Genomic DNA, 72,089 nt, shown 5'->3' with positions numbered 1-72,089 from the left:
AAATTTGAGGATGATGCTCCTTTCTTTCGCTGGCCTGGACCGACTTGGTCTCCCTAGACAAAATGCTTTGATCAACAATAATAAGCTGGTCTAAATTGCATTTAAGGTGATTTGATCTGAAACAGTTTGGGTTGAATTTAGGTCGGTTCAATAACAAGTCGTGTTGATTTCGAGTCGGATTAGTAACAGATCATGTTGAATTTTTGGGTCAGGTTAGTAATAGGTCTGGTAAACTCGGGTCGGGTCAATAACAAGTCGGGTTGAATATGGGTCAGGTCATTAACAAGTCGGGTTGATTTCGGGTCAGGTTTGTAACAGGTTATTGGGTTAAATTCGGGTCGGTTTAGGAACGGGTAGGGTTGAATTTAGGTCAGGTTAGTAACAAGTCGAGTTAAATTTGGATTTTGACGGATTAAAACGGGTTTGGGCCAATTTCGGTTCAAGTCAGTTCGGTTCAGGTCAATAATTTACCAGTTACATTCAGGTCGGGTCACCTCCATGTCAGTTCATGTTTGGGTTCGAGTCTTACATATATACTCGGGTCAACTCGGGTCTAGGGTTGGTTACAGGTTGGGTCTGGTCGAGTTTGGGTCACCATTTTTTCGGGTTCAAATGGGTCGATTTATAATCGGGTTTGAGTCGGTATTTCGGGTCGGATTAACTTTTAACAACTCTATTCTTACATGTAAAACAAGGCGTTTATAATATTTTAGGTGGTAAAAAAAAAATATATATTGTTGGTGGTATTGTAAAAAATGGGTACAGCAGGTGGTATTTTACAAATTTTCTTTACTTTTCTTCTATATTGGAAGTTTTTTTTTTCAAACATAGTCTATTAACTCAACTAAATAATATGAAAAATTAATATAAAAAAATCCTGAAACAAAAATATAAAAATTTGAATACAACAGATCATATAAACAAGATTGAACATTTAATAGTACAAAATTGAACATTTAAGGAATTTACCTATATAAAAGTGAGCATTTTATTTATGATTCGAAACTGAAAAAATATAGAATGACGCCATTAAGAAGGATAGAGGGTGTAGGTAGTGCTACCTATACAAGGATGTAGGCAAAATTTGTAAGCATGAGCTAATTATTTGAAATTGATCGAGTAGAGTATAATTTGGGCTTAGTTCAACTAGCACCCTATTACAGACATATTCACTTCAACTTATTTTATGTAGTTATTACTTAGGCTCGATTTTTTTTTAACCTTAAAAAGTAATATTCATAATTTCATGTTCTTAATGTAATTTTTAATCAATAAAACTAAAGAGCATTTATTAGAGAATCGGCAAAAATTATTTTTGCTAAGTAAAAGTCAATTCAGTTCAGAAAAAAATAAGGTGAAAAGAACGGGTACTCTTAATATAAGACCTTATTTGTAACTTTTAATTATTGTTTATTTATTTTTGAATATTTATAATACTAATGAGACCCATCTTTTCAAATGATGATATTTTTAGTTATATACTACCTTCTTTTTTTTCTTTATTGACAACATTTAATTTTAACACCATTCCCAAACTACTGTGTTTGTGATTTATAGCTACGATAAAACAAAATCAAGTGGAGTGTTGTTTAGATCGACTCAATATATTTTATTAATATCTAATTTTTATAATTTTAGAATGTTGGGAACTAGTGATATTAGCCATTAAAATAAAAACGGAGGTAATATTACTCAGTAGTATAAAGATACGGTAAAGCTTTAATAAAATCAATAATCGTATTAGGCACCCCCGTTCACTTCACCTTATTTTTGTTGAATTTAAATTTTTTTATTGAAACAAAATTATATTTGCTGAACTTAAATTTTTTTTTTACTAAACTTAAATTAATTTTACTGAACTGAAATTATTTTTGCTGAACTGAAATTATTTTTACTGATTTTCTATTATGATTCTTCTTTAAGATAACTGAATTTTACTAAACTGAACTTATTTTTAATGAACTAGAATTATTTTTACTTAATATTATTATTTTTTTTAAGGTGAAGTGGATAGGGTCATACTACTATACCTAACAATAAAAACTTACTCCTTAAAATAAGGCCTTGTTGTATGCGTGAAATAAAAAAAAGACCTTGTAATAAAATGATATGAAGTCACTTAAACAGTAAAGGCGTGGAGAGTAAGTATAAAAGCACTATTTCACTGATACTAAGGTCGTGTTTGGTTCACCTTATTTGTGTCTATCTGACCTAATCTGATCTGGTCTGATCTAATCTGATTTAGTTTGATTTGATCTGATCTAATCTAATCTGAATGTCAAATTTGACCAAATTTTGAACTTAAATTTACAATAATTTATACGGAAAAAGTATATCAAATGGGGTTTTGTTAGATTTGTAATAATGTGTATTTTATTAATATTTAATTTTAATAATTTTTTTCATAACGAAAATAAAAATATTTAGTGATAAAAAACTGCACATAAAATGATGATCTGATCTGAACTTATTTTTTCTGATCTGATATGAACTTATTTTTTCTAATCTGATCTGACCTAAACTTATTTTTTTCTGAATAAGTAAAAATAAGGTGAACTAAACAAGCCTAAGGGCCTATTCTGATTGATTGAAGTGAGCTGAACTGAACTGCACTGAACTGAAATGAACTTATTATTGGAGCTGAATAGAACTGAACTGAACTGAACATTTTATGAGAGAAAGAAATTAAGAACTGAGTTGTACTTATTGAAGCTAAACTGAACTGAAAATAAGCTGAAGAGAATAGGCCCTGAACCTAAATGATTTGACTACTCATGCTCGGAAATTTTACGCCGTCAATTTGCAAAATGGCTGAACATTTTGTTTTGAATAGGCAAATGTATGAACATAAACCTATGCATAAAGTGGTAATTGTGGGTGAACCAAGGACTGGTAAAACTTATTTACTGAACCGGATAGTTAATAATGAATGCAATATGGAGTACATCCGTAAGTAATTTACTCTCTTTTCATATTTGATTTCATTTTTACATTTTTAATACTCCCGTTTTATTTATGGATTTTGTGGATTTTATTTATGGTAATAGGAGAGAGAATATGTTATTCAATATTCATGTTTTTTTGTTTAATAATTCATTTATGGTTATTTATTTGATAGGAGAGTGAATCTATCTAATAATGTCATAAATTTAAAAAACAAATCCCATGGTGGGGTCAGGTTTGATGTGATGGAGTTTAGAGGTTTAGGGTTTTGAATGGTGGTAATGGAAAAGTAAGCATGACAAATTAGAGAGGAAATAGAGTAGAATAAAATGGCTTTTATTATTGATTAATAGGTAGAGTATTCTTAAAAGATATACAGCTAACCATATATTTTCTGATATCTCGTCATGATATCACATCTCTAACAAATCATATTTGACAACACCAACGGCGAAAGAGGAAATATCGGAGGTCGAATGAATTTAATCATTCGAAAAAGGGTTCGTTTTCGCTGCTAAAGTTTGATGGGATGGTGTTGGTGGTAGGAGGAGTCTTCATTTCTATCATTCAAATTAGAATTTGTGGCCGGTGGTCTTCATTTCTGTTAATATGCTTTTCCTTAATATTTAAATCTATTCGTAATTATTATAATTGGTTTATTTTTATTCTTATTCTCAGTGATTATCAAGCCAAATTGTTACACTATAAATGTCAATTTATTTTGTTGGGATTTACCTAAAGGAGTTTTAAAATACCAATATTAGTGGGAATGGATGTTGCAATTATTATGTATGATACTTCGAATCACAACACTACAATTGGATTCAGATCATTAGGAAGTAAGTTTTTCATTAAACTCGGCCCTTATATAATTTAATTGTATATTTATATTTTAATTATATTAATTATACTCATTAATTTACAGTTATAACAGAGAAACTTCGTTTTTGTGTTTGAAAACAAGATTAATATCGCCAATGCATTAAATCAACCATCTCAAATCTTTCCAATTTTTTTCCCGTCGAACAACCTATTTTATTATTCTCAACAAAAGTATTTATCATAGTATTATATATATAGTAGTTTCATGTAATTTGTTAATATATAATTAATACTTATATAATTTGTTTTATGTTGATTGAATGCGCTTATAAAAAAAATGTTAGATTCGAGAGTAAATGACACGTGATTATGCTTAGATGATCCATGTCGACAAATTCGAATAATCAACCATCTGCTCCGTTTATCGTCATAAATTTGTAATCCTAGGTGAGCCAGGAATAAAAACTAACTAACTCAGGCGATTATATTGAAAAGAAATTCAGTATGAAATAAGTTAATTTAATTTATACATTTCTTATTTGATTCCATTTATTACATTTTTAATACTGTTTTATTTATGTTATTTTTTTGGAATTTATTTATTTTTATAACACACACCAAAGATAAGATATATTAAAGCTTAAAGGTCAATAATCAGCTTATATCTGATAGTTATAGGGACATAGTTCAGAATCTTAAAAAAAATATAACTATAAAAACACATAGGAGCTATCTTCCAACTACAACAACTATTAAGAACAAAGTACTTAGACATTAAACATAGAGATTAAGGATCATCGAATATTTGAAACAGAGAATTATTAAGCATGAGCCCAGAAACTTGAAATATGTCCAAATGGCGCAGCAGATCATAACTTTCTCTTGAGATCAACCTCATAAACATTTAGAACTGACTCAGGAGGAAAATAGTGGAATTTGAGGGGATCATTCATCTGGATTCCCATTCTTGCTAATTTCGATTACGAAATTTAGCATTGGAGATCAAAATCACCTTCTTGAAATGTTCTTGATGGAGGATATGTATATGATACAGCCTAAGAGTTTTGAAATCCAGAAATCATAGAGAGTTTTGCAAAATTCATAAATTCATTTATGGATTGAAGTAAACATCAGGGAGTTGGAACATTCGTTTTGATTAATCAAACAGTTTGATTTCCTTAACATAACGAAAAATATTCTTGTAGAGACAAGAGGTTTAGTGGGAGCAATTGATCTTCTCAATCTTGTATGTAGTTGACATGCAGTTCATGTAAAATGACATATCAATGCTTGAATCAGTCAAGCAGTGGTTAAGAAGTTATTTCTGGATGAAAGACTTAGGAGATGTTGAGTACATATTGGGAATTAAGATCCATGAAGTGAATCTTGAAGAATGATTGGATTTAATCAAGAGACTTATGTTGATAAGATGCTTGATAAGTTCAAGATGCAAGACTCTAATTAAGAGATGATCTCTTCCCATGTCTCATGGAATTACACTCAGTAAAACTCAATGCCTTCAAAAAGCTAGTAGAGTTGAGTTGTATGGATAGTGTACCTTATGCTTTTGCAAAAGGGTCCATTATATGTGTCATGAAGTGTACAAAGCAAGTTGTTACATGTGACTTGTGCATATATAGCAGGTTTCAAACAAATACAAAATAAGCATACTGAAAGTTACCAAGAACAAATCCTTGAGTACTTGAGAAGCACTAAATAAAATTTTCTAATTTATTGTGTTAAAGGTAAACAAGTTGTCATAAAGGTTGTACGGATGCAAGTTTTCCAAACAGGCAAGATGATTCTAGATGTTGATCTAGATGCATATTTATGTCTGGATGGAGAAGCACAGTGAGCTTGAAGAGTTCAAAGCAGAGCACTATTGCATACTCAATGTCAGAATATGTGTATTTAGCTACAGTACGATAGTTAAAGAGGGAGTTCAGATCAAATTTTCATGTGACTAAGAGGATGCCTTTGCCAAAACAAAGGAGCCAGGGTCACATCACAAATCCAAACTAACAAATATGACATATCACCTTAGTTATGATATCAATGACAAGAGGGATGTCGTGATCTGCAAAGTTTTATCATGAGTGAGAAATCACTAAACCCCTTCCATGGACTGAGGTATGAAAGTCATATTAAAGTCTTGGATTGAATCAAGTTATATAATTTAAGTTGTGTATGTTTTGAGAAAACATATTACATAAGGAATGCATCAATATGAAGAATTATGTTTAAATAGAAATTATTATTTCTCTTATTTAATTATGGTTTTGAAAATTAAGTAAAATGTCCAAAATAATTATGAGTTGATGGGATCATCGGGTTAATGACCTGGTGAATGAAACCCCACAGGTGAACAAAATTCATATGTTATTTAAGTTCCTAGTTCGAAATCATTAAAGTGGACATAAATGATTTCAATAAATGGACTAGCATGTAAGATTAATTGGATAGCGCAGTTTCATGGGCTATAGAGCCATAGTGATGCACGGTCAATCACTTGGATATGCATGAATGATGCATGATCAAACTATTGACCTACTTTGAAGTTCAAGTATAAAGTTTCCGGATATATTAGTGGATTCCTTTGACATGAGTGGTACATTGAGTTCATTCAATGGATTTTATGACTGTGGAACACTCAAACATTTGGCCGTAACTCGAGATTATAAAGAGTGTTTCCTAATTATTTCAAAAGTTGAGTAGAAGCCTTGTTGTCATAAGATTGAATAGAGTCTACCTTTAAAATTAGGAAATGTGTCATGGCCGCTTGAAGAGGGAGAATTCAGAAAATACATGGCCGAGTTCAAATGCATTATTCAATAATCATTTGGTTTTGTAATTATTACTCCGATTTCAAGAAACGATTTGTAGATTAATATGATCTCGACATGAGATACAATCATATTATAAAATCAACACATATTGACTTAAGGAATTTAAATATTGCACACTTGTCTCAGACGAGTGGGAGATTGAAGGATTTATGTCTTCGTCGTGTGCAATTACTAGATATATAAATTGATCAAATTATGAAGATAATTAAGTTCGCACATTTGGGTCATCGTTTTATCATAGCTAGAGGTAATAATGATCTTTGGGCTAGTAAAATAGCCCAAAGCCCAATTGGACGGATCCTATAAGATCACACAAAGGGGCTAGATCGAGCATTAGAGGACGAGGCCCATCATGGGCCTCATCTCTCTAGGTGGCCGGCCATGTAGGGGAATTAAAAGGGTTTTGGGCCTCGTGCCCTAGTCTAATTATAATGAGATTATAAATAGACTAGGTTCCTAGGTTTGCAAGTAAGTAATTGACTCCAAACCCTAATTAGCAAACATGAAGCCTAACCCTCTCATACTCCTCTCTCTCTCACGGCTTTGTCCTCCTCCTCAGCGCTGGTGGTGTCTCGTGGTGGTGGTGGCTCGTGCGGTAATCGGTTGTCCATAAAGGTGGTGATCGCGGTTTTCCTCGATCACTCGACCAATCTAGTATTGGTGGACGGCTCGTTCGAATCTCGTGGACTAAGTAGAGGAGAAACATTTGGGGCTCTATTTTCTCCCTGATTTGCCTGTCATTCACGCTTCAAAGGTATGATTATATGTCTTGTGTGTTATGCATGTGATTCTTGGGATTAGGTGCTTAACTGAATATGATTCATATTATTTCCGCTGCGTAGTACCTATATACTCCTACAAACAGGTAAGGTTTGGGTCGGGTAGGAGTGGGTCGGGTCAACTCGGGTCAGGTCGGGTCAATTTGGATTAATTCCATAACCTATGCGAGTTTGGTTTAGGTTAGGTCATGCTTTAGTCAGGTTACATCAGGTCATACTTCTTATCTGGTTTAGGTTGGGTTAATAACAGGTTAGGTTACATTCGGGTCGGATGAACAATAAGTCGGGTTTAATACGGGTTTTCACGGGTTAGGTAATTCTCAGGTTCGAGTCGGGTTCGGTTCAAGTCAATAATTTACGGGTTAGAATCAGGTCGGGTCATTCTCGGGTTTGGTTCGGGTTCGGTTCAAGTCAATAATTTGCGGATTATAATTAGGTCGGGTCATTCTCGGGTTCATGTTAGGTTCGGTTCAAGTCAATAATTTGCGGATTGTAATCAGGTTGGCTCATTTCCAAGTTGGATCATTCTTGGATTCAAGTCGGGTTATGTTCAAGTCAATAATTTGCAGGTTACAATCAGGTCGGGTCATTTCCAGGTCAGTTCATATTCGGGTTCAACTAATTATAAATAGATAATTATCATTTTTATCAAGCTAATTATTTCCTTTGACTATAACATATATGACAACATACTAGGGAACTATAACCTATACTTTAGGAAGATGATTATCTCCTTTGACCATACAACATATATATACTATATTTAACTCGTAAATTTGAGGATGATGCTCCTTTCTTTTGCAAGTCTGGACCGACTTGGTCTCCCTAGACAAAATGCTTTGATCAACAATAATAAGGTGGTCTAAATTGCATTTAAGATGATTTAAAATCGGGTTAGGAACAATTTGGGTTGAATTTGGTCAGGTCAATAACAAGTCGGTTGATTTCGGGTCAGGTTTGTAATAGGTTAGGTTACATTCGGGTCGGGTTAAGAACGGGTCAGGATGAATTCAGGTCAGGTTAGTAAAAATTCTGATAAAATTCGGGTTTTGACAGGTTAAAACGGGTTAGGGTCAATTTCGGTTCAAGTCGGGTTCGGTGCAAGTTAATTAAATTGGCCGTTGTAAACCGGTAAATCGGTGCAAGTTGTAAACCGGTAAATTGGCCGTTTGACAACGAATTGGATGGTTCCACACACCTAATTGGACTCCCGTAGGGTATTAAGGACCATGGTAAACATTTCGGCAATTTTTATTTCCGGGCAAAAGAGTAAAAAAATTCAAAAATTAAAGGCTAATATCCACGTTTTTTGAGTAATTTTGGAGGTTTCGAGGCCTGGTGTTGAAAAGTCTTGAAATTCTATGGGATACATCTCAGGGTCATATAATGTCATCTGGAACCATATATGATCATTATTTGTTGTCATAAATGTTCATGGTAGGCCTGAATTAATGAAATCGGTGCAAGTTGTAAACCGGTAAATTGGACGTTTAATTGCAAATTGGATGGTTCCACACACCCGTTTGGACTCCCAGAATGTATTAGGGACCATGGTAAACATTTAGGCAATTTTTATTTTCGGGCGAAAAAAATTGAAAAATTCCAAAATTGAAGGCTAATATCCACGTTTTTTTAGAAATTTTTGAGGTTTCGGGGCCCGGGTGTCGAAAAGTCTTGAAATTCTAGAGGATACATCCCAGGGTCATATAATTCCTTTTGGATCCATTTATAATCATTAAATGTTGTCATAAGTGTTTGTAGTGGGCTTGATCTAATGAAATCGATGCAAGTTGTAAACCGGTAAATTGGTCGTTTAAAGGCAAATTGGATGGTTCAACCCACCCAATTGGACTCCCGGAGGGTATTAGGTACCATTGTAAAAATTTTGGCAGTTTTTATTTACTGGCGAAAAAAGTCAAAAAATTCCAAAATTGAAGGCTAATATCCACACTTTTTGAGAAAAATTGGAGGTTTCGAGTCATGGTTTCTCAAAGCCTTGAGATTTTAGGGAATACATCTTGGGGTCTTATAATGACGTTTGGAACCATAGATGATCATTATATGTTGTCATAAATGTTTGTGGTAGGCTTGAGTTAATGAAATCAGTGTAAGTTGTAAATCTGTAAATTGGCTGTTTAAAGACAAATTAGATGGTTCCACCCACCCAATTGGACTCACGGAGGTATTAGTTACCATGGTAAACATTTTGGTAAATTTTATTTCCGGGCAAAAAAAAGTCGAAAAATTCCAAAATTGAAGGCTAATATCTACGTTTTTGAGAAATTTTGGAGATTTCAAGGCCCAGTGTCGAAAAGCCTCGAAAATTTAAGGGATACATCTCGAGGTCATTTAATTCCGTTTGAAATCATATATAATCATTATATTGTTATCATAAATGTTCGTGGTAGGCTTGAGTTAATGAAATTGGTACAAGTAGTATATCGGTAAATAGGCCTTTAATTTTTAAGGCAAATTGGATGGTTCCATCCACCCAATTTGACTCCCAGAGGATATTAGGGATCATGGTAAACAATTCGGCAATTTTTATTTCCGGGCGAAAAAAAGTCAAAAAAAAAATCCAAAATTGAAGGCTAATATCCACACTTTTTGATAAATTTTGGAGGTTTCGGGGCCCGGTGTCGAAAAGTCTTGAAATTCTAGGGGATATATCTCATAGTCATATAATGCTGTTTGGATCCATGTATGATCATTATTTGTTGTCATAAATGTTCGTGGTAGGCTTGAGTTAATCAATGAATCGGTGCAAGTTGTAAACCATTAAATTGGACGTTTAAAGGCAAATTGGATGGTTCCATCCACCCAATTGGACTCTCGGAGGGTATTAGAGACTATGATAAACATTTTGTCAAATTTTATTTCCGGGCGAAAAAAGTCAAATAATTCCAAAATTGAAGTCTAATATCCACGCTTTTTGAGAAATTTTGAAAATTTTTTATTTCCGGGTTTGGGTCGGGTTAATAACAGGTCGGGTTACATTCGGTTCGGGTGAACAATAGGTCGGGTTTAATCGGGTTTTCACGGGTTAAAACGGGTTAGGGTAATTCTCGGGTTCGAGTCGAGTTTAGTTCAAGTCAATAAAGTGGGGGTTATAATCAGGTCAGGTCATTCTTGGGTTTGAGTCAGGTTCGGTTCAAGTTAATAATTTGCGGATTATAATCAGGTCGGGTCATTTTCAAGTCGGGTCATTCCCGGGTTCGGTTTAAGTCAATAATTTGCGGGTTATATCAGGTTGGGTCATTTTCAATCGGGTCATTCTCAGATTCAAGTCGAGTTATGTTCAAGTCAATAATTTTGCAGGTTACAATCAGGTCGGGTCATTTCCCAATGAGGTCATATTCGGGTTCAATTAATTATAAATTGATATTTATCATTTTTTATCAAGCTAATTATTTTCTTTGACTATAATATATATGACAATATAATAGGGAAGTATAGTTTATAATATAGGAAGATAATTATCTCCTTTGACCATACAACAAATATATACTATATTTAACTCTTAAATTTGAGGATGATGCTCCTTTCTTTTGCTGGCCTGGACCGACTTGGTCTCCCTAGACAAAATGTTTTGATCAACAATAATAAGCTGGTCTAAATTGCATTTAAGGTGATTTGATCTGAAATCGGGTCAGGAACAGTTTGGGTTGAATTTAGGTCGGTTCAATAACAAGTCGTGTTGATTTCGAGTCGGATTAGTAACAGATCATGTTAAATTTTTGGGTCGGGTTAGTAATAGGTCTGGTAAACTCGGGTCGGGTCAATAACAAGTCGGGTTGAATTTGGGTCAGATCATTAACAAGTCAGGTTGATTTCGGGTCAGATTTGTAACAGGTTATTAGGTTAAATTCGGGTCGGGTTAGGAACGGGTAGGGTTGAATTCAGGTCAGGTTAGTAACAAGTCGAGTTAAATTTGGATCTTGACGGGTTAAAACGGGTTTGGGTCAATTTTGGTTCAAGTCGGTTCGGTTCAGGTCAATAATTTACGGGTTACATTCGGGTCGGGTCATCTCCATGTCAGTTCATGTTTGGGTTCGAGTCGTCTCACATATATACTCGGGTCAACTCGGGTCTAGGGTTGGTTACAGGTTGGGTCTGGTCAGGTTTGGTTCACCATTTTTTCGGATTCAGATGGGTCGGTTTATAATCGGGTTTGAGTCGGTATTTCGGGTCATATATATTAACTTTTAACAGCTGTATTCTTACATGTAAAACAAGGCGTTTATAAATTATTAAAATAAAACAAATTTGAATGGATTTCCATTAACACTCCTATTGTGGTAATATTAGAACTCAAGAACACCAAAAGGAATGCAGATCGAATGGTTGACATACTTTAAGTAAGTGTTAAAACTCAAATAGGCCTCTCAAATCATCAGTGACTCACTAACTCAGTATGCAACCCCACTTGGCTGCTTTTGTGAATGCAATTTAATGGTTGACCAAATCACGGTTGACTTTGAACATCCTTCTATTCAAACCCTGAGGCCCTCCACAAACACACCACTGTCTACACGACCACACCCTTCCAAAAATGGCCCGTGCAATACATAGCCACATTTCTTTTCATGTCAAAAAATGCTGCTGAGTGCTGACTAACCCCACAAGCTCAAAGTTGACTTCTAGTCTTTCATCATACAAAATTTTTAAGGTAACTGATACAGTATAAAACATATTCCTGGTCTCAACCATCAGTTTAAGCTTTTGGTTAAATTGGTCCTTTAACATGGTATCAGAGCCAGCGTGACACAAAGATCACGGGTTCGAATCTCATCTGCCCCTCCTTAAAAGTAAAATTAATTCGCACCAGGTATGGGTGGGCCTAACTTAGTACTCATAGTATATTGCAATATGTACGTGCATGGATTGTGTGGTTGCTACTTTGGTGCCTCAATAATGCATATATCTTTCCAAATTATAAATAGTTTTTTGGCTCGTTCAATGCATGGGTTGTTACTTGAGTTAATTATTTTCATATTTAGGAAAATTGTTTCATTTCTATAACTTAAAAAGAAAAAAAGAGAGAGGGTAGAACCGTGAAAGAAGATGAAGGAATTTAGTTAGATATATACATGTGAAGATTGTGGGACATAAAATGACATATTATTTTAAATTATATTTTAAGTTTAGGAGATGAAAAGACAATTTTTATTATAAGTATATGTTTATGTAATGTGTATTAATTAAAACATTTTTTTATCATGGTGAAATGAAACACTTCATTTTCGTACTTAAATTTGCAAGTTGTATAATGCATAAAGACTTAAACATAAATAGTAAGATAGATGACATGTGGCATATGGGGTGATGACTGACTTGTGAATTGTGATGTCATGTGTCATATAAAAAATTTATGGTTTGTGTTTTTAAATACTAAATATGGAGTATAGATTGAGCATGAAAGGATACCATTGAATAAGATTCTATAAGTTTCATGGTGGACCAAAGTTGACTTTAAGGACTAAAGCTAGCATGTAGTGTCTCTTTTTATGTCAAACTATGCTGCTATGAAGTCTATTATATAACCCTACCAGCCTTTCTGAGCGACCCCCTGGGATTTTCTTCTGGAATCCGGATTCCGGTCGGAAAAGTTAGCAAGCTTACAAAATTTCTACATAGCATCAAGAGGAAACAACCCTGTTTTTATAGTATTCACTAATCACTATTATCATGAACAAGTTCGAAAAAAGTTGTCACCTTTTCTAACAGAAAGATTGTATTATTTGTATATTAATTGAATATTCTATACTTCATACATATTACACCCTTCGTCCCTTACTTCTAAATAAAGTTATGGTAAGTAGTAGTGAAAGCATATATACAAAGTATGTATCTTTGTAGTTTCATGTCAAAGGTTGGAATAATGTGATGATGAAGTTTTTTATTTTCTGGTTAGAAACTGGAACTTTGACCAAGTTTGCTTCATGTCACATGAGTATTTGACAGAACAGAAAGTTTAACTTTTAACTAAGGTTGTTACTCTGTTCTTTAGAGCTAAAAATGTAAAAAAAAATCAATAGATACTTGTATAACATAATTACATAAGTAATAACAGGTATACAGCATTTTACATTTCATTTACATCACTATACTTTTGTTATGAATCTTATGATATTTACCTACATAAAATATATTTTAAAATCATTGTAGTAAACATTACATGATTATAAACTACTCATGTACATATTCCTGGTCTTTGTTCTGTTTCAGACCCTGTAGAATTGTTACAGTAAGCTTCAGAAAATAAAGTTGCAGAGATTAGTTGCTAATTTTTCCATAGCTCCTTGGAAATGGGACAACATCACGAATATCCGAGATTCCAGTAGCCAAAAGAACAATTAGATCAAAAGTGAGACTAAATCCAGCATGTTTGGCTGTCCCATTTCGACGAAGATCCAAGTACCATTCATATTGTTCACTTGACAGGCCTAGTTCCTTGATTCTGTTACATTTCATCAAGAAAAATAAACTCTTAGAAACTCTTCGTTTGCTCAAAGTTGTATGTATAATGTAGAGTGAAAATAAGAACAACGATTACCTTGTACTTAGCACTTTAACGCGTTCTTCATTCTGACTTCCTCTTATCACAGCTCCTACCTTAGGCACAATAACATCAAACGCGGCAACTGTCTTTCCATCATCATTTTGGCGAACATAGAAGGGCTTAACTTCCTTAGGATAATCATAAATGATAACTGGCTTTTTGAAGATTTCATCAGCCAAATAGCTTCATTGAGTCAGATCAAATGATAAAGATGGTTAGATTTTTAGCTTAATTGCTACAATAACAGGAAACAAATTAAAGACAGCTAGAATTATAAGTACATTACCTTTCATGTTCTTCAGTAAGAGGAACACCCCATTCGATATCCATGTCGAACTTCTGCTCTTTAGCCTGTTTCAGAATATCAATGGCCTTACAGTAAGGTAGTTTCTCAAAGTTTGTCGATACAACGGATTGTAGACGGCCAACAATGCTTTGATCCACCCGTTTTAGGACAAACTTCATGTCTTCATTACACTTTTCTAGCACCCATTTGCACAAGTGCTTCAAAAGATCAGTAGCACAGCACATGGCTTCCTGCACAAAGAATGTAAATGCAATAACTATTACTCCTTGTTCAATGAAAATTTCAAAAATCGGAACAATTTAGAAGATTGTCAATGAATTGGGATACCTCTAGTTCAGCAAAAGCCATTTCAGCCTCGACCATCCACATCTCAGAAACATGCCTAGTAGAATGAGAAGTCTGAGCCTTAAATCTTGGACCAAAGGAGTACACATTACCAAGTGCACAAGCATAACTTTCGAGATGAAGCCGCCCTGAGACTGTAAGAAAAGCTTGACAGGAAAAGAAATCATCTGTGAAATCGAGTCTATCAGGCTTAACCAAAGCAGTAGCCTTTGCTTTCTCTTTTTTCTCCTTGGCCTCCAACTGCGAAGCAAGCTCGTTTGTCTTCTTAAGATCCTGAATCGCGGCAAGTAATGCTTCCCTATTGCTGTCTGTCCTCTTTAGCTCCTCCACTTGGTTACTCTTCTCCTTAAGAGAAGCCTTAATGGATTCAAGGCTAACACCACTAACTTGTTTTCTTACTACACTTGGCTTATTCGATGGTTCCTCTGTTGTCTTACCAAGAAGTGTTGTAACATTGAACTTGTTACTCAAACCCTCAGAATCCGTGGTTGTGATAACAGGCACTTGCACGTAAAGGAACCCATTGTTCTGAAAGAAGTTGTGTGTCGCGTGTGAAAGGGAATGTCGAATTCTTGTAATGGAAGCGACCTACAAACAAAGAAATCGAATGACATGATGAGAATATACTTGTATATATTAGTTGCATAAGATAATGTAAACTGGAATCAATTCTTTAAGGAAGGAATATTACTGTAGTTGTCCTAGGACGAAAATGAGCCCAATCCCTTAAAGTGTGCAAAGGGAGTCTTTTCTTGGATAAGGGATACTTTTCATGATCTTCTACTACACCAAGATGTAACACCTTTTCGGCTTTCACCTCGATGCTATGCTTTCCTCCCGTCGAAGGCGGCTGTATAACACCTTCCACCAGAATACAAGTACCACTTAGCAATATTTGTCCTGGAGGAGCCAGAGTTGAGTCCACCACAACCTGAAGAATTGTTATGTTAATTAAAAATCATCTTTACACACTCAAAAGTTACATTTATATTCCATGTATCACTAAGTTCTCGAAATTTTAATAGTCACTTTTGGTTCATGCAGTCGACCCCACTTATAAGTTCTCGAAGTTTTACAATATAATCAATGTATAACTAGCAAAACCACATTTGAAAAATCAAAATGAAATAAAAAAAATTAGCAAAAGCAGTAAAACATTATATACCTGAAGACTGTCAATGCAAGAACCATCACTGATTTGCAAAAACACAGTGGGCATAACAGGATGTTGCACTCTGTATGTTAAGCCTCCGGCTGAATCTTTCTCATTATGAGTGCCAACTCCAAAGAGCTTCAAGAATGTACGAAAAATCGGCATTCGATTCTGCAAAAGTTCAGTACAAGTCACATCCTTCTGCCCGGCTTTCGCCCCCGGTTGAGGTTGAGTAGTATCAGGTTGAGGTAAAGGTGGTTGTTTCCTCACCTCTTTAGAAGACTTAACCCAACCTCCAATCACAATTCTTTCTCCGGACAATCCGATACCGCGATCTTCCCGGCTAAACAAGGTTTTCAACACTACCCTCTTAGAATACTTGGATGTTGGAATGTGGGTTTTAACAGGGGCTGCTTCTTGTTGTTGTTGGGGTGCCATTTTTGGTGCTTCGGTTGCTGCTGCGGCAGGTGCTTCTTCTTTAGGTGACATTGTTGTAGGAAAACAGAGTATATTGGTGTTGATAAATGATAATTAGTTGGGTTGAAATGTTTGATTTTATGATGAATGAAATGAAGGGTTTTTAATGAGATTGAAAAATGCTTTGCTTGGGAAAGTTGTTGATGAAGGAATTAATTAATTAATTAAGAGTTAATTGATTATTTAATTGAAAGGTTTATTTGTTAGGAAGGAGAATTAGTAGAAGAAGAAAAGGAACGTAGAAGTAAAGAAGAGTAGAGAAAGGAAGGGAAGGATCAAAGTAAAGAAGGTTTTAGTATTTCTTTGGGAATTTTTTTTTTCTTTTTTTTCTCATATTAGCTGGAATTTATTTATTTATTTTTTAAAAAAAAATGGAGAATTTTATTCTAGAGAAGAAGAAAGAAATACTAAGAATGGTGGAGGAGCGTGAGTTTGGAGGGAATATAACCACATTAATCTTATAATAACATATTGCTAACCACTTTTTAAAAAAATAAAGGAAAAAATATATACTTGTATATTGCTAAACATAGTTAATAGTCAATTAATAGTGTTTATCATTAACTTAACAAAGGGTTAAAAGTGATGAAGTTAATAAACTTATGGGTATTGTGTAGAAGTTTGGATTTAAGAAGACACAACATAGAAAAATCCTTTTATTTTTTATTTTCAACTTTAGGTATACTATATCTAGGTACACCCAAGTGTTTATATAAGAATATTTCACTAATTATTGTTTGCTAAAATAGTTCACACCAATCACACATGAAATCTTGCGTATCAAGAAGAGAATAGAGCAGCAACGCAAATTGATTGGTCAACCGCTGAGTCATTCATCTGTCAACTTGAGAATTTTAATGTTATTCCGGTATAGTTAAGTCGTATTTTAGAGGAGGGTACTAGAGGTGTGGCTTTACTACGCTTAGCACTGTCAAAACGGTTTGACAGTTTGGGTTTGGTTCGGTTTGAAATCGGGTCGGTTTGAAATCGATTTAAATGTATCGCGTGTCGGCTTCAGTATGGTTTAAATAGTTATCGGTTCAATTCGGTTTCGGTTTATTCTTGAGCGGTTTTAATTTGGTTCGGGTTGTAAACGGTTCAGTGCAGCCGGGTTGCGGTTTGTTAACGCTTCGGTGTAAACGGTTTTTATACCGGTTCAAACAGTTTCGGTTTGGAAACGATTTCGAGTTAGAAACGGTTCGATTCTTTTTCGGTTCAGTTTTATTTTGGTTCGGTTTGTTAACGGGTTCGCCTTTTATACGATTTAATGTTATTAAGTTCAGTTCCATTTCACGTTTACTAAATTTCATAGTACTTGCTAACTAACCTTTTGCTAGTTAACAAGTTTTATATCAAGGCGAGAATTCATCACTTCATATTTAGGCATTATATTATATACAAATTTTCATCGATTTTAAAAATGCATATCATGTTATTTTCAAGTTTAGTCATACTGATGTTACTAGTTTATTACGAAGTAACGTAGATTATAAAAGTTTAGTGTATTAATGAATTATTATTGTTTTCTATCACATTATTAGTTGCTTCTTATTCAATCATCTAATTGATGTGTCATAATCATGATTTGATGAGTTATTGTGAGATCGAAATTACAGTTTGATTTATAGACAGTTCCGTTTATAAACGGTTCGGTGCAAACGGGTTGCAGTTTGTTAACGGTTTGGTGTAAACGGTTTTTACCTCGATTCAAACGGTTTCGGGTAAGAAACGGTTCGGTTCTTTTTCGGTTCGGTTTAAAACTGGTTCGGTTTGTTAAGGGGTTCGGTTCTTATACGGTTTGACATTATTCGGATCGGTTCGATTTCGGTTTTACTTAAATACGGTTCGGGTCGGTTTTCGGTTTTTAATCGGTTCGGTTCTCATTTGGGTCGGTTGGTTTCGGGCAGTTAAACGGTTTCGGTTTGAATTTTGACAGCACTAACTACGCTAAGTCCCTTCATGTTGAAGTATATCCTGCCATATAACACATATAAGTGTCTCACATTAGTTAATAAGAGAGAGTTAATCACTTTATAAGGCCAAGGGCTAAACCTCCTATTGCCATATGGTTTTGGGATGGAAATTCCTTTAATCTTGTGAACTTGACTCTCTCTCTTAGTTATCGAGTGTGTGACCTAAATCCGTATTTAACATGGTATTAGAGCTAGGCCCACAGTTTGGGGTCTCTAATGGTTTGAGTGTATTACTATGCCCATTGTTTGGGACCTTTAATTTAATGGCATTAAGTATTTTGAGCCAAATTTAACTGGTCATGTGATCCTTGAGTTAAAAGAACCTTACATGTGAGGGGGAGTGTTGAAGTATAACCTACCACATAACACATGTTAGTGTCCTGCATTGATTAAGAAGAGAAAGTTAATAACTTAATAAGGCCAAGGGGCTAAACCTCCTATTGCCATATGATTTTGGGATGGACTTTCCTTTGGTCTTGTGAACTTGACTCTCTCCCTTGGTTTGCGGGTGCGATCCAGACCCATATTAAGATTCCGTAGGTAGTATTATGCAGATTTATTTTCTGTCTTTTTTGCTCTTTGCTTCTGTTTGAAATTTTTTTCCTCATTCGAATCAAAAAAGAATAAAAATAAATGTCTAAATTGAAATCTTGCGTGCATCTAGTGTATTATGTATAAATTTCTCTTTTTGCAAAGTACACTTTAAATGATAAAAAATAATTATTAAAAAAATTGTAGCTTAAAGCATTAGAATATTGAGTATAAGACTATAAGCTGCATAACAATAGAATGGACAACTCGTGCAAAAACTAATTTGGTAAGAGTTGGGCTTGGACAACAATTGAATAGATCCGATATGACACAAATGGCACATTGCTGAGATGTGACTCATATGAGTATCGTATGGACATTGTTTTCAAATTAAGGGCTCATCGACATGCTGGGCCCATAGACATATGCATAGCTCGTCCCAATCTAAGGCTGAAAGCGCAATTAGTACCAAATGTACTTTGATAACCTATTTTGAAACATGTATCATAATAATTGCAACATGTGGAGGGTTGACAAAAGATTTTCCTACTACAATTGGATTGCGTCAAGGGTATGCATTAAGTCCTTTTCTTTTTACAACGGTTCTAGAAGAGGTAACTAAGCTATTTCAAGATGAAATTCCATGGTATATGTTGTTTGATGATGATATCGTTTTGGTGGATGAAATTAAAAATAGGGATAATGCCAAATTGGAGCAATGGAGGCAAAGGTTGGAATTTAAAGAGTTTAATCTAAGTTGGAGTAAGACTGAATATATAGTATGTCACTTTGGTATACAAAGGGGGCAATTGAAAGGACTTGGCCACGAATGAATGTGTTTAAATACCTTGGATCGATCATCTTGAAAAGTAATTTTTAAGGATTTGAAAAAAAAAATGGTGGTAAAATAAAATTAAAAAAAAAATGAATAAATAAATTGTTGGTGGTATTGTAAAAAATGGGTACAGCAGTAGGTGGTATTTTAAAATTTTTCCTTACTTTTATTCTATATTGGAAGATTTTTTTTATCAAACAAAGTCTATTAACTTAACTAAATAATAAGAAAAATTAATAAAAAAAATCCAAAAACAAAAATATAATAATTTGAATATAGCAGGTCATATGAACAAGATTGAACATTTAATGGTACAAATTTGAACATTTACTGGATTTACCTATATAAAAGTGAGCATTTTATTAATGATTCGAATCTGAAAAAAATCTAGAATGACGTCATTAAGAAGGATAGGAGGTGTAGGTAGTGCTACCTATACAAGGATGTAGGCAAAATATGTAAGTATGAACTAATTATTTGAAATTGAGTAGAGTAGAATTTGGGCTTAATTCAACTAGCACCCTATCCATTTATTACATTTTTAATATTGTTTTATTTATGTTATTTTTTTTAGAATCTATTTATGGTCATTCATTTAACAGAAAAAAGAATATAATATTATGATGATGTAATAAATTAATTCCCCGTGGTTGTCAAAAAAAAAAAAATTAAATAACAAAAATCTCATAGTTTATGGTTTTATATTGAGAAAATTGTCAAAAATAATACAACCAAAGTCAATATTTTGATTATTTCAAAATAATACAATTTTTGGGTTATCCGCTTATAACAAATTATAATCAATTAGTAACCTAATTAGCAGATTATATGGAACATGTGTCGTTATCTTATTGATTTTACAATTTAATTTTTTTTTTTTTTGAAAGATTATTATTATTATTATTATTATTATTATTATTATTATTATTATTATTATTATTATTATTATTATTATTATTATTATTATTATTATTATTATTATTATTATTATTATTATTATTATTATTATTATTTAAAAAAAAAAAAAAGCTCCCTCCTATCTCATATCTTATAAAAGATTAGGAAACTCATGCGTAAGCAGTTATGGAATATTTAATAGTTCATAAATGTACAAAACTCCTTAGTCCATCCTCTATAAATATATATACATAACTCCTTTATATTTCTTCTCGTGAAAAATATAAACCTTAGAGAGCTTCATCTAAGATGGCCAAAAAACCCAGCATATCCCTTGAATTGGCAATTCCCGAAGACATAATTCCCTATATCCTCCTAAAACTACCTATTAAATCACTCCTTCGTTTAAAGTGTGTATCCAAATATTTCAAAACCCTAATATCAAGTCCACAATTCATCAACTTTCATCTCCGTACTCTAAAATTATCTTCCCATTATGAAAAACTTTACATTCTCTATTTGTATGATCATAGTCTTTACTCTTTAGATTCAGCTTCTCTATCATCTCCTTCACCTGTCCAACGACTCGAACTTCGTTATCATGATAAAAGTAGTGTTGAAAGCACTTTAGTAGGATCTTGCAATGGCTTGCATTGTATACAATGCTAATGCCAGCTCAACTCTCACTTAGATTACGTGATATTCAATCCATCTATTGGAGTTTACAAGGAAATAGGTTTTTACTTTCTGGATAACAATGGAAGTTTTTCACTAAAATCTGGATTTAGTTTCGATGGTGTTAATAACGACTACAAGATTGTTATGTTAATATCATGTGTTGGTGTTGGATTTTCGTGTCAAATGTAAGGACGAGGAGCGAGAAAGTCTAGTATAGACAGCTTGATGACCAATTCTTGGAGATCTTTGAACATCCACTTTCGTGTGATGCAATCAACGTATTTTTCGGCTGCAGTTGTTGATGGACATCGACTTCATTTCCTATTCGGTGGTGGTGTAATTGGTTGTTTTGATATTCAGACTGAACAATGGAGCAAATTTGTATTGCCTACTTCTATTACACATGATAATACTTTATATTAGCTAAGGGTTTTTGATGATTGCTTGTATATAATTACACGTGAATCGAAAAGTTCTTTAAGGGAAGAAATTGGTAAGCTCGTGTATATGGATAAAGAATATCAAGTTTGTGGGTGATGAAAGATTACAAGGTGAAGGACTCATGGACAAAAATTACAATCCTTTGGAGTCAGAATTGTGGCCGTTGAACTGGGGTTTTCGTCGCGGTACCATTTCACTTCTTAGCAAATTAAGAGATGCCCAAATTTTGTTATGGGATCAGTATAATTCCACCATCATATTTCGCAATATCGAATCTAAATCATCAAAGATACTTAAATCAAATAGTGTGGTTTCTAGATTTTCTACTACTTCTAAAGCTTAATTTTGTCACGAAACCCTTTTTACCATTCCTGGTGGTAAACAATTTCGAGGAAATTCTGAAAAAATAAGGAACGAAAAGTAATAGGCTGCAAATTTGAATGCTCTTCTCCCACTTGTAATTTTTAATGCTTTCTCTAAAAAATAATAATATTTTTTTGAAGAAATATAATATCTAGTCACATTTGTTTTTAAACTCGTTATATCACGAAGTTATTCTTTATTTGATTTAGTGCTATATGTATTTATCAAATTAATTTGTTGCTTTATACTCAGTAATTATTTGTTTTGTATACAACTTTGCTGATATTCCTACATGCCATACTCGGTTTATTGAAGCTTGATATAAAAAGAGTATAGTTATTCTGAAAACTAAGATTTGATGTACAACTTTACCTATCCCATTTTTATTGGACTTATTATTATTTTTTGAAATAAACCGTCCTAACTGTTACCATTCCACTAAAAATAATCACACCTATAATCCTTGATTGAGCCAAACTTTGAGATGTATTTGATTGTAGTGGGCCAAATCAAAATGACTCATTTAAAAAATACAGAGAACATTACTTATTAAGGTCATTATAGTAGGTAAACAAGTTATTAGGCCCAATATCATCAAAAGAATCTCAAAGTTTGGCCCAATATCATCAAAAGAATCTCAAAGTTTGGCCCAACCTAAGATAAACATTTGGTGGGACTGTTTGTAGCAGAACAACAATAGTTAGAATCATGTATTTCAATTTTCTTTCATGTTACGTTTATTTTAATCACTAGTGTTTATCAGTAGAAATTCAACAAAAGCTCTAATTTGCTATATAGACACAGCACAAATGCACAATAGCACATAACCCATCATTTATACAAAGTTACAAACCCAATTTACCCGTAACAAAAAGTTCAATAAAAAGATGCATAACTCCAACCATTCCTAAAAACGACGTTACTAACACCTATACAGTTACGATAACAAAAGCAACAAACTACGCTATTTATCTGCAATATATCCAAAGTTATCCTAGAAGACGGCTGACTGAACTACACCACATGATTTAGCAAGGTAAGGTGAGGAGTGTCAAAAGTGGCACATGAAAATCAAGATGTGTGATACTCTAGAGGGCAGATTAAACCAACCAAAAAATTATTTTGACTCCTGCTCGGCTTGAAGAAGCCACTCTCTTTCCAATTGCTCAATCCATAACTGCTTGAATAGATATGCCAAACCTCCGATGAACGCAATGAAACTCCCTACAACTCCAACCCACACATATGCACTAGTTTCCTGCACGAAGATCACAGGATAATGAATACCTTAAAACAGATAGACTTTAACAGCAAACATTGTATCTTGTTTTCTACATGTTGTAAGCCAGCATCTGATTTTTCTTTTAATCTACAAACGAAAATTATAAGCAATGCAATGGCACAATGCGGTAAACCAGAGTAAGATTAGTATGTATACAATGCGGTAAACCAGAGTAAGATTAGTATGTATACCATAATTCCAAGTAAGATGACACCGAGCATAGAAAGAAGTGAGCCAAAGGCCTTAACTAGAGAAATACCGAGGTCATAAAGGCTTCGTTCCTTAAACTTGGGAACACGATCAGCACCACTGTGCAGCAACATGAATTTACAAAGAGTCCCCAGCAGCATCCAGATAAAACCAACCATATGAACCCTCACCCCAGCTAACGGGTACGACGAATATTGGGCCAGAAAACCCCCTAATATTATAGCAGGGCTCACCACAAATAGTACCGCAACAGATTTCTGATCAAACATCCTGCTCAAATTAAACAGTGGGAACAAATTGGTCTATGAATTTCTCACCAAACCACTTTCTCAATAAAACAAAATCGAATAAAACCCTAAATCATCAGTCCAGTTGTCAATCCTAGGTGTTTTGTCCATAATTGATCTCGTTTTTTGCATAAGTTGCAGCACAGTTATATAAACCCTAAAAATCGAAGTTGAATTGAAAACAAAACCAAGCATCCTGAAGATTTCTGATGAAACTTGAAAAACTAGGGTTCTTTAAGGGCATTAATCATGAAATTGGAAGTAAAATTCAAGATTCTTGATGCAATTGGATGTAAATTCAACAATATTTCAGTAATTTCTGATTCAAGTACAATCAAAATACTAGAAATTATACGAAAATGAGCAAATTATGGAAATTACAGTGAAGAGAGAGAAATCGTACCTGAAGATTGATGAGTGAACTGAGAAGCAATTTCGAAATTTCGGAAGGGTGAAATTTGTCAATTTTGGAAGCAAATTCGAAGTTTCTATTGGAAGTCTGAATAATGTTGCGTGGTAACTAATGTCGATTATTTTAGGGCCTCCGCTACTCTGCATTCCGCAACAACACAACATTTAAGGGCTTGGCCTGGACTTCAGGGGTGTTTATAATACTACCTCCGTTAACCATTATTTGCAACTTTTACCATTTTTAGTCGTTTAACATTATGTGCAACCAATTTTTTTGTTTCCTTTTTTAGTAAAAAAAAGATAAAAATGACCAAAATGCCCCTGATTAAAAATATAAGACAACAATCATGTTTACTAATCTGAATTGCTTAGGTTAATCAGATTTTTAGATTTCCTTAACCATTCCCACCAATTTTTCCATGTATTCCCAACTAACAACATTAATTGAGATCCCCAACTACTAACATTAAATGGAAGAAATTTCTAGGGTTCTTGTTCTTCATTTAAACCTGTTCATCTTCTCAACAACTCACTCTGTTCTTCTACTTTCTGGTTCTTCTCTCTCTCCTCTTTTCTGGGTTTTGTCACTCTCTCTCCTCTTTTCTGGGTTCATCTCCCAGATCTGTCACTTGTGCTCTCTCTTTGATTCTGACAAATTGAGGGTTGATTCCTTTTTAAAAAACGAGTCCCTTTAGCAATGGTTAACCTTGATCCACTTGATGCCTTCTTTGCGACTGATGTTGAAGAGGAAGGTGATATTATTCAAAAGTTGATTCACTCCTTCAACACCGATTCTCCTTGGCCTCGTAGAATGTACAAAGCTGAGGATAGGGGTCCTTTTATTAGCGATTACACCTGGAATGCTCTTGGTGAAGTCCCCAATCCATTGATGACATTGAGGAAGGTAGGAGGGAGGAAATCAGGCGTCGGGGCAAGAGGGCGCTTGATTTCAGCAAGGAAGTCGCTTCTGGTAAGGCTGAGGGTTCTTCTGGTCTGAAGAAGCCCATATCTGAGGTTGCTAAGGCACCCCCTACCATAATCAGATCTAGGCGTCGCGCTGCCTTGGTAGCTCGAAGCAGAATTATTCGTGGGGCTAAGCTCTATGAAGTAATTGAGATTTCTGATGATGAAAACCCTATTCAACTTGCTGTTGGGGTAATTCCTCCTACTGGTGTGGTGGCCAGGATGTGGTTGGTGTTCCTGAGCACCGTAACGTGGTTGGTGTTGGTGGGGTTGAAGCCGCTGCAGATCCAAATGATGGAGGCCCTGATGATAATGATACAGAGGATTCATTGGGAGTTGTTCTTCCCATAACTACTTGAAGCACTCAGTAACGCCCTCTAACCCTTAATTTTTTTTACCATTGAATTGCTTTGTTTATGAGTCCCTAAGTTGCTATTCACTGATGTTGGTTCTGGTGTGTTTTGAAAGTTAAGTTGTGTTGTGGTGATAATTTGTTATTCAGTCCCTGTTTTCATCTAATGGCTTGTTGTGTGTTGTTGATTTGTATCCCTTATTTGAACTTATGGATTGTTGCCTACTTCTTACTCGTGTATCTCATTTATCTGATGAAATTAATACTGCCCTGCTGCTAAGTTGTGTCCTTCCTTGATTTTATGGGTTGGTGGTTGATGCTGGTTTCTGTTTGGGTTATTTTGTTGATGTTGTTGTTCTGTATTTTAGGGGAAATGTGATTGATGAATGATGATACATGTTTGAGGCATTTATTCTGTGATTCATGCCTTTTTTTTTTGTTCTCAATGACCTGTGTATGAGAGAACTGATGAGTCCCTTCCTTGATGTTATGGATTGGTGGTTGATACTGGTTTCTGTTTAGGTTATTTTGTTGATGTTGTTGTTCTGTATTTTAGGGGAATTGTGATTGATGAATGATGATACATGTTTGAGGCATTTATTCTGTGATTCATGCCTTCTTTGTTCTCAATGACCTTTGTATGAGAGAACTGATGAGTCCCTTCCTTGATGATATGGGTTGGTGGTTGATGCTGGTTTTTGTTTGGGTCCCTTTGTTGATGTTGTTGTCCTAGATTGATGTTGTTGTGTGTATGCCATTTCCAAATGATGAAGGGACTCATTTGATCCACTATTGTAAAGTGTATTTAGCTCCAATTTTTCTTTAATGAGAATTGTTGTTGAGGAAAACACTTGAACATATGGTGTTGTTGAAAAAAAAAATAAATTAAATTCCTTCTGATGGAAATATGGGTGCCTATCTTAACTTTTAAGGAATGTAACACTTGGCTAAGATAAGACATGAGTCCCATATGTTAAACAAAAGCTTCATGTTCATTCATTTAGTTCCATTACAAAATTTAATACCACACACAAATCTTGTTCTTACATGACTGCCCTACAAATTCTTCCCTTCCTACTAACCAAAATACACATAACCACCCAAAAGATAAGCAAAGAAATAAATCTACAACCAAAAGGGTACTTAGGTTTGCTTAAACAAAATAATGTGGTTAGGTGTGGCAGTCCATGTGTTCATCTTTTGTTGTACCTATTTTTCCTTCTAATCAGCATCAACCTGCATTTGTGTGTCTTCATCTTCTGCTGAGTTGACTGGCCTGAACATAGTGTTGAGATGTTCCACTGCTTGATGAATAATATCCCTGCTGACCTCTACCTGTTCTGGAAGAATTCCTTGGTTCTCTAACCTGTTTTAGCCCATATGTAGTGGGGGGTAGTTATTGCCTCCATTTTTTTCATTATCTCAACCATGCATTGTTGCAATGTGATCCAAGTATTCCTATTAACTTTAGGGTCAAACTGAACATAAGCCTCATTCACCTTTTCAATCAGTTCATCCAAATTCTTTGGAAAAGATTGATATTGGATGGATTATATTGAGGTAAACAGTCCTAGATCAAGCACATTCAGACTGGGCTGGTTGAAAAACCATCTGAATATTGAACCCATCTGATGTGCATGCATGCTTCTTGAAACTCTGGATCTGTTGGGATCTGGTGTGGCCTTGCATTATCCCACTGTATGTACACATTCTTTGGTAAGCTAGGATGCCACTTGCTTTTGATTGCTGGGATAACATGTTCCAGCAACATTTTCCTTGTCACTTCCTTTGTGACACTCTCTACTGCCTTGGTCTCCATTGTCCCTACAACTCTATTCTTACTTGACTTAACTGCTCTTTTTTAAATTACAAAAGGGAAAATGCCATATTTACCATCATGCAACAAGTTTTTGTTAGCATCATACAAGGGTTTACCAACCATTGCCATGAACATGGCTTTGATTTTGAACCTTCTAGACTGTTGACACCTGTATGGGTTTTCCTCTTTTGGCAGCAAATAAAACTTCCTTGTTTCTGGATTTAACCAGAACCACTTCTCATCAATATGAATAGAATATTGCATGTTCACAAATTTTGGGTCCCCTTGTGCTGGAATAGGGTTAACATGAGCTAAAGCCCATTTTAACCTTGCAACCTTATGGTTTGAAGTAAGTGTTGGTTTGTTGGTGCTTGTGTGAGTTCTGAGTCTGCCCCTTTTCTTCAAATTGTGTATAGTGACATGTGAAATTTTTAGAGCTGATGCATAGCTTCTCTTTGTTGTTCTCTTGTACAGAGGCACTAATTGGAGGAATTCATCTGAGTATTCCATTGGTTTGCGACCTACTTTCCCCAACTTATTGTTTCTGACATCAATCACATTTCCCTCAGACATCTTCTTGGTTAGATCATCAAATACTCTAGTGATTGCTGACTTGTGCACTTGAAATGTTACTGCCATTTGAGCCTTGACTCCCCTAGGCAACTGCCCATCTTGCATTTGCAATAACATTGCATCAATGATTTCTCTTTTTTTTTTTTCCATACTCAGCTGTTTTCTTGATGTTGTGTCTGCCTGTTGAGATGCAGATAAACCTTCATTGGTGTTTGTATGTTGTTGCTGGCTATGTTCTTCCTCATTTTCAGAGTCAATTTCTGGAAACTCAAATGCATTATCTTCTTCTTCCATAAGCATTTGATCAATTCCATAGAATTAGTCATCATAACCATATGTATCATTCATTTTTTTGTTGGAACACTGACTGCTTTTTTTTTCAGAGTGAAAGAGAGAAGAGAAGGTGGTAGCTAAAGTCTTTTTTTGGTGCTGGTGAAGCTGCCACGATTTTGTACAAAGGGTTGAAAAAAAAAGATGAAGATCACTTAATGTAGGTAGCACTAATTTAGATTAGGGGTAGTTTTTTGGGTAAATATGGGTGACTGATGTGTAATTACTAATTAGTGCTAACTTAATTTTTGGGAAACATTGTTACATGGTGGTATGTATTAATGGTGAAGTATGACAATGGTGGTGAACATTAAATGTTATGGCTGCTATTTATAAGCCAATGAAACTGAATGGAAAAGTTGAAGTATCCCGTGGAAGGAAAAAATTTGAAAAAGTTTTAAATTTTGTCCAAAAAGTTAGGAGGGAAAATCGTTCCCCACCAAAAATTGGTTTTCCAGCCAAAATACCCATGTGGGCATGTCCCACTTTCTCTCTCCTCTTTGTTTTAATTACTCTCTCTTACATTTGTTAAACAAGATTACCAAATTCTGCCTAGGAGTTCGTGAAGGCCTCCAAAGTTCGTTGCAGATAATGGTTAACGGAGGTAGTAATTTTTTTTTTTGGTGTTCTTTCATGTTCACCCTCTGGGTTAATTCAGATTCAGGGATCAGTTCTAGATGGTCTGATAACTTAGATTCCAGTTCCCTTTCAATTATTGTTACAGAGGATCGAACATTAGAATAACTAATTTGAGTTGGAAAAACTAGAGTTGACAGTCTTGGACACGACACAACAATATACTACGTTAAGAATTCCTCAACCTCCTTGCTAGAGATTTGAGATAAAATCGTCTTAAAAAAAATACTCTCTCCGTCCCCTTTTGATAGTCCCTTATGAGCGATTTCCACGGGAATTAATAAACACAAATAAGAATATTTAAAGTATATTGAAAAAGTAAATTGACATTGGGTATGCAAAAAAGTAGATCGAGAGAGAAAGTAATAAAAGTACATGGGAAAAAAAATTTACATGGAAATTTTAAATTTGCACAAGTATTGTTGCAAATTGGAAATTTGAGGGAATTTTGGTAAAAAAAAATTAATATTAATGTTTGTTGGAAAAAACAAATGAGGTGAACATTTTAAAACTAAAACTAGATTAATTCCTGTGCGATGCACGGATATAATAAATTATAATTGGGTAAACTTCAATGACATACACTACAAGAAAACATCAAAATTGCGACGGAAAAATTTCGTCGTAAACTATGTAAATTCCGTTGTAAAGTTGGTTTACGACGGAATTCCGTCGTAAATGGTTGTCGGAAAACCCTTTGTAGGAAAATGGCCATTTTACGACAGAATTTCCGTCGTAAACCAACTTTACGACGGAAATAATATCGTCGGACTTGGAATTGGCCTTTGATAAAGATCCGTCGCAAACTCCCGACGGAAAAAGTTCCGTCGCAAACTTTAGATTACGACGGCATTTTCCGTCGTAAAATATAATTTGCGACGGAATTTTCTGTCGCAAAATATTATTTACGACGGAAAATTTCCTCGCAAAATATTATTTACGACGGAAATTCCGTCGTAATTTACATATTTGCGACGGAAAATTTCGTCGTAAATAATATTTTGCGAGGGAAAATTCCGTCGCAAATTATATTTTGCGACAGAAAATTTCGTCGCAAATTATATTTTACGACGGAAAATTTCGTCGCAAATATGTAAATTACGACAAAATATTCCGTCGCAAATTGTATTTCCAGCCCAAAACAAATTTTTGTAATTTTCTGCATTTTCAAACCTGAATTTTTTTAATGATAAATCGACAAAAAAAAAAACTAAATATTGAGTCCTAAAATTGTTGTTTTACAAAAATTAATTACCGACCTACGAAATTAGGGTTATGTACACATATATATAATAATTATGTCCTAGTACAAAAGATAGTCCACATTTTGGTATCTATACCAAACAAAAGCTAGGTTAGAGTGATTCTATGCTAGACTAAAGCTAAGCTACGCAATCGCTTGGAAACCCTGGCCTGCTCCACCACCACCCGGGTCGTTCCTAGGGTCTCGATGCTGAGGATGAATGGTGGAACATAAGTCGTTGTTGGTGAGACGACTCATCATCTCATCGAAACTCTCCTTTTCAGCCATTCGGGCTTCCATTTGAGTTTGGAGAGTTTGCACCCTGTGTTCCATCTGGTCTTGCATTTGAGAAATGACAGACGGCGTGTATTACTGTGAAGAACGGGAACCTCGATCCTATTTGCCATAGTAGAGCTCTGCACTTTGGCCAAGTCCCTTCACACGCCCCTTCTTATTGCGCCCACCCACCGACTCCCAGTACAACTCATTGGGACTCTTCTGAATCCCCTGACTCCTTGTTTCTTCGAGCTTCTTCTGGTAGGTGTCCTACAAAATATTGAAGATAAAAAAAAATATTGTTAAAAAAACAACCAACAATATGGAAAAATATCGCATACTTTTAGGTGCCTAAGGATAAAAATTAAGAAAATTAAGCATATAAGTCAATTTTCAACCTTCACTCATCCAAAATCATCCAAATTTGGGCTATATCGCTAAAACCATGCCTATTTTCTATGTTTTCAAGAAAATGTAAGGTTTCTTTCTTCTAACATTCCAATATCAATTTCTTTTAAGTGCCTAAGGATAGAAATTAAGATAAAAAAGCACATAAGTCAATTTACAACACTAACTCATCCAAAATCATCCAAATTTGGCCTATTTGGCTAAAACCATGCCTATTTTCTAAGTTTTCAAGCAAATGGACTCGTTCTTTCTTCTAACATTCCAATATCAATTTCTTTTAAGTTCCTAAGGATAGAAATTAAGAGAAATAAGCACATATGTCAAATATCGACCCTAACTCATCCAAAATCATCCAAATTTGGCCTATATGGCTAAAACCATGCCTATTTTCCAAGTTTTCAAGCAAATGTAAGGTTTCTTTCTTCTAACATTCCAATATCAATTGATTTTAAGTGCCTAAGGATATAAATTAAGAGAAATAAGCACATATGTCAAATATCGACCCTCACTCATCCAAAATCATCCAAATTTGGCCTATATGGCTAAAACCATGCCTATTTTCTAGGTTTTCAAGCAAATGTAAGGTTTCTTTCTTCTAACATTACAATATTAATTGATTTTAGGTTCCTAAGGATATAAATTAAGAGAAATAAGCACATATGTCAAATATCGACCCTAACTCATCCAAAATCATCCAAATTTGGCCTATATGGCTAAAACCATGCCTATTTTCCAAGTTTTCAAGCAAATGTAAGGTTTCTTTCTTCTAAAATTCCAATATCAATTGCTTTTAAGTGCCTAAGGATAGAAATTAAGAGAAATAAGCACATATGTCAATTTTCAACCCTAACTCATCGAAAATCATCAAAATTTGGCCTATATGGCTAAAACCATGCCTATTTTCTAAGTTTTCAAGCAAATGGACTCGTTCTTTCTTATAACATTCCAACATCACATACTTTTAAGTGCTTAAGGATATAAATTAAGAGAAATAAGCACATATGTCAAATTTCAACCCTAACTCATCGAAAATCATCAAAATTTGGCCTATATGGCTAAAACCATGCCTATTTTCTAAGTTTTCAAGCAAATGGACTCGTTCTTTCTTATAACATTCCAATATCACATAATTTTAAGTACCTAAGGATATAAATTAATATAAATAAGCACATATGTCAATGTTCGACCCTAACTCATCCAAATTCATCCAAAATAAGCATATATTGAGTTCTACTTTGCTAATTTGCCATATATCAACTCATATAATAAGTGTTTACCGCAATCCTTTATGCTTTGTTGTTGGCAGCCACTTGGCCTTTACCAGGCACTTCCTTGAAGTGTGTCTTCAAGAAAAGATCATGGGCATTTGGTAATTGGCCTTGGTTTTTTGCAGCCTTTATATGTACATGCAGAAAATCAATGAAAAATGTTAGCCCACCAAAATTCATTAATAGACAAATGACATAATTGTTACTGGACATATTGTAGGAACCTTACCATCTTATTAGCATGTTGTACAGATGACATTGAACCTTGAAAGTGGGTCGGTTCAACGACATTTTCCATGGATCCGCCTCTTCGAATCTTCTTGTTTTGTTCCGACCGCTTCTGATATTTTGGATCGGTGGCAACAATTTTAATCATGCCTTCGTGGACATCCTTATTAATCCATCTTGGTTTGCGACCATTCAGCCTGTGTGTGATATTGTAGAACGTGTCACGTAGGCGATTTGCAAACTTTTCTTCGAAAGTGTCCTTCACTTGGTTGTTTAACTCAGGTGCCCACTTGAATTTTTTCTGCAAATCAAGAAAATGTCTTTATTACAAAATTCAACTCCATCAATATAATTTATAAAACATGTATTATGTTAGGTTAAAGTTATCATACGTTGAACAAGTTCCAAAAGTGCTCTCTCGAATCTTCATCAACCTCTCCATAATTGCTCCAAGGCTGAACATAGTAGTCGGTTAGCGAGTCGGAGAGCACATTCTTCACCGGCCTATCATCAAACCTATAATAAAGGATAGACATTCATGTAAGTAGATAATCAACAAAAAGTGAACAAAACATGGTTAAAGTAATACAAATTCACTTTATCAAAGTGTAGACACCCATTTGTGTCTCCCCAAAACCAAACCCAGTGATGAGTACCTTTCACGTCGAATCATAATCGAATGAAACGAAAGTGTGGAAAGGTTTAGTGTTGCGGAAAGTTTTATTTTATTTTATTTTCTTTTCTCTTCTCTCTGTTTTTGAAAACTTTATTTTAAGAAAACAGCAAATCCAGTTTGGTTGGTCCATGATATGGGTCCAATAGTGGTGTAGTTGGATGGGGCTTGCAAAGACCTTTCCAACGATATATTATAAGCCCAATTCCGACGAATATTGAGGAAGTTATGACCAATTTACTAAACTGGGCCCGATTTGAGTTTTAAGTACGACCCAATGATCTAGGGGAGGGCCTAATATGATTTATCATTCCTAATGTAATTAGGAATGGTTTTGGTCTTCTAGAATATTCTAGAAGGTTCTCATCATTCTTAATTCAATTAGGATTCTTTAGAATTTTAATTAGATCAAATAGCATTTTCGACTGAAATTATATTATTTTATCTTCCAGTACGGGAATTTTATCATAATTTCGAAAACGCGTTAAAAGCCGGTTTGGCGTCCAACCCCAGGCCTTGGCGCCTGGAACCAGGATTGGCGCCAGACGCCAGCGATTGGCGCCTGGCGCTAGCCACTGGTCCTAGCGCCAATGAGCCAGGGCTGGCGCCAAGGTGGTTCTGCGATCTTCAGACTCTGTTTTGATAAATTATCTTTTTTTGGCTGATTTTCTCTATAAATATCGTATCAAAACTCCGTTTTCATGGACAGATTGTCAACATGAATTCACCAACTATCTTCATCATCTACATCTATTAATCAATTCTCATCAATTCTCTTCATTCATCAAGGCTTTTAATCAACTCTCTTCATCATTCATTCATCAATTTTCGATAACATTGATTCTTTAGTATTCTTTTCTATTTTGCTTTTTAATACAAAATTCCGCATTCACAAGATCTTGATACACCTAGCCATATTCGAAGTTGCCTTCGCCCTAGACGTGAAAGGTTTTAATTTCTGAGGGTTTGGTCCCAAATCTCTCTTTCAATTATTTAATTTAATTGTTTTGTTTATTATTTTCCTTGAAGTTACTAACGTGTGTATTTTGTTATTAGAAAGAGGTACGAGGCATCCAAGTAAGTACTTAATTGATTTTATGATGTAGATGTTTCCTTTAATTCATGTCTAGGGTATCTTTAATATTAAGTATGATTAAAAGTATGATGTTTCCTATACTCTTCCTAATATTTATGATTATGATTGATATTATTGTTATTAATGATGTTGATTATTGATTATGTTGCTTGATATGCTATTTATTATTTATTGCTTGATCACCTTTATTGCATGTTTAAAGGGAATTTGGTACTTGTAATCACGCTTGATAAGATAATTAATAATCTTGTTAGGTTAATTGTGATTATAATTCAAGTGATCGCCAATAATAGATTTGTATGTGCATTAAATTCAACCAACATAGATTAAACAGGTTTAGGGTTAATCCTATTGATTGCATGTTAATCAGAAAGCGCACATGAATATGAGCAGAATAAAGTAGAGGCCTATTATTAGGGCAGGTTCAATCTCTTTTAGGTTGGATTTGTACCTTCATCCCCGAACCCTTATTTAGTTCATGACCTTATGGAGTTGACGATCTCTTGAATCGTTAAGGGGTGTAACCTTCACCTCGTGAACGGTTTACAAGTTCCTTAAAAACTTGTTGGCGACTCTTTTTCTCTATCTTCTTCCCTTTCGGACGCCACCGTACTTTAGTATATGATCACAGTGGGGTTCAAGCTAGTGGGATTTTACAGGCTTGAAACTATTCCCTACACAAAGTAAATACGAATTTAAGGATATTTCATTATACAAATACATACGCACCAAAGTGTGGAAGGGTCCAACTCTAGCAAGTCATTAGGATGCGGGTCCTGTAGCTCCTGTTCCTGATGCTGCTGTTGCTCCTGTTGCCCTTGTACATTTCTGACGATTTCTTGAGAGGCCCCCAAATCATGTGCCTCCTCTTCCTCCATTGACTCATCCTCGTCAACACGTACAACCGGAGATTTCCCCTTAGACTTTCTCCTCTTGGACGTTTCTCCTTTATTTCCTCCTCCCATGATGACCACCTGAAAAAGTTGTTAGTACCATAATCGCACATTGTAAATTCATAAATTAGATCCATAAGACATTAAAATAATAAAATGAGACCAAAAATGTAATGCAATATTACAAGTCCGAGTAGTCATTAAAAACTAAACATTCGAAGACAATAGTAAAAGGAGTAACTACATATTCTCCTCTTCATTACTCTTATCACTACTACCACTATCATTATCACTATCATTATTACTATCACTAGTGTCATCTAAAAATACATCGATGTCCTCTTCTTCGTCACTGTCACTGGAGCCAATGCTTTCTTCTTCTTCTTCATCGCTTGAGATAATAAAGCCATCGTCATCATCATCATCACTCTCAAGTTCATAGTCTGGAATGTCATTTGGTGGACAAAGCGTTGCATGTACTTGTGGTGAAGGACCCTGCAAAAACTCTAAATCCACCGGAGCATCAATCACCGACCTTGCTTGAGTTCTAAATACAGCCCACCATTGAACCCGATCACGTTTAAGGGTAGGGTAAGATGCATAATACACTTGAGACACTTGGTAAGATAAGACAAATGGATCATACTTGGGATACTTTTTAGTATGATTTACTTCGACAAGCTTGTATTGTTCATGAATGTTCATTCCTTTACCACAATCCATCCAACTACAACTAAACAAAATAGTCTTGTACTATTTTTAGGGACCGGTGTAGACAAGTTCAATTATGTCGTTTAAAATGCCAAAGTACTCTCCACCGTCCTCACTTGAGACACACACCCCGTAATTCATCGTAGATTTGTGTTTGCCATAGGACTGTGTGTGGAAATTAAATCCATCGACAAATATCTGGTTCCAAGTTCGAACACGCTTGAAAGGCCTCATAGACAATTCTCGCAACACATTGGAACTTGGTTTTTGTTCTCTCACCTATAACCGTTACGAATACAAGCGTCACACTAATTGAAATGAAATATATTATATTATATTATCACAAATTAATAGAGATGCAATGTTCGAAAAGTATTATCACCTTGTGATGAAACCAATCAGGGAATTCACTTTCGCATTTCTCCATGACATCTTCTCGACGCAAATAAGTTCGAGTACTAAGAATGTAGTCCTCAAACTGCCTAATAGATTAATGACACATGGTTAATCATTGCAGCAATTATATTAAATTTAAGGGATTTTCAAAAGTTTATCGTAAACATATATACCTTTCGTATTCACCAAGAATGCCGGTATTTCTTAAAACGAACAAATGAGCACGTTCGAGTTCCTTGTCATCTAAAATACCGAGTTTTACCCAAATTTGACACACGACCCTTATCCACCGTGAACAGCTCTGGGATTTCATCGTTGTCAGCCGGGGATTCCACATCAGCATTCACATTTCGACCTAGATCTCGTGTTTTTGTGTCAATTGAGGGCTGAAAGTAATTGGAGCAGAAGTTTGATATCTCTTCAGTGAGATAAGCGTTGCATATGGAACCTTCAACACGAGCCTTATTACCAATTTTTCGTTTCAGGTGATTGAGGAACCTGTAATTATGTTTATGTAGCCGTAGAAGTATAAGTAACGGAAATCAATGAAAGAGATGAAAGTAAGAGTTGAGAAAGGACCTTTGATTTACCTTTCGCAAGGATACATCCACCGATATTGAACAGGTCCACATAACTTTCCCTCATATGGCAAATGAATTGGTAAATGCTCCATGGAGTTGAAGAAAGATGGGGGGAAAACCTTCTCAAGCTTGCACGTGATCTCAGCTATGTTTTTTTCCAATCGCTCCATGTCGCTAACTGTAATTGTGTAGCAACATAAATCGCGAAAGAATTGGCTTATCTCTGTAATTGCATTCCATATATGGGTAGGGAGAAATTCTCTCAAAGCAGTGGGCAACAACCTCTCCATGAATACGTGACAATCATGACTTTTCATTCCATGTAACTTACCTGATTGCAAATCAACGCATCGGCTCAAATTGGAAGCGTAACCATCAGGAAACCGCAGCTGTTTGACCCACTCACACAAAACCTTTCTCTGAGCCTTGTCAAGAGCAAATGGAGCCTTTGTCATGAATTATTTTCCTCTATCATCCTCTTGAAGATGTAGCTGGGGCCGTTTACAGTATTTAGCAATGTCTTTCCGAGCTGATGGGGTGTCACAAGATTGCTTTTTCACGTCCATTATAGTGTGAATCAACTGATCAAAAAAGTTTTTTTCAACGTGCATGACATCTAAGTTGTGACGAACAAGCAGATATTTCCAATATGGAAGGTCCCATAGAGTGCTTTGCTTGAACCACCCTTTTTTTGCATTCTTGAGACGTTTTAGTGCCTCGGGGCCATCTGTTGCTTTTGGGAGGTTTTTCACACATTCCCAAAGTTCCTCTCCTGACATGATGTGAGGTGGTGAACCTTTTTCGACTTTATTTTTACAAAATGCATTTTTACTATTTCGAAAAGGATGATTTGTTGGAAGGAATTGACGACGGCAGTCAAACCAAGAAACCTTACCACCATTTTCGAGCCAAAATGCTTTGCTTTTCTCCATGCAATATGGACAAGCCTTCTTACCGACTGTGGTCCAACCAGATAACATACCATAAGCCGGGAAGTCAGTAACGATCCATAGGATGGCTGCTCGAAGATTGAAATTTTGTTTTCTCGAAATATCGTAAGTATTTGCCCCAACTTCCCACAAGTGTTTCAACTCGTGTATGAGCGGCTGCATGTAAATATCCAAGTTGCCCTTAGGGTTTTTAGGACCAGGAACGAGTAACGAAAGAAACATGAACTGTCTTTTCATACACATTGACAGAGGCAAGTTATAAGGGGTCAAAATGACAGGCCAACATGAATATTGTCCCCCAAACTGACCAAGTGGAGCAAATCCATCCGTACATAGGCCAAGTCGAACATTACGAGGTTCAGAGGCAAACTCAAGAAAGCAACTATCTAGGTGTTTCCACGCTTCACTATCGCTAGGGTGTGCCATTGTGCCTTGAACTCGAGGATTTTTAGCATGCCATGTCATTTCCTCAGAAATGTTTTTAGTTGCAAAAAGCCTTTGCAACCTAGGTGTGATAGGGAAATAAAATAGAACATTCAAAGGCACTAAGCTACCTTTAGAAGTCTTCTTGTATCGGTCGCTGCCACACACCCTACATGTAGATAATTGAGCATCATCTTTCCAAAACAACATACATCCTTTCGGGCATGCATGAATCTTTTCATGGGGCAGCTCTAACCCCTTAACAATTTTCTTGACCTCAGAGAATGTCTCGGCCATGTGGTTGTTGTTAGGAATCGCTTCATTAACCAAAGAAGAAAATCCATCAACACATTTGTGCGGCAAATTATACTCACACTTCAGGCTAGTGATTCTAGAAGCCATCTCTAACACAGACAATGAACGCCCTTCGTACAACGGTTGTTCAGAAGCCCTTAACAAATCAAAAAATGGCTTGGCTTGTGCATTAGGCTCCTCCTCTAATGAAACAGGTGGCTCTTCGGAATGGCCTTGATCTTGAGACTGACCAAAGGCATCCAAAACCATTTCACGATATTCATTTGACTCCCTTCTACGAGTTCCTGGAAACCCTTCCCCATGACACATCCACTCGTAGTAATTAGGTAAAAAACCGTTGCGATACAAATGAAGTTTGACCGTGTCTAGATCCCAGAGACATTTGTTTTTGAATTTAAAACATGGACACCTAACTTCATTCGGGTTGCTACTTTCGGGATGATCTTCCACATATTTAAGGAATTCATCTACCCCCTTCAAGAACTCAGGATTAATAGAATTCCCAACCTTCCTTTCGTACATCCAACTACGTTCTTTTCGTTTCATGATTACAAGTTCTACACAACTAACACATATGCCATTAATCACATTAGTCATAAAGCACAATATATATTCATTATAGATCAAACTGTTATGGAAATGCAAATGAGAAGAGAAATGATTTCCAAGGGTCCTTATCACTCCAACCTAACCCATCCTTGTACGTTCGATCTCACTAGTGCGTGAATGTATGCCAGAATTTCAATTCTATGGAAAATCCGGCAGCATCTCCCTACATTTCCCCGAGTACACAATATAGGCGATTAGAAACACCTATATATGTACCTAGAGAACATTGTAGAGAAATGACAAGCAAGGATCTTCCTTAGAATTAAAACAAAGGAATACATTCACCACCTAAGTGAGAATAAACGTACAAGGACAGTCCCAACCGGGGACTATTCAAGACATACTCCTAATGTGTATGCCTTGAACGGGTATCTAAGCATATGATGATTATGCAAATGATTTTTTTAAAGATATTAAAACTAAACTAACATACAAAAAATTATACAAATATATCATAATTAAACTTAACATAAACAAACATATCATAAAACCTTAACATTAATATAAACAAACCAAACCAAACAAAACCAAACTAAACTAACATATCATAATATTAAATATAGTAACATGCATTATAAAAAATTAAACTTAAGTAAGAAACATTATATTAAACTAAACAAAACTAAACTAGATTATAATGAACTAAAGTAATCTAACATACATCATATTAAACAAAACAAACAAAACGTACCTAAAGTTTCATAATATTAAACTAATCTAATATACTTTAGTAAAACTAACCTAAATTAAACCACATTATATTAAAATAAACTAAACTAAAGTTTCATAATATTAAACTAATCTAATATACTTTAGTAAAACTAAACTAAATTAAACCACATTATATTAAAATAAACTAAACTAAAGTTTCATAATATTAAACTAATCTAATATACTTTAGTAAAACTAAACTAAATTAAACCACATTAAAATGAAAACTAAACTAAACTAAACTAACATACTTACACAAAAAAAAAAGTAACTAAACTAAACTAAAACACATTATATTAGGGTTTGTAATGTGACTAACCTTTAGATCCGCGCTTCTTTTTTTCAAATTGTACAAATCCTACATACAAAATATTAAAAAAAAATAATTAAATTAAATAAATAAGGGTTTATTATTAAAAAAAATTAAAAAAAAATTTGGCGAAAGGACAACTTACCAACTGCTTCAGCCACGGCGAGGGAAGGGAGGAGGCCGGAGGCTGCGGTGGTCAAGGGAGGATGTGGTTGTGGTGTCAAGGAAGGCTGCAGATTTGAATGTGTTTTAAAAAAAAACCGAATAAAAAAAACAACAACAAAAAACAAAAACAACTTACCTAGACGCGGCGCCGGCAACAACCAGAAGCGTCAACGGAGGGTCGCCGGAAAACGGAGGCTCGACCTCTTTCTCTTTCTCCTTTTCGTCCTCTTTCCCTTTCTCCTTTTCGTCCTCTTTCTCCTTTTCGTCCTCCTTTCGTTTTGGTCTTCGTCGGCGGCAGATTGGTGACGACCGGCGCCGGAATCGGGACGACCGGTGACGGATGCCCCTTTTTCTCTTTCCCTCTCTCTTTCTCTCTCCTTCTCTTTCTTCTGTTCGTAATTCGATTTTTTAGGTTTAGTTCCAATTTGGGTATTTTTTTAAAAACGTATAATCTTGCGACGGAATTTTTTTCCCTCGTAATTTTCATTTTACAACGGAATATTCCGTCGCAAACATATTTTCGATGAAATATTCCGTCGTAAAAAGAAAATTACGACGGAAATTCCGTCGCAAAATTACTACGGAATATTCGTCGTAGATATTTAAATCCGTCGTAAAGTTGCGAGGGAAAAAAATCCGTCGTAATTTTTGAATTTTGCGACGGAAAAACCGTCGCTATTTTGCCTATTTCTAGTAGTGATACAGTAATATGTAAAATCTTTGTATTACATACGATATTGTTAACATAAATAAAACTACAAAAATTAGAATAATATAAACAAAAGAAAATTCATGTCTACAATAAAATTTTGCGAACTTTGTAATTAGATGGAGTAATCACATGTATAAAAGGTTGATATTTGTTTTCCTTAAGTTTAAAAGAATAAGTATTGAAAAATAAAAAGTCTAATGTATTGTATTAAACTACTTTGCAATTAGTATTTAGATTTTTTTTTTTTTTAAAACAAAAAAAAAAAGGAAAAAAAATGTTTAGGCGGGAAAAAAATGAATAAAAAACTGACACGTGTACAATTTGAAAAAAGTGATGACGTCAGTGGTTGTTACTTTAGTAATATTTATATACTAGTTTAAATCTCGTGCAACGCACGGTTTTTACTTAATCAAATTATGAATCAGTGAATTATAATGTTAATACCAACAATAATTTTTTTTTTCCATAAAAAAACAATATTTTTAATTGAAACAAATACTTGAATTTCTTTTAAAAAAAAAAAAAACTTGAATTAATATTATATTGTTATCAAAAGTTATTGATTATTAAACATTAAAAAAACACAAAAAATTAATGATTATAGTGTTTTACATGAGAATGTAATTTATAATTATGACCTGTGCAATGTAGTTATATACCCATATGTCCCTATTTTGTTGGCATGTTTTGACCGGCACAATATTTTATACAGAGTAGCATATTATAACTGGCACAATGTTTTACAAATTTAATTGACTAATTTTTATAAAAATTAATAATCATGATTTTTTTCATTTTGTTTTATATTTGTGTTTATAGTTATTGAATTGTAATGTTATTACTCCTTCCGCCCCCAAATGATAGTCCCTTATGGGCAAATTTTAGTCCCAAAATGTTCACCCCATTTGCTTTTTCCAACAACCATTAATATTAATTTTTTACCAAAATTTTCTCCAATTTGCAACAATATTTGTGCAAATTTAAATTTTCTAGGTAAATTTTATTTTTCCATGTACTTTTATTACTTTCTCTCTTTCAACTTTTTTTGATACCCAATGTCAATTTACTTTTTCAATATAATTTTACTATTCTTATTTGTGCTTATTAATTCCCGTGAAAAATATCCATAAGGGACTATCAAAAGGGGACGAAGGGAGTATTATAATAAAAAAAATCAATAAATATATGATAATAGCTAAAGTATCAAATCCTGGTTAGAGCAAATAAAACTTTCAAAGAAAAAATACGCTTTAGAATGATAAGAATTACGGGAGTAGTACATTTTATTATTCTAATATATTACCTTATTATGTGTTTGTTTATTATACAAAAATACCTATTATAAAAAACTTGAAAGATATGCATATAGAATATATTTCGTATATAGTTGCCAAATTGAAAGTTAAATATCATAGGATATATAAAATAATATAAATGAAGATTTTGTACAAAAAAGAAAAAAATTAGAAAGAAAAAAGTGGCGGGAAAATTTTTAATCAGGACATGACAAGTGTCATGTCAGATTCGCTTTTAGTATTATGTAATTGATTTGTCCATAAGAAAATATCAAAAGGGGACGGAGGGAGTATGAGATAAAATCAATAATGGAAAAGATATGTGTGATACGTAATATGATATATTTTTCATATTGATATTATTGAATATTATATATGAAGTATGTGGTATTTAGGATCATGAATTATGATAGTATATGTTTTAGAAAGATTGTGTTTTATCTTATGATTATAGATTTTGTATAAATACTCTTAATATAATTGAGTCATAGTATTAACTCCCCCCAAATTTGTCACTCCTATAAATTTATTATTGCTTGTATTATCAAATAACTCTTAAGCTTTTTCTCGTGAAATGACTCCAAATATGGCTCAACCTGGTTTATTGGACATTCCGGAAGATATAATAGTTCCCCATGTCCTCCTGAAACTTCCAGTTTACTCACTCCTATGTTTAAAGTGTGTATCAAAATACTTTAAAAACCTAATATCAAGTTCAGAATTCATGGACCTTCATCTCCGTACCCTAATATTATCGTCCGACACTGAAGTACTACATAGTCTCCAAGAACCTCATGATCAAGCTCCGTTATCGTCTTTTTGTCGTCTCTACTCTTTTTATCCAGCCTCCCTACCATCTTTTTCAAGCGTCCAAGTCGAAGTCGAACAACTCCAACTCCGTTATCTTCAAAAACTATATGGACGCGTTTTACATGGTAAAGTATTAGAAAACTTAAATGAGGAGCAGCATTTTAGGTCAAGAATTGTGGTTGCATATTGTGTCCGATAGAAAATAGATTAGGTAGCATTTCAACTCTTATTAGTAGTATATACATGAAGAGATGACGAAATTTTGTTTTGTAACTAGTTTAATTAACATTCATATTTTACCATATCCGATCCAAATTACCACATTTACTTAAAATTGATTATAGGGTTTCATTTCTGGATATTAATTATTTCATATAATTATTATTTTAAAGCTTATTTTTGTCATGAAACCTTGTTACCATTTCCGAGGGCAAACATGCAAGTTAAAGGGATTGCAACAAATTAATGATAAGTAACGGAGTAACCCTAATGTTTTAATTCATATTCACCAAATTTATTATTATTATTATTAGTATTATTTTTAACAATCGTTTTGTCGTCAAGTTAGTCGTTTCTGGATTGATTTATTGCTACATATACGAAGTAGAAGTATTATCAAATCTTCCAATACGATAATTTAAGTTACAATTTAATCGAGTTGGGTTGAGATGATCTAATTTTATCATAATAATAAAAATAAACTATTGAGAATACTATTGATTGCATATAATATTAAGTGAAATCATGATAATATTTTTCGTGATTTATACAGTTTTAAAAAAAAAATATTCGTATTACAAATCACATTAGGATATATATTATTATATATTTTCTAATATGATAGAATCAATTTGAAACAAAAATTAGATAAACTTAAAAAAAAAAAAATGAAAACTGACAACTGAAAAGTGAAATTTTTTTTTTTTTTTTTTTTTTTTTTTGCGTAAAATCATGTTTTTCAACTTCAAATGTGTGCAATTGTGCATAGACAGTACATACATTTTTCTTCAAAAAAATAAAAATAAAAAAAAGACAGTACATACATTCTTCAATTATTGTCCTTTGTCCACCTATCACAATTCTAATTATTTGATAAAATGAGGAAATGTGCTCATAATAATCAGTTGTCCATATCAGCTATGCATCATCAGCCTGATCTTTAAAAGGTTATCAAATTGATTTCAAACTAATCACATTAATTAATTCAATTAGCATATTCCTAGCTGACGCATGTGTATGTATTATTAATTATACGTACATCTAACGTTCATAATAATGTTATTATAAAATATGACATCATAACTCCCCCTTGGTTCTTTTTTGGGGTTGACTTTTGTGCTGTTTGACTTACTAACATTGCAACTATCAGCTAAACTAAATAACTACGAGTATCATTTCAAGTGGTTCATATGGTGACCCAAGCTTTATGAAAACTAAGAAGACATTTAATTTGACTAACCTTAGCTTGTAGAATAATATTGATACATAGCCTTCTCAAACAAAACATGAATTATTTCTAATGATGTATGCATGACTCAAGGTTAGTTTAGTGATAAGATTGTCATTTTCCAACCTTGAGATTGGGGGTTCAATCTCCACTAGAGACACTTTGAGGGTGGGGATCCCTTACCCTTTCCCCTCGCTCTCAAAGTATCTGACCTATAAATACCTACGGTTATCAGGGTCTTTCTCCTTACCATACAAAAAAAAAAAAAAAAAAAAAAAAAAGAAGCATGATTCGAATACCATTAGCCCTAAACTACTAGACCTTATAACCTTACCAACTAAACTAGCTACTAGTAGTTGACATCTACAAGTTATAATGTTCATATATTGGCCGTATCGTATATGTGAGACTTCAAGCCTCGTTATTAATTAAAGAGAAAATGTTAAATACGGGTTTAGGTTGCTGCACTCGTCACCATACTTCCTAAGAGAGAGAGAGTTCACTTCACAAGTCTAGGAAGGTTCTATCCCAAAACCATACGACAATATATAGGAGAAGTAATCTCATAGTCTTATAAATTGTTTAACTCTCTCTTATTTTCTTTATGTAGGACACTTACATGTGTTGTTTGGGAAGCTTAATTATTACTACCTCCGATTATTTTTAGTTGCAACTTTAGAATATTTTATATCTCTCAAATAATACCCCAAAGTTGCAACAAATAAATAAATAAATAAATAAAATCGGAGGTATTTTTTTTTTAAAAAAAAAAAAAAAAAAAAGAAACATATTTTGTGGGGCAAATAATCAAATTTTACCAAGAATGATGATCTTGTATTTTAATTAATTAATACAGTACAAATACAAGTTGGGTATAGAACTTCAAGGAAGCAAGGGCTAAGGTAGTTGGATTTTAGAGCCAAACCAAAGATGTTGACTAAATCGATTTTCGACAAACCTCCCTTAAGATATTCCAAAAGATAGCTTACGAAAGACTTTTTATGCTAAATGACAGATGATACTCCGTAGTTTATTACATGACATTAGCAAAACAAAGTAAAGTTGCTCAAGTATAAGTTGATATATTTTTTTTCTTTGTGTTGTTTATGAGAGCATAAACAAATGGGAGATTGACTATGTAATATTTTTGCCCTAAATTTACTACACAAAGTCCAATAATAGAAGTTAAGTTGGACATTTTATATTTGTTTTTTCCACTATGTCAATTTGATTCTTTTAGTAGAAATAAATGTTCATGATCGAATATTTCGTCTTAGTTTTCAACTTGTTGCCAAAGAAAAATAAAGCTTTCTTCATCAAAAATTCAAAAGCCTCTTCAAATTAATTTATTTTTTCCTTTGAAATTTAGTCAATTTGTATAATAATTAAGAGAAAGAGATGTCTTTAGTTTTTACTCTCGTATACATTATTTTTACTTCAAAGATAAAATATACGGAGTATATGAGTGTTTCGTTCTTGCACACTCTATTCTCCTGATAATCTAGCTTTCAAAATCAATTTCAGTTATTTTTTTTTTTTTGTTGATTTAAACAAGTGAATCATTTTAATTGATATGCATGATCAATATACAACTTTGATCATTTATATCTTTAATTTTATATTAATTTAGTTTATAAATTTAAATATTACGGAGTATAAAAATGTAATCCTTAGTCCTTACATTATACTCAATTAAGATGGAGTAATAAAACTTAGTCTAGTGATAAGATTGTCACCTTGGGGTTCAATCCCCACTAGAAGTACTTTAAAGTGGAGATTCCTTATCCTTTCCTCTCACTCTTAAAGTGTCTGACCCGTAAATACCGAATTAAAAAAACTGTGAGAGTTGATGTAAGAAAAAAAAATTTAAGATGGAGTAATAAAATGAAATAAAAAAAAATAAAAATAAAAAAAAAATAAAAAAAAAGGTGAAAAATGGTTGAAAATCTAGCTCGATTTAGGGAAGTACGATATAGTCGTACAACTTTAGATGTACCTAACTTTGAGGTGACAAGATTTGATCAAACTGTTTTTTACTGACAAAGAAAGGGGGAATATCGATGTACGGTAGAAGACGACAAAACCGCCTAAGCCTTCCGCTTTTATCTTCAATTGTCATAAACAATCACACAAATGCCTCAACCTCCAAGTAGCGTTTTTCCAATGGCTTATAGCTGTTTGGCTTTAACTCTAAAATTAACGTTTTCCAAATAAATTACAACCAACTCGATTATCCTCAAATGTATGATATGGGTATTATATATTCATATATTACTTTTGAGCCCAAAGGCCATTTCAATTATAATCTCCCCTTTTAGGTATATTATAGAATACTGCACATGAAATATATTTTTGACGTATTATTGTTTTATATAGTGGTCAAGGTTAATCTTATTTAGCTTAATTTCAATTCAGCTCAACTAGTTCAGTTCGGTTCAAGTAAACATGAACAGACCCGATTGTATTAGGAGAATCATATCATTTATAAATTACTCTGTACAGATAAACAATTTGTATTTGTTATATTAGGGGTATCATTTGTCAATTACTCAAAATTTGTGGAATATTATACTTATATCATAACAAAATCTGTAAGGCGACCAATTGACAGTGTGGAATACTAGCTTCTTTGCCCTAACACAAATTGCAATGTACACAAACAAATTGCTATGAAATTTCAAATTTGGAGTGATTTGATTTTCAACATTTGACTTAAAGGCACCAAAATATAATACTCATATCAATCAAATAAGTAAAATAATCTAAAAGTCACATCAATTAAACCATAAACTATAATTCTCTTCATAAAAATGGTAGATATTATGAACAACAAATGTTATAGAACGAAAGGATTACTATATTTACTTGTCCCCAAGTCGTGTAACAGCTACAAATTGGCTGGATCAAGACCCTATCATATAAGACAACCAAATATGTTTCAAAAAAAAAAATATACGACAACCAAATAAACCCTTTTAGATGATTCGAATAATTCATTTGGAATTTAAATGAAGATTCTGTAGATTCATGTACTTCCACTTGGATCCAAGCATATTACAAGAATAGTCAGATAATTAAAATATCAACCAATGGCATATAATTACAATATCTTATCAACATTTAATTCATAATTCAACCCACCTCTTCATTTTACTTTGGGCCAATTCTTCATTAAATTTAATAAATTCCTTATTATAAATTAACTAATATTCTGTTCTTTTCTGCTTCTCCAAGAGTTACAAGTTTTACAGTTGACTTGCTCGTTTTTAAAATAATAGTACAAAATTATATTTTAACAGTTAATTAATTATTATAATTATAATCTTAAGGTAAATTGTTAGAGTATCCTTCAAAGTGGGGTCTCTTCAAGTACACAATATATATAGAAGTACCAACTACAGAAAGAATCATAATCAAAATCACAAAAAAAAAAACTAAAAAGTATCAAAAAAAATTTGGAAGATTTTTAGCTTTTAATTTTTTTTCTCTTTGTTCATCAGCTAGAAGCCTAAAAAAAAAAAAGAAAAAAAAATTAAATTATGGCGGTTCGAGGTTTAATAATCTTTTCTGTGCTTTTATCAAGCTTGGTTGCATCTTGCTATGGATCAGGCTTGTTCAAAGATCTTGCTAACACTCTCACCGTCTCTACCACCCCTACAGGCAAAGGTAACATCATTATAATTTCTGAAATTAATTATTTGATCATAATTTTTATTTGAGTTATATTCACTTATTTCTTCTTCTAAATGAGGCATTAAAAAAAGTCAATTACTAGCATGATATACCATTGATTATCAATTTCATTGTTATTGTTTTGTTTTTGTTGAAAAATTTCATTGTTATTGTAATTATGTCTTTTTGAAGATCCATCTATTTAAAGTACACTCGGGTTTATCATGAGAATCATAATCTATGCTTACATCAAATTTACTTGCAATACATTTCTAAATTATATGATTGAGTTTGAAGAGAGAGAAAAAAAAAACTAAATTAAATACTCCGTACGTATGTATTTTTATAGAAAACAATGATAAGGGTGATGTTCATTTCAAAAAGATTGTGTATGAGCTTAACCGCTTTGAGTTGGATGAGAAACTTCATCAATCACAAGAATACACGCACTTTGTAGATTTGATTCAATCAAAGAGTTGACTTTCTAAATATATTAAGAAAAGTTGATTATATTACATAAACTTACTTAAATGATTGAATTCCTTATCTCTTCCTTTTATTAGTAAGACCTTAAAACATCCAAAATATATAGGGTACTTATATGTTTTAGCAAATTTATAGAGATCCAATAATTATATAATGGTCTTTAATAATATAATAAATGTACCACCATGATACACAAAAGTTAAAATATATATCATAGTTATAAATTTGTCTAACCTTTTTTTGCTAAATCACTACACGTCATTTCTTTATTATTGACACAATCTTTACTTGATACAGTATTTCTAAGGGCGGGAAAAGACCAAATAACAGTGACATGGGGGCTAAACCGAAACGTATCAAAACTCGACTCTTCAGCCTACAAGCAAGTAGAGGTGAAGTTGTGCTTCTTAGCCGAGAGCCAAGTAGACAGGCCATGGAGGAAGACCGAAGATGAATTGGCTAGAGACAAAACATGCCAATTTCTAGTAGTTAAAAAAGACTTCACTTCATCAAGTGACTCATTTACCTACACTGTTAAAAAGGACGTACCAACTGCACATTACTTCGTCCGTGCGTACGTACGTGACGGCCCCGACGGCAAACAACTTGCCTACGGACAAACCACCGGTCTAGACTTGTCCGTTAAGAGTATTAGTGGCCGTAGCGCCTCGATCGACATTGCGGCTTCTATCTTCTCCGCCTTCTCCGTGCTTTCTCTAGCGTTTTTCTTCTACTTGGAGAAGAAAAAGGCTAAGAGGGCTACCTAAGGGAAAAAAACGTTACACCAAGGGTTTGGTGTTTCTTTTATTTTTCATTAATTTGTGAGGAAATTATGTGGTATTTTTCTTATGTATACTTTAATTTGATGAATTTGTGTGTTAGGCTTCTGGCTTTAACTACATACACCATCATCTTTTAATTATATAAATATGTGTAATCTATATTTTGTTGTTTGCTAATTATGTCAAATTTTAAGAGTTTTGGAGAAAGGTTATAAGAAGAACAATTTTTAACCAATAAATTTTAATTTCTAAGTAATTTTTTTTTTATATATTCTATGACTTTTTGATTAATTATACTTATAATTTTATTGCTTGCATTGTCAATTCTTCGATTCACTGATGCACGTGAATGAAAGAGGATGTGGAATGATATTTTTGATGTAAAAGAGTGAAAAAAAATGTAAATTTATAATTAGAAAAAGGGAATATTTCGAGGCATAAAAAAATAAAGAGATAAACGTGACAATCACAACAATGTCATAATAGAATTGGAAGGTTCAATGTTTTAATAATGCTTAGAAACGTCTAGCAATTTTTTTGGCCGTATTCCACGCGTCCGTATTTACGTACTTGTTTTGGCCGTATTGTACGCGTTCATATTTTACGTATTTGCGAAATTTCCAAGAAGCAGATGGCAGTATATTAATTCATTAAGCTTTGGCAATGTTATGTATAGCATCATAATTTCATATACTTCGTAAATACTCCAATAAAATATAGTCTATATTGTTTTTAATTTTCTTTATATAAATAATTTTAGTTATATTACCTCACGCAAAGCTAGTATAACTTGAATGGGCATCTTTATATTTGACTTTTTCCATTTTATTGAGTTAGTAGTTTACATATTTATAACTTGACTTAAACATATTAATCGGAGTGAAAATTTTATATTAGGGTATGTTCATATTTACTGAACTGAACTGAACTGAACTGAACTGATTGGAGCTGAACTGAACTGAACTGAACTAATTGGAGCTGAACTGAATTGAACTGAACTGAATTAAGCTGAAATGAATATTTTATGAGAGAGGGAAATTAAGAGCTGAACTGAACTGAACTGATTGGAGCAGAACTGAACTGAACAGATTAGAGTTGAATTGAACTGAAAATAAGTAAATATGAACAGGCCCTTAGTCATTTGAAATATGACTAGCATAAAGCATAATGTTTTAATGATGATATAGTTCATAAGTGACATTTTTATTTTCTAAGTAATTAATTATAGGAAAAATGGTATGAAATAGTATTATCAACATTATTTTGATTTATCAAATTTTTAGTTTCATTTATGTCATTTTTATTTTCTTATTTATAGTTTCTCAAAAAAAAATATTTATTTTATGTAGGATTAAAATTTTCAAAATTTATATTTACATTGTAGATATTATAAGACTAATTGTGGCCATTTTATAACGTGAAAAAAAATAAACTAAGCACATTATATATCATTAAAATAATATGGTAGTCATATTTCAAATGACCGCGATAAAATCATCCTAATCAAAGTTACACGTTATCTACTTGCGTGAGAGTCAAAGTATTAATTGAAGTTGTAAGTTAGAGTATGAATGTTTATGGTTTTGGACTTTTGGTACACTAAATAGAAGGTGATATACTGATAGTCTGATACTCCCTCTGTTTTTAAATATTTGTTCCCACTTTTCATTTGCGGCCGTTTTTAAATACTTGCTCCATTTTCTTTTTTTGGAAAGCTCTTACAATATTTAATTAATTTCTCTCATCTAGTGGACCCCACATGTATTTTCTCTCCTCCAATTATCTCCACTCCTTTTGTCTTTTATATTTTTTAATTTTTCCACCAACCCCACTATTTCCACATTTTTATTACTTTTTCCAATTTCTCCTAAAACTCCACGTATAGAGAAATGAAGCAAGCATTTTAAAACGGAGAGAATATCACATATCTTAGTATCTTACTAGTGCTAAAGATCTACATTGAAATTTATCGACATTACTACCCTCTAAAGCTTTGTACATATATGAAGGATAGAGAAAATGGATCTTTTTAATGGCAACACTTTAACTTTTGATTATACCAGTAACTACTAATTCGAATATTTTTATAGTAGCTAAAATCAACATTTTGAATAAATAGTAAACCTCTTTTCCCTCTTTGACTACTAACTTTAAACACACTCTCTAGTAGTCTCTACTACTTGAGAGATATCTACCCATGTAATTGAATTATTTGGTCTTCATTGTAAATAGGATTGATTCTTATACCTAACAATCCAAGCCCAAATCAGTGAGAAGTCCGAGAACTCAGCAACATAAGTATTAAAGGCAACACCTTATAGTCTTCAGAATGCGAGTGCATGCATCACAATGGATTGAACTATCGAAGGAGATAAACAAACAAAGAATTTACGCGAGACTCTTCTAATATAACATCATATATTCAGTACAATATACTCCATATCATTTAGGGAATGGAAATGAGCAAGGGATCATGCAAAACAAGCAAGCATTCTTAAAAGTGAAATGTCATTATATTTCTGAAAGCTACTCACAAGTTACAACTATTTCGTAACAATTAAGTAGGATAAGACAGTAGCATTGTTTGCCTGAAGTTCTGCATAACAAATACCAAGTAAGTAAGATAAGACTGTAGCATTGTTAGTCTGAAATACCGCAAAATTTCATACCAAGAAATTAAGGGTGAGCCAAAAAAAAAAAAAAAAAAAAAAAAAAAAAAAAAAAAAAAAAAAAAAATTCAAGCAAGAAAGCAGGAGACACTAAAATAGCAGTATAATTTTTATTCCTTATAATCAGACCTACATTTTGCAGTAGGTAATACCATCCACGGAACTCGTTTACAAAAGAGCTGATCCATGGACCATAAGGCACCAGCTATCGAATCTAACAATAACGTAACAATATTGAATTGGAAGAAGAGGAAGAGGAAGAGGAAAAATTTGTTAGATAAAGAATACATTACCAAACAGCAAGAGGTCACGAATCAAACACCATATCTGTGCTCTTCATCCTGTCGGTTCCAACAAGTGATATTCTATCATCATACACATCAACATACCCAAATGCATCCAAATTGGGAGGACACTCAAGGGCTGCTTCGAAAACACGGTGATGGACCCCATGGGAATCAACTGAGTAACCCCCTCTATGTTCGTGGCCACCAAAGCAGACTTTTACACACTTGTATTTGTGTATAACATCCATCACTTCATTGTAATTCCATAGAATTGCTTCAGGTGTCGTTGCGCCAGGATCTAGAGGCAGGTGACAGCAGATGATCACCTTCTGTTTCAGATCAGTTGCATTCTGGAGGACTTGATCTAACCATTCCAGCTGTTCCCTTCCAATTGCTCCGTTGAACATCAGAAACCTTCTTTCAAGACCATTGAGTCCAACAGGACTATTTTTATCTAAGTTCGGGTTCTTTTCCTTGAGAATACTCACAGCTTCCATTGATTTTGGATGATCTTCAGGCCAACCTATGACACTAATATCATAGCCATCAAGAACAACTAATCGGTAATCATGTGTTGGTGAAAAATCATAATAAGCACTGCAATCATGACTTGGAATCTTCAATAATGGGAGTAGCGTTTCACGAGAAAGATTATAGAGGCAGTGGTTGCCAATCATGTGGTATACAGGGCCATTGAATTCTTCAAATTTGGAAGCAACCATCTTTACAGCATTTAGAGACTGGTCCTTTGGGCAGAATCCATCAACAATGTCGCCAAAATTGACAGCAAAACTAAGATGTTGGAGCCTATTCCAATTCTGGACTGCCCTTTCCAACACAAGTACACTGTGTCTATAATATCGAGGCACACCAAGAAAGGAACGACCGTCAGGAATATCAGCATATTGAACATCTGATATAATTCCAAAGGAGAAGAGCGGCTGTTTACCCTGAGCAGTGATTAACCCCATTCAATCAAAAGCTAATTGACCTAACAAATGACGAAAGCCAAAATTAGAACTGCTACTCTGTAAATATCAAAAAGAGGAAAAGAAAGGGAGTGGGAAGAAAGAGATAACAAATACAAAGTACTTGATATACAAGTATACATGCTGAATATGTAAGCTATTACACAAACATGATACAAAGACAAAAATAGCATCCAAATGACATAAACTATTGAGATATGGGGAAGGAAAGGCAATGGGGTGGCAGGGGAGGACCCTGGAGTGAATGGAGGTTGGGGTATCAAAGTTTATAGGTAATTTGAACTGAAATTGGTCAGTATGAGAACATAAAACAAGATTTGATAAGAAAATCTTAACAGGAAATAGGACGGTCAATGTAGAACACAGAAGAACTGCCAAACTCAATACAAGTATAACAAAATAATCAATTTTTGCCTTCACCTAATCTTAAGTGTAACATCATAGTGCTTATGCTTGATACAAGCTTTCCCCAAAAGTCCAGTCCTTAGTGAACAATACTGTAGGCATGAAGCAAAATTTAAGCACTGACATTGAGACATGCACAAAATTGTCTCCCCCAATATCTGATATTATAACGCATACTGTGCCTATTTCAGCTTGAACTCTAATGGACAAAATGAACGGTTTCAATAAGCTGTCAACAGCTTCTCAGTTGCTCCAAATAATAAACTATTCTATATTTTTTGAATCATAGACACATGCAAACCACCTCACTCCACTTATAAAAGAAAATTTTTGGAAATATTTGAACCTCTGATTAGGAATGATATATTGTGGTATACCATATGATACTTCTAAAGACTTGGAAAACTTTCAACATAGGCTCAGTTCATTTTGATGGAAAACAGTTTTCATGGAAAATCATTTTCTAAAGAAAACAGTTTTCAATGCAGTAAATAGAGTTTTTCTTTGTTTGTTTGATTATATGGAAAGCTTATGAGAAAAAGAAAATTGGAAATAAAAGAGAGGGAGAGGATAGAGGAGAGGAAATAGAGAAGTGAGGAGTAAAGAAGAAAATGTGGCATAACGTCTCTGCAAATCTTTAAAGTAAAACTTTCCACATATGAGAAAATTGTTTTCCACCCTTTTAAAAAACAAAGGAAAATGGAAAAATGGATGAAAATCATTTTCCAAGATAATGCTTTCCACTAAAATAAACGCAGCCATAGATACAAAAAATTCTAGCAATTCTAACAGCAAACCATCAACTGAGATTCTTTAGTAAAGCTAACTTGACAAACACCTGATAAACATGTCACATAACATGAATATTTAACTCTTCATGAGTTCCAGCTCAAACACTTGCATATTCACAATTTATTTCAGTATAAGACAGATTATAGTCCCCTAACATAGTTTTATAAACAAACATAAGAAGTAAGGAAGATGGAAGTGTGTAACCAGAAAAGCTCTTGGTAACCAACAGAACTCAGGCAATGGTGTTCAGAGGACAAAAGGCATAAAAGTGTTTCATACTTTCACACTGGCAAACAAAAACTCCATTTAGTTCTGTTCCTCAACTGTTTTTGTGTTGCTCATAACCTATAATCATCACACCTAAAATTTACATGTAGAGTCTCTTCAAAAACTCAAGACTAAAAGAACTAAAACGGTGCTCCTTCTTTCACATTAAAGGCTGCCATTTGATTTGTTTGGTGAAGGAAAAGACCCAAAGGTCAAAAACAGCAACATTGATTATAAGAAGGAAAGATTGGTAAGATTCCTTATTCAATAGCACAGTGTAATCAATTTGTCTCCTCTTCCCCCTTTTCAAACAATGTAATAAATTAGCATGATCAAGCTACTTCATCCTTCGAAAGTGTTGTTAAAATTCACCATCCTAACTTCTCACTGTTCTATTGGTTTGTTCATACGAAAAAGTCTAGAAGCCGAAAACACCAAAATAAGCTCATATCTATGTACTTCCCTAAAACTCTAAAAGCTCCTCAATCCATGGTACATTATATCTTCTCCCAACTAAAAACAACTAGATTAATTGATTTCTATTCTTCGAATCATCGGTCCAAAGCATTCACATCATAACTAAAATATCCCATAAATTATTCTTGCTAGGGTCAGTGAAATATTACATGTTAGCAACAAACAAGATATCACCTTGATTACACAATTTTACAAATTTGGCAGGTAAAGCTTCATACTGAAGCTGATAATAATGTAATCTCGTTATAAATTTAGCAAAAAAAACTTCAATTTCTCCAACAATTAAGCCTAATCGCAAAAATATCATAACCCAAATTGGATCAAGACACATTAATCTTTTGGGAAGTAGCAAAAAAAAAAAAAAAAAACCCAATTGATTAAAGCCCTAGGAAATTACTTGATCCCAAAAATTAAAGCTTCTATTGATAAAAATTGCCTCAAAATTTAAAATTTTCACAAAATAAATGCTAGTTGTGATAAACCCGTTATAAATATTGCAAATGTAATAGTGAATCAAACAAAACAAAGACAGAAATTGGGAAATAAAAAGGTAAAAAATCAATACGCCCAAAAAATAATTCGGGGAAATTAAATGATGAACAAAGGTGAAGAATTTACCTGCGTCTTTGTAATGCTTAAAATTTGTGACAGGCAATGCTAGAGAGAGATCAATCGATCACCTTTGAAGTAAGAAGTTATGAAATAGGATATAGAACGATATGATCATAGTAGTATATTCATATGATCGTCTTACGCAACTTTTGGACTTTTTTAGAGAGTTCACGGGGCCTATGGCAGAAGTAACAACTGTGGAGTTTTATACTGTATACATACAATCGGCCACGTTTGGTTGTACCTTGTTCCTCGGCGTATATGTATCAATGTATCCTCCAATAATACGAGGCGTTCTTAGAGCAAGTTTAGCCCCAAGTCTTAAGACTTGAATGTGACATCATTTTTGGTGGTCCCCATTGAAAATGATGTCATCAAATTCTTGTTAAGACTCACTAAGATTTGCACAAATTTATCACTTTAGCCCTAAGACTTAAATATTTGACATATTATATGTAGAAAAGTGTAAAAAAAGGGATGATAAAAATAAAAATGAAGTGGGTGAAGTGCGTCTCAATCTCAAGTCTTAAGTTGAGTCTTGAAATTTCAATACTCAACTTGAGACTTGCTTGAGATTTTTGAAGAAAAATGGGAAAAGTCTTAAGTACAAACATTTTGATGGGGCGTTAGAACGGTCGTACATTCCACACTCAATCAAACACATTTATTAACAAACACCTTACAAACCAAGCATAATGACAAGTAAGAGTTCGGTCCACAAGGAACGGGATATGATTGCCAAAGATCTTTACACTTAAGCTAACTCGAAGTCAATTGGTGAATTGGGGTTCGTCAAGAAGACAAACAAACTATGGTTCTAAGTCAATGAATTAAAGATACTAGGGAATGAGATCCACTCAACCAAGGCAAATAGGCAAACGGGGAGTAAAATAGACAAGATATAGCAAGGACTATATGTAAAATCAACCTCATGCAATTAGAAAACAACTCACACTACTATAAGTTTGCTCAATCTCGGGATCGTAAGGTACCAAGATCCTGTTATGAGTTCTGCGCATACACTCTCAACAAACGCAATTAGTACCAAGGCTACAAGTGTAGCCAAAAAGAGACAATCTTTTTGAAATTTTTTTATGGTGAACTAGACTCAAGTAATCAATTAGCTATCAACAACACCGTTCCCCGGCAACGACTCTCTACGACGCCTAGGCGATAAAAGATTTTCGGGAGGAAACAAATCAAAATTGTTTTTGTCTCTTTTACCTAAATTTTTTTTATCACCATTCTCACTGTATCGTTTTTGATTATTGTGGTGTTTACTCTTATGAACTAACGAAATCCCTATGGTTTGATACAGAAGAAATTGCCCGTTGCCTTTTATAGCCAGACGAATCGGTTCAATAATCAATACCCCGTTTTTTAGCAAATTTGAACGAGTTAAATCTTTCCGATCCAGCATTATATCCATACTCAGTTCTTTTCTTTCTATCGAGGATAGAAATCTTAAGACTCAAAATGATGATGTCACCCCAAGTCTTAAGACTTGGGGCTAAACTTGCTCTTAGAATAGTTGAGTTTGATTTCTGTCGACTTAATTTTTGGCTTATTTTTTGTTTTTAGGGTGTGGGGAGAGTAAACAAGATAACAATTAGCTAAGCTACAACATGGGTAAGAGTATATGATGAATTAAAACCCTAGCCTCCTTTTCTTTCTTCTCTCTCCTAAACCTAGTCTCCATTGTCAATTTTAAAGGGGCTTCCATCGGATTTCACCGGTGGAAAGCCCCAATCTTTATTTTCCTTTAAGCCTTTTGTTTTAGGTTACACTAATGTCTCCCTCGAAAGAAAGGGTTTATCTCCTTCGAAAGACAAGATTTTTTCGATCTCCTTCAAAAGACAAAGTTTTCCATACTCCTTCGAAAGACAAAGTTTTATTTGTGCTTAATTTGGTCTTCGGTTGTGCGGGGCTACTATTGATTGTGGCTCGGATTCGGGTTACGGAATCAGCTCAAGAATTGACTTTCTCACAAAATTGCGAAGCGACGACGGATCCACTCAAAAAGTTGTATGAGACAACGAATCGAGGATATGTCGAATTGTTATATTTATGTATTTGGATTCTTAGCCCTTCCCCGATTAATTCTTGTTTGATTTTGTTAAATTCGTTTTCATTATCGTTCATTGTCAATTGTAGATGCCGTATGGCTTATATTAATGAAATTTAGTGTCCTTTAGGACTTTTTTTCAAAAAAAAAAAAAAAAAAAAAAAAAAAAGCTACAACATGGGTAGCACACATTGTGCTTAAGTTATGAATTTATGAATTCTAAATTTCCAACACATTACTTAAGTTACAATTAGAAAGAGTGACAGTAAAACATTGAAAATTAATAACTTTAACCCAATCAAAGGCTAAGAAGTACCAAGTACCTTCTTTTTATGCTAGTTGTTATGGCGGTATCTGTATTTAAAAAAATGGTTAGAAGGGGAGGAACAAACTCCTTTACGTGTGATGAGCTTATTTAGGAATACTATTTCATACAAGTTTGACAATTATATTTGTTATTAGAGACTAAGATAATTTACTTACATTCTCCGATACCTTTAGGATCATCAAATGGTTTATGTGACATATCTTTTTATTTAATTAAATTTAACACCTTAAATTGACAAAATTTCAATGTCTACAATATAAGCAAATTGTTATTCAAAAAGTTTTAGTAATACATTTTATAGGTTAATTTGTGAATTACCACCAAAAAGGGACCTGTTTTGAAATTATCACCCGTTAAAATTTTTATTTTAAATTACCATCTCTTAAATTAAAAAAAAATAAATCAGATTACCACCTTTTTAGAATATCCGGTGGAATTTCCGTTTGAAGGCCCCACCTAATCAACTTCCCTCCTTTTTTTTCTTCCTTCCCCTCGACCTAACCCTCTCACTGTTGTATTAAACTCAAAAAAGAACTTCCCTCATCAATTCCTTCAATTAATTTGTTCAAACATCATCAATCTTTTCCCTCTTTCTTCCTTTAACTACCCAAATGTTAAATCAAAACCCTAACTTTTGTTTTTCCTGCAAATTGAATGATGTACTGTACTTGCCCAATTCAATTGTCCCAAGAACCCTAATTATAAAAAACGCCCAATTCTATTACCCCAAGAACTCTAATTCCTAAATATAACCATTTACCCCAATTTTTGTTGGTGAAAACCCTAAATTAAGAACATGTGGATTCATACTTTGGTTGCGAATTGAGTGTCTGCACTTGTGAGGATAAATTCTTCAAACACTAACATGCAAAATTTGAGAAAATTTGGTTGAAATTGGGGAACAAATTGTGAATTGAAGTTTGAAACTTTATAAACAAAAAAAATCGGGGAGGGAGACAGTAAAAAGAGTCAAAGTAGTCGTTACTAGCCGTTGGGTGGGACCCTCAAACGGAAATTCCACCGGATTTTCTAAAAAGGTGGCAATCTGAATATTTTTTTTATTTAAGGGGTGGTAATTTAAAATAAAATTTTTAACGGGTGGTAATTTCAAAATAGGTCATCATCTTTTTAGGTGGTAATTTACAAATTTTCCTATATAGTATACTTTTTAAGATAAGAGGATATAGGAGATGGAGGGGTGTCCTCTCCAAGTGGTTGGGGGTTCGATCCTCAACCCCCCCACCCCTTCCTGTGATAGGGTGGGGGATCCCCCTATCTTACCGTTTTTTTTTTTTAAAAAAAAAAAAAAACCTCCTCAAGACAAGACAATGAGGCTTTATTTTACTACTACGTAACTACTACGAGCAGCAATGTGTAGTGGAACAGTCTCCGCCAGCCGGAGTGCAACTCGATCAGCGTATCGTCGACAGCAACACCAGTACCAGCTCCCTCTAGCATGATATTTAATTGGACAAACCATCATCGGTTTCACGACGGGCAATTGCCCTACTGCATGCTTACCAAAACAATCATGCTAATTATATGTAGCAGATAACCAAATTTCTTCATTAGTTTATTTCTTCCATAGAAAATCACTAAATAAATTTTGGAAAAATACACTTTAATAATCCCAACTATTATCGATTTACTTGTAAAAATTCCAACTAAGGTTTATTTTTTTAACAATCCTAACTATTACATGAGTTTGCTTCTAGACCCAACCGGTCAACACCAAGTCAATGACTTGTTGTAATAGGTTACTAATACACGTGTCAGCACGTGATTGGTCTATAATTAAAAAAAATTAAAACCCTAATAGCCACCACCTCCTCCCCTCCCGCCACCCTGAAACGCCACAGTCAACCCCCAGCTAGTCGGAAAACGACCAACCGTCTCCCTTAACCCCCGAAAACGGTCAGTCGTCCCCTCCCAACCCCAAAAACCACCCTAGCCGTCCTACTCCCACCCCCAAACCACCCATCCTCCCTCGAAAAGCAACCTCCACCCACCGCAATGGCGCAGCCAAAGTAGCGGTTGCCACCACCAAAGTAGCAGGGCCAGCAGCAGCCACCGCTATGGCGTAACCAAAGCAGCGACGAACCGCACCCCTCAATTATAGCAGTCCCAAAACCGTCCTGCCACCACCGCTCACAACCCTTTGCTTCCTTATCACTCCCCTCAGCCACCACAACCCCTCAATCTCTCACCTCAACTTATTGCACCTCAATTGCAGCACAAAGATGGAAGATTGGGAAAAATTAAGAGCAACAAACCAATCACATCGCTACAATTTTTCGCCCTATACATCGGCGCTGCCATTAAGCACCACCAATCACCTCCTTATCCACCATTCACCACCCCGCAACATTCACCTCCAAACACAACAACACCAGCAGGTTAAAACCCATATTCGCACCAATTTCAACCTTGATTTGCAGCAATTTCGCACAACAACCACCATAAATTAAACCCAGATTTGGTTCGGCCGTTTTCGGAAGGTTAGGGAGGTGGCCGCCGGCTTTCAATTGGCTGTGGTGGTTGAGATTTCACGGTGGGGTTGCTGGGTTGACTGGGGATAGACTTCTGTTTTTTTAGTTTTTTTTTTTGTTATTTATTTATTTGTTTATTTATAAATATTAGGCCACTCATGTGCTGACATGTGGCATTTAAAAACCAAAAAAAAATTTTATACTTTTAGCAGGTAATCGGTTTTTGGTACTACTGGAGGAAAAATCATATAATAGTTAGCTAGGATTGTTAAAGAAATAAACCTTAGTTGGGATTTTTAGAAGTAAATCGGCAATAGTTGGGATTAATAAAGTGTATTTTTTCATAAATTTTTTGTTTCTTTTTAATTACTTGCAACCCTTCTCACCTTCACACTTATGCCAATGTATTATTTTAATCTATAATTATCAAGTAATAAAAATTAAAAAAATAAAATATTAAAAAAGTATAAATTATTCCGACTCTAACAAAATCCCACGTGACTGTATTTTTTTTAAACATGAAAAAAGAAACGAAGAAAGTACAGTGATATGTGTGTGTGTTTTTTTAGTTTTTAGTTTTCCTTTAGTTTTTAGCCCTTAGCTTTTATAGAAATAAGAAGATAGGAAATTAATAAATACAGTAAACTTCATTAACGACGACTGTTACAACAGTATCTTTGGTGTGATGAAAAAATTCAATTACATCGTAATTCATGATATTTTTTTTGAGTGGACAAATTGTTCAATACTAAGTTAAAAAACATCCTTAATTATGGAAATATATCCTCGTTGTCCCAAGAATAGTATTTTTCATGATGGAGTATATATTTTCATTACGTACCGTTGAACATCACCCCTAAAGTGGTAATATACTCAGGGTCCAATTGTTACTATATTTGTACAGTTACTCAATTAGGTAATGAAATTTACATCTTACCATGCATATCTTTCTATGTTTAGAAATAGTTTTCGTTTGAAAGTCCATCAACCACATTATTCATAGTATTATCTCCGTCCTCCTAACAATTGCATTGCAATCTCAAACGCATGCTAAATTAAAACAAATGTAATTCAAATACACAAAGACACAGCATATATTTATAAATTAAGTACTTAAAACAGAAGTAGTCTTGTGTAGTAACTAGTATATTCCACAAGACAAGACAAGACAATCCAGGCTTATAAGCTAGGAGTTTATTTTACTACTCCAATATAGTACGAGTAGTAATTTAGTACACAATAAACACATACATAGTCTCTTTCACAAGATTGCTGACTGATGATCTTTATGTTCATTAACATATTTCGAGCTAACTTCTCCCACACCAACTCCTCACACAGGAACCTCCTCCAGAAATCCTCTTTAGATGAACTCGATTACATTAATCTTGAACAAGTTGATGGCTTTGGAACCATAGTAGATAATTTGGATAGTGATGAAAGTGATGAAGAAGGTGCATGTGAGGAAAATGACATTGTCATAAAAACAAATGCTCCTTCACAATCTTTTAATGTCGTAGAAGAAATGGATCAAACACTTCGTGACTCATGGATAACATGGCTAGGAAACAACACTTATAATGGTGAATTCAGTGCTGGTCAGGAGTTTGATTCCTTACATCAACTTAAAGATATAGTAAAATCATACTCCATCACTAAAAATCAATCATTTTGAGTGGTTGAGTCCGAGCCATCAAAGTATGTTGTGGAGTGTAAAAGGAAAAAGACACACAATTGTCCTCGGAAGCTGCGTGCAATTAAGGATCCAATGTTACCTATTTTTCGAGTTGTGAAGTATAATGGTCCGCATGCAAATAATTGTGTAGGTGACATTATCTCCGGTGATCATCAAAATCTCACTTCTGAATTTGTTTGCAATATCATCTTAGATCTTGTACGAGTTGATCCTTCTTTTAAAATACGTGCTATTGTACAAGTTATTAAGAATCGAACCGAATTCTCTATAACTTACAGGAAGGCATGGCTAGCAAAACAAAAGGCAATCGCCATTATATTTAGTGATTGGGAGAAATCGTATGAAGAGTTGCCTAGGTACATGCACGCTTTACAAGAAGCCAATGAGGGAACTGTTGTTCATGGAGCACAATAGAGACATCTAATCCGTCTATTCATGTGTTCAAAAGAGTTTTTTGGGCTTTTAAGCCATCTATTGATGGATTTCGACACTGTAGACCTCTAATCACTATTGATGGGACTCACTTATATGGGAGGTACAAGGGCACCTTGCTCATAGCAATGGAAACTGATGCAAACCTTCAACTTTTCCCTCTTGCCTTTGCGATTGTAGAAAATGAGTCTATCGAAACTTAGTCATGGTTCATGGCATGTCTTAGGCAATCAGTCACTCAAAGAAGAGGTTTAAATAGATGGGAAATCGAGAGAATTTGGGAATAAATTCAAAAACTAGCCGTTATGGTGGGCCCCACAAGCGTTTTCTGTCACCCGAGCTCAGATGAGGTGGTAAAACTGATGTTTAATTTTTTTATGAGGTGGTAAGTTAAATGTTTTTTTTTTTAATTTAGAGGTGGTAAATTCGACAAAGTCGTTATTTGAAGGTGATAAAAATCAAAATTTCCTTAATTTCGTATACTGCTAACAACAATTGCGGGTTTTGAGAAGAAAATCAATGCAGATTTCGTCAATGCTTGCGGTTCAAGTAACCCCTGTAATACTGACCAAGTAACCCTTTCAACACTGATCAAGTAACCCCTATTACACTAATGAATTAACCTCTATTACATTAACGAATTAACCCCTATAACTTGAATATTAACTACAAATCATAAAATAATTTAAATCCAAATAATATGCAACTTGCATACTAATTGGCCAAATGACTCTCAATAACGCATGAATAATTAACTTGAACATGTAACAAAAAATTCATTCATAAGCAAAAGAATAGATCCATAATCAAGAAGTAAAAGTGTAAAACCACCTCAAAATACAAGAGTTCGTATATATGTCAAAACCCACAAAATTGATCAAACATCTCATCACTTGATCTAATATAACAACCCAAAAATCATCAATGGTTCCATAGAACCAAGAGAGTCATTCAAACAACCCAGAAATATCACGATTGGACTTTCGCGACCAAACAACATATAAACTAAGCTATAAACTTCGTATTTTTCATGATGGAGTATATATTTTCATTACCGTTGAACATCACCCCTAAAGTGGTAATAAAATGTCATACAAATTAATGAAGAAAAAGAGATATAACTTCTTAGGGTGAATTTTCATTATCATGAATAATGATGTAAGACATTTTGTACAAATTTATTCTCGTTATAATCTACCACATAGACCGAAAAGGCATTTATGAAAAAATAATGGAAGAATATATGTTAATCTAGGCAATTTAATTAATTAGATAAACTTTGATTCCCAAAATGTAACAAATTTGTTGACCTCTAACACCAAAGTAAAACGTACTACCAAAACATGATGTTTTAGAAGATCTATTTGAGTTAGAATTTCAGAGGAATTTGAGACTCGTGAAGGTTAGACCATCACTTAGTGGTGATAGTTACTTTTCCAAGTTCTTTGAAGATGAAGGGTTAGAGGCCCTGTTCTTTTGAGCTTCTGGCCAGAGCAGAGTAGATTTCAGTAGAGCAGTGCAGATCAGGGCTAGACTTGCACACATTGCGGAACAGATTTTAGCAAAGCAGAGCAGATTAAGTGCAGAGCAGGGCAGCGCAACTCTAAAGAACACGTTTGTCTTGGGAAGGTGAGTTGGGTTTTATGTAATGTTATCATCCAATGGAAAATGAATCCATTGTATTGAAAAAAATCATCCGAAAGAAGCTCAACAAATGTCTTTTTTGGAGGATTCATAGCAGTTCAAGCAAAGTCTTCTCTCGAGGAAAGACAGAAGATACTCAATGTACAATTGTGACTCTCTATTCGTACAGTTAGTTAATGAAAGGATACACAAGGTCCAATTGAATTGTGACTCTCTGTTCATACAGTTAGTTTATGAAAGTTATATCGTATCATACCTTTTAACTTTAGTCCAATCCCTTAGTATATACTGTTTTCATTTAAAAGTCCATCAACCACATTCATAATTTAGTACTTAAAACAGAAGTAGTCTTGTGTATTATACATGTGTAGTATATTCCACAAGACAAGACAATAATCCAGGCTTATAAGCTAGGAGTTTATTTTACTACTCCAATATAGTACGAGTAGTAATTTAGTACACAATAAACACATACATAGTCATGCATCATTCTTAGGAACAAGTACCATAAAAAGCACCATCGCACTTCAGTCCTGGACAACAACTCCAAGTTATACCGCAAGAATCACCAACTCCTGGACACCATTCGCACTTGTTATAGATAAGGCGGCATGCTTGGTGTTCGCAGCACTCAGTACTACCACTACCAGCTGTACAGGATCCACCAGCCGGTGTGCAACTCAGGGAATTGTCGACAGCAGCTCCAGCTCCCTCTAGCATGATGTTTGAAACAAGTGAGAGCAAGAACTGCTGATCACGATAATTGGACAAACCATCATTGATTTCACGGCTGGCATTACAAGTTGTGCTCATCACAATCATGCTAATAAGTAGCAGATAACCCCATTTCTTCATCTTTTCCATGGATGATTAAGTAATACTTTAATTTGTGTGTGTAGTTTTATTTTTAGCTTGTCCCTCGGTTTTTATAGGAAACGCTACTACTCATCAGCTTTTCCATGCTACTATGATTTGTTGCAACTGTATCCACCCATGTGATTTAATTTAATCGATCATCAATACTAATATTTAATACCACACATGTCATATTTTGGCATTTTTTTTTATTTTTATTTTTATAATGAGTGTATGTATGAGTAAACATGGGCAACGGGCCGTGCCGCCGCGGGCCGTGCCTGGCTGTGCCGCGGTGGGGTCGTGCCGTGCCGTGCCTGAAATTGGCACACCCCAGCCCACGGCACGGCACGGCCCACGTGCCTTGTGGGTCGGGCCGTACCGGGCCGCGGGCCAAATCGTGCCACCCTTTTTAATGGGATATTATCAATGGTACACCCGTGGTATTGACTTTTATCAATGATACACCTGTGTTTTTATTATTTATCAACTGTACACATGTCGTTTGGACTTTTCTCACTAATACACCTATTCCGTTTGAAAAGTTAAAAAACCGTTAAAAATTTTAATTTTTTTTTAAAAATCTAAATTATTCTAAAATCTTTAAAAAAAAAAACCCAGCCTCCCTCCCCACCCCATTGCCACCCCCTCCTCCCCGACACCATCGGTCCCCCTCCCCCCCAGCCAGAGGCCGACGCCTAGAGGGTCGCCCGGCGCCGGCCACCCCACCTACGCCCTCCTTTCCCCCATTAAGGCAACCTACCACCCTCCATTTCCCCCTTTTCGTTTCCCGACTCCAATCCTAAAACCACCCCTAACCACCGTTCTCCCGTCGAAAACGCCCCCTTCCTTTCCCCCCTCCCCTCACCTTTCCCCCTCCCTTAATTGACCCCCTATGGGTCCTAACCCTAAACCACCACCTTATTGAAACCCTAAAACCACGGCGAATTAAGGGAGGGTTAGGGCGTTAGAGTCCTTAAGGGGTCGATTAAGGGGGGGTTTCCGAGGGAGGGGCGGTTTCGGGGGGAGGTGAAGAGGAGGGGGGCGGTTTCGAGGGGAGGACGACGTTTAGGGGTGGTTTTGGGATGGGGTTCGGGAAACAAAAAGGGGGAAAAAGAGGGTGGTGGGTTGCCTTGGTGGGGGAAAGGGGGGGTGTGGGTGGGGTCGTCGGCTCTGGGCGCTGGCCGCTGGCTGGGTGGGGGAGGAGGGACTGGTGGCGACAGGAGCAGGGGTGGGGGAAGGGTGGCAGTAGGGTGGGGAGAGGGTGGCTGGGTTTTTTTTTTTTTTTTTTTTAAGTTTTTATAATAATATTTTATTAATCTTAAATTATTATAAAATCTTTTCCCTTAAAAAAAATTTAACACTTTTTTAACGGAATTAACGGAAGAGGTGTATGAGTGAGACAAAGTCGAAACCACAGGTGCATCTCTGATAATTATTAAAAACACGAGTGTATCATTGATAAAAGTCAAAACTACGGGTGTACTATTGATAATTTCCCTTTTTTTTAATAAATGAAAAAAAAAACGAATTAAACGATATATATATTGATTTTAGTACAACTTAATATATGTGATTAATTTATGTTTATGTTAATGTTAATATAATTTGTTTACATTTTTTTAACAACTTTATTTTAATTTAGGTTATATAAATTATTTATCTAATTAATAATTATGTTTAAGTTTATATAAACAAATAAAAACAATTTTATTAATTTAGCAAAAAACAACAATGCATATAATAAAAAAAAAATACGAGTGCGATAATCCGAAAACACAAAAAATTGAAGAATAACTTATTTTATTATATGACGCTAGCCGGTACGATAATTTAATAATACAAAATAATTAAATTATTTTATTATATGGCGGGCTCGTGCCGTGCCGTGCCCGGCCGTGCCTCGTGCCATGCCGGCGGGTCGTGCCAGCGTGCTGGCCCACGTGCCGACTACCGTGTCGCCCACGAGCCAGCACAGCCCGTGCCCATGTTTTGTATGAGTAGTCCAATTATTTGATTTAATCTATCATCAATACTAATATTTAATAACCCACATGTATGAGTAGACCAATTATTATTTGATTCAATCGATCATCGATCAATACGACTAGTATTTAATAACCCACATGTTATATTTTGGCATTTATTCTTCTCTTTTCTTTTTCAAACGCTTTAATTTTTACTTTTTAAAAATAACTAGCTTTTTGGCCTGTTTAATGCACGGGTTGTTACTTGCTTTAATTATATGAAATAATTGCTTTATTTCTAAAACTTAAAGAAAAAAAAAAAGACCGAGGGTGGTAAAACTGTGAAAGAAGGAAGGAATTTATTTAGATATATATACATGGAGATTGTGAAATATGAAAAGATATACGAAGTATTAGTTTAAATTATATTCAAAGTCTAGGAGATGAAAAGATTATTTTTTTTTTATTATAATTCATATGTTTATATAATGAGTACTAATTAATTGAACTTTATTTTATTATGGTGGATATAGAACACTTCATTTTCTTACTTTAATATAAATATTAAGGGAGGTCACATGTGTCATATGGGGCATTGAGTGACTTGTGATGCCATGTGTCATATAAAAAAATTGTGGTTTGTGTTTTTAAATACTAAGTATAGATAGATAAAATGATACTCGTAAGATTTTATTTGTGTCACTTAAACTTCAAAATGTCATTATTATAATGTCCTTTAGCTACAAAAAAAAAAAAAAAAAAAAAAAAAGTCATTTTACACACTCACTATTCTTCTATTTCTTTCTTCTTTGCGCAACACCACTCATTGAAGAGGGAAAGTAGATAAGATCCACACCACTTCCAAGCTCCATCAATCATAAATATAGACAAGTTGATAGAGTCAGTAGGGCATTATGATTTATGAATGGGTATGAAGAATTTGTCGTTTACCATTTGAATTGTTTTTACTCCGTATTTTAACTCTCCCAATCCCATAGTAATATAGTACCCCCTTTATTTTGGCAAAATTTGCTACAACCTTCTGTTACTAAAAGAGGGTTACGTTTGACAGTTTAAGCGTTTCCTTTTAAGTTTTAACATATACTTGGTATGTTTTAATTATTTTCTAGATTAATGTAAAAAAAAAAAAAAAAAAAAATTAGGAAAATTATTTTCATTAATCTGAACTTTGCCTCATTCTCCCAAATTAATCAATACTTTCGATTATTATTTATCACTCCCAACTTTAAGGGGTATTAATATCTATTGCACCCAAATGATTTGGAACCGTTTAGAGTGGTAAATTTTGCTGACTTGTGATTAGTTGCACACGTGTCGCAACCTGATTGGTTAAAAAGTTAAAAAATCAAAAAAAATATTTTAAAAAAAAAAACTAAACCACCCAATACCCAACGACAACCCGCACTCCGCAGCCACCCACTACCTGCCATCCCCCTTCCCCCGGAGCACCGGCCACCCAATGCAGCAGCCCCATGCCCCCATCCATCTCTCTTCTCTCGCGCACCAAAGCAGGGGAAAGGAAATGGGCCACCACAGGCCGCGCTCGCGACGAACGCGGGCTGCTATGTTCGAATTGCCTAACACTTGTTGAGGGCGGCTGCGGGTCATGGTGAAGCTATGAGTTGTTAATTGGGGCTGTTGCGCGCGATTTGTGGTGATTTTGGTGACGGTGGCTGGGAGCAGAGGTGGTTCGGTGGCCGTAAGAAGGGTTGGTTGCGGTGTTGATTGCTAATGTAGGTGCAACGGGAACAAGGCCGGGGAAGATTGGGTGGGTTTTCAGGGTCGGAGAGTGGTCGGCGCCGTTTTTTGGGAGCGATGGAGGGCTTTTGGGGGTGGGGTGTTTACCGGGATAGGGGTGGGGGTTGGGCTGGGTTTGATAATTTTTTAAAAAAATAATAAAAAATTTGTTTTTATTTTTTTTTTATTTTTGTTTTTATTTTTTTATTTTTTTTGGACCTATCACGTGTTGACACGTGTCTGGTGACTTGCTATATCAGGTTAGATGACCGGTTGTGTGCAATAGAAATTAATACTCCCTAAAGTTGAGAGTGATGGAGAATAATCCAAAGTAGAGATTAATTTGGGCGGACGAGGCACAGTTAAGTATTTTGCTTGTTATATACACCCGGGTGTACCATACATCCATAAGTATTTTTCTCTCATTTTGATGGTGGTTTTTTATTTATTTATTTAATCATCAAATGAATGAAGAGCAAAACTAACATTGGGTTAGTTGGGTGTACGATACACTCGAATGTATATAACAAATTTTAACTTTAGTGATGTTGGCATACCTTTCCGATATTTTTTTTCTTTCCTCAATATAAGGGATTTTTTTTGCTGCTACCCGAACTCGAGTCGATACTTGACCCGAGTCATACCCGAAACCGAATTGACTCGGCTCGACCTGCAACTGACTCAATTGTTAGCTAACCCGAAAGTGACTTGACCCAAACCCATCCCGAATGACCCGTTTGCCAGATCTAAAATAATGTATAATGTATATGTGGATATATAATTAATTTTCAAAATAATGATGATGCTATCTAGCTTAAATGTTAAGAAAAGACTAAAGAATGGTATCTTAAACTATACCTTATATTCTTGTCAATTTAATTTCAAAAGTTTCAAAATTTCGTAGTAACACAATCATCCAATAAGGAAATAAATTCTAAACACACAAGATTATACTGATTTTAACTTTCCACTGTTTGATTATGTTTAATAAGTGATATCAATAGTTGTGTGTACCTCACTGAGTCGCTGCTCTTTGATTTAAAACCATAGTGACCTAGGTTATTATTTATATATTTTGGCAAAAGGATGACATTGTGAAAATCCCTTAACCTTGGATACAAATGGTGTGTATAAGAACATCATGTTGTCTTTGGCCTCGAGTTCAAATTTGTTATCCTCTAGTGATGTTGGCATAATTTTTCAATACTTTTTTCTCTTTTCTTAATATAACTTTCTCAACAAATAATTGACAATTTTCAAGTAATATACATTATTATTTTACTTGTGTGTTTTAAATCCTTTATTTTGACAACATTGAAATAAACTTCAGTAACGAAATTTCAAAACCACATCAACAATTTTTTTAGAAAAGATGATGAATTTATGTCATTTACTTATTGTATTATAACCCTCTAATATTTTACTATAGCCCTCCCTTTTTTTAACCCTTTTTTTTAATAAAAAAAAAACAACGATGGGATGAAGATAAAGAAAAACCACAAAACTATATTAAGGTTAAAACCGTCCAACTATATAACATTTTTGAAAGTATGTTGATATGGATGTCTATAGAATAGAGTATAAAAAGAGAATTTTATTAGGATATTTTAGATTTTAACACCTCATAAAATCCCGAAAATTGTTTTTAACACCCCCATAAAAAAAAATTGATTTTAACACCAGATAACGCTACAAAAAATGGGTATTACCACCACTTAACGGATTCCGTTTAGGAATTCCGTTAAGTGTGATCCACGGTGACACATGTCACCCTTTTATTTGTTTAAAAAAAAAGATTTTTTTTTTTGTAAAAAAAGTTTTTTTTTTTTTTTTATAAAAAATAAAAACCTCACAGCCACCACCTCAGCGCCACCACTGTCCTTCCCCCGACCCACCACTGACCTCCCAGAACCTACCACCGGAGACGCCGTCGCACCCCTAAGCGACCTGAACCCTCCCCCTCCCTTTCTCGCAGCCGCTTCGCCCCCAAAAACCACAAAACCCAAAACCCTCCTTCCCCAAAACGGCCACTGCACAGATCCGGCCACAAATGGCCGAAATCGGCCGGCTTTAGGGCTGAGTGGCCTTAACCGGCCGATTTTCGGCCATTTGTGGCCGGAATCGTGTATGTTTCGGGGGATTCGTAGTCGTTTGCGGTTGCGGGTTTGGTGGTTTTTGGGTCGATTGCGGTTGCGGGGGAGGGAAGGGGGCGTTCTGGTGGGTTGAGAGAGGGAGGGGGAGGAGACGCGTTGCCGATGGTGGCTTTGGGGAGAACAATGGTGGGTTGGGGGAAGGGCGGTGGTGGGGCAGGGGTGGCTGGGGTAGTTTTAGGTATTTCATTTTTTTTTAATTTTCTTTTTTTTTAATTTTTTTATTTTTGGCCAATAATAAAACGACACATGGCTTTATGGGCCCACTTAACAGATTCCTAAACGGAATCAGTTAATAGGTGGTAATACCCAATATTTGGAAATTTGTGTGGTGTTAAAATAATTTTTTTTATGGAGGTGTTAAAAACCATTTTCGGGTTTTTGTGAGGTGTTAAAATCTAAAAAATCCATTTTATTATTTTGGTTATAATTGTTTACAGTATTGATTAGTAGTTCATGAAATATTATTGTCAAATGAAATATTAAAATAATTTTTATACAAATCATCTCTCTTCATTTATGACGCTGACTAGGACTCATTAACTTTGGTAAGAAATTTGTATTTAGTAGTAACGTAATATAGAGTATTTATTTGATAATGACTATAACGTTATATATTTTTTTGGTAACGTTATATTTTTTTTTGGTAACGTAGTAGTATGGCGCCAATAAAATTCGCCATCAAGAATTCCTCCCTACTTGTACTTTTTGGCGCCAAGCACCAAAAAACCCCCCCCCCCATTTTCCCTCTCATTTTTTAGCTTATGGTGAGTTGGCAATTTGTAAGTGATGTTGTATACATACTTGGCCCACATACAACCATTGTCATTGTATGTGTATCACTACTTATGTTTTAGAAGTTATGTTTGAGTTAAAATTTCAGAGCACATTGAGACTCATGAGGGTTAGTTAGACCATCATGCTAATAATTA

The 72,089-nt window shown here is 34.4% G+C and overlaps 6 protein-coding genes across 7 annotated transcripts; 1 reads left to right on the top strand and 5 right to left on the bottom strand.

Annotated features, from left to right (window-relative positions):
* Nucleotides 1–13,437: 13,437 nt before the first annotated feature.
* LOC110715576 (asparagine--tRNA ligase, cytoplasmic 2-like) lies at nt 13,438–16,459 on the bottom strand. Of its 2 annotated transcripts, XM_021894162.1 has the most exons (7): nt 16,028–16,459; nt 15,770–15,928; nt 15,296–15,535; nt 14,587–15,192; nt 14,239–14,489; nt 13,947–14,135; nt 13,438–13,850 (listed from the first exon to the last, which is right to left on the bottom strand). In XM_021894162.1, the coding sequence occupies exons 1-7, from the start codon at nt 16,244–16,246 to the stop codon at nt 13,667–13,669; spliced, it is 1,848 nt and encodes a 615-aa protein (XP_021749854.1). In that variant the 5' UTR covers nt 16,247–16,459; the 3' UTR covers nt 13,438–13,666. The 2 variants fall into 2 exon arrangements, with proteins under 2 accessions (XP_021749854.1, XP_021749853.1); XM_021894161.1 differs by having other exon boundaries at nt 15,770–16,458.
* Nucleotides 16,460–22,721: 6,262 nt separating this feature from the next.
* Nucleotides 22,722–24,310, bottom strand: LOC110715550. The gene is made up of 3 exons (XM_021894138.1): nt 24,135–24,310; nt 23,426–23,714; nt 22,722–23,210 (listed from the first exon to the last, which is right to left on the bottom strand). The coding sequence occupies exons 1-3, from the start codon at nt 24,305–24,307 to the stop codon at nt 23,070–23,072; spliced, it is 603 nt and encodes a 200-aa protein (XP_021749830.1). The 5' UTR covers nt 24,308–24,310; the 3' UTR covers nt 22,722–23,069.
* Nucleotides 24,311–27,318: 3,008 nt separating this feature from the next.
* Nucleotides 27,319–28,143, bottom strand: LOC110715439. Its single transcript, XM_021894021.1, has one exon. The coding sequence runs from the start codon at nt 28,141–28,143 to the stop codon at nt 27,319–27,321; it is 825 nt and encodes a 274-aa protein (XP_021749713.1).
* Nucleotides 28,144–37,046: 8,903 nt separating this feature from the next.
* On the bottom strand, nt 37,047–38,822 carry LOC110715438. The gene has a single exon (XM_021894020.1). It carries the CDS (start codon nt 38,820–38,822, stop codon nt 37,047–37,049), a length of 1,776 nt encoding a protein of 591 aa, XP_021749712.1.
* An 8,989-nt stretch (nt 38,823–47,811) lies between these two features.
* LOC110715529 (high-affinity nitrate transporter 3.2-like) lies at nt 47,812–49,510 on the top strand. Its single transcript, XM_021894110.1, has 2 exons — nt 47,812–48,001; nt 48,791–49,510. The coding sequence occupies exons 1-2, from the start codon at nt 47,875–47,877 to the stop codon at nt 49,258–49,260; spliced, it is 597 nt and encodes a 198-aa protein (XP_021749802.1). The 5' UTR covers nt 47,812–47,874; the 3' UTR covers nt 49,261–49,510.
* Nucleotides 49,511–52,030: 2,520 nt separating this feature from the next.
* On the bottom strand, nt 52,031–55,972 carry LOC110715551 (manganese-dependent ADP-ribose/CDP-alcohol diphosphatase-like). Its single transcript, XM_021894139.1, has 2 exons — nt 55,780–55,972; nt 52,031–53,222 (listed from the first exon to the last, which is right to left on the bottom strand). Exon 2 carries the CDS (start codon nt 53,200–53,202, stop codon nt 52,252–52,254), a length of 951 nt encoding a protein of 316 aa, XP_021749831.1. The 5' UTR covers nt 53,203–53,222; nt 55,780–55,972; the 3' UTR covers nt 52,031–52,251.
* Nucleotides 55,973–72,089: the final 16,117 nt, after the last annotated feature.

This window comes from Chenopodium quinoa, unplaced genomic scaffold (genome assembly GCF_001683475.1).
Source record: "Chenopodium quinoa cultivar QQ74 unplaced genomic scaffold, ASM168347v1, whole genome shotgun sequence".
Taxonomy (NCBI): Eukaryota; Viridiplantae; Streptophyta; class Magnoliopsida; order Caryophyllales; family Amaranthaceae; genus Chenopodium; species Chenopodium quinoa.
The sequence above is the reverse complement of the archived record's forward strand: the minus strand, read 5'-3'. Positions and strand labels throughout refer to the sequence as shown.

Coding starts and splice junctions, on each gene's coding strand:
- LOC110715438 (XM_021894020.1), bottom strand. CDS start 38,822: ATGAAACGAAAAGAACGTAGTTGGATGTACGAAAGGAAGGTTGGGAAT.
- LOC110715576 (XM_021894161.1), bottom strand. CDS start 16,246: ATGTCACCTAAAGAAGAAGCACCTGCCGCAGCAGCAACCGAAGCACCA. Junction 14,490..14,586: donor TGGCTTTTGCTGAACTAGAG/GTATCCCAATTC, acceptor TTCTTTGTGCAG/GAAGCCATGTGCTGTGCTAC. Junction 13,851..13,946: donor GTTAAAGTGCTAAGTACAAG/GTAATCGTTGTT, acceptor GAAATGTAACAG/AATCAAGGAACTAGGCCTGT.
- LOC110715551 (XM_021894139.1), bottom strand. CDS start 53,202: ATGGGGTTAATCACTGCTCAGGGTAAACAGCCGCTCTTCTCCTTTGGA.
- LOC110715550 (XM_021894138.1), bottom strand. CDS start 24,307: ATGTTGTGTTGTTGCGGAATGCAGAGTAGCGGAGGCCCTAAAATAATC. Junction 23,715..24,134: donor GTTCACTCATCAATCTTCAG/GTACGATTTCTC, acceptor TAATTTGAGCAG/GATGTTTGATCAGAAATCTG. Junction 23,211..23,425: donor TCATCTTACTTGGAATTATG/GTATACATACTA, acceptor ATCTTCGTGCAG/GAAACTAGTGCATATGTGTG.
- LOC110715529 (XM_021894110.1), top strand. CDS start 47,875: ATGGCGGTTCGAGGTTTAATAATCTTTTCTGTGCTTTTATCAAGCTTG. Junction 48,002..48,790: donor TACCACCCCTACAGGCAAAG/GTAACATCATTA, acceptor TACTTGATACAG/TATTTCTAAGGGCGGGAAAA.
- LOC110715439 (XM_021894021.1), bottom strand. CDS start 28,143: ATGGAAGAAGAAGATAATGCATTTGAGTTTCCAGAAATTGACTCTGAA.